Source organism: Camelus bactrianus, chromosome 28 (genome assembly GCF_048773025.1).
Source record: "Camelus bactrianus isolate YW-2024 breed Bactrian camel chromosome 28, ASM4877302v1, whole genome shotgun sequence".
NCBI classification, from domain to species: Eukaryota; Metazoa; Chordata; class Mammalia; order Artiodactyla; family Camelidae; genus Camelus; species Camelus bactrianus.
The window spans coordinates 23270369-23342457 of NC_133566.1; positions in this window are offsets into that span (position 1 = coordinate 23270369).

Sequence of the window (72089 nt, forward strand, 5' to 3'; positions counted from 1 at the left end):
GGTATGTTCAGAAGACGTCAAGGTCTGAGAAAGGATGAGGGTCCTAAGTTATGCCAATTAAACTTACAGCTGCTTGCAATTCGGGGAGTCTGCCATGTGTATTACTTCACTAAAAATAATAGCACAGACTAATGAAGATGGAAGGTATGTTTCTTTACAAATATATACTGTGTTTTTGATCCCTAATGTAGAGTTCTACTTGTATGGATAAAGTCAAGGAGCCTAAGAGAGGAAGCCAATGTAATGTTTCCATTCTGCTTATTGCAAAAGAGTCGTTTTAAGTGCTTTCTGATGCTGGCTCACGAAGGGCGGGGCTTCAGGCTTTTGCGCGGGGAGCTCGGTGGCCGCCCTTGTCCCTGACGCGCGGCACCAGCCCCCTGTGCTTCCCACTGGGCTCTCGCACACACAGGCCTTGTACCTTCACACGTGTCCTGTGCGCCCAGGCTGCTTTGTTCATTCAAAACCAGCACAAGCCCCGTGAAGCTCAAGCAATACTGTGGGAATGTCAGATGACGCTGATCATTGTGATAAGGGTTCTGATAATGGGAGGATGTTTTTTCTTAAATCTTTAGAGTTGTAAGAGTAAAGATCATTTATCTGGTTCTTTTTTCTTTTTTCCTTTTAAAGGTGAAGAAATTCAGAAATTTTAGGGATTTCTCAAGCTGAAAGGACCTCTGATGTTCAATTTATTCTATGCATTATAGCACATTGTGTACGAATACAAATCTATACATTAAAATATAATAAATCTGGTGATAAATGCATAATAGAACAAGTCATCTTTTTTTTCGTAAACAGTTTTACTCATCATTCCAAATCCTAAAGGCATCCTTCTACTCAACTCTATAGGGGTTTTAATATTTCAGCTAAGAAGACATATGCATTAAGCTGTCCAAGAATCGAGCATTAATGTGTGGACACAAACCACAGTCCTATGGATCCTGGCAACTTCTGAAGTAAACGTAGTGGATACCAAGACGAAGAAGCTGTCCTCTGACCTACACAAACCTGAAGCATCAATTCTAGTGGAATTTTCCACTAAAAGTAAACAGCAATAAAGTGAAGAAAGAATGTAGCCTTTAACGGCTAAGAAACCATCACTGAATAATGCAGCTCGAATTGCACAGGCAAAGCTACATTTTCCCAAGAAGAAACAATGTGCACGCACTGAGGTAAGTGTAGGTGGTGTTTGCAGGAGTGTCAGGGCATTCGTAACATTTCTGCTTATAATTGCAGCTTTAGTGACTGACGACTGTCATGTCTTTATAGCCCATTTTTATAGTCAGTAACTTAGATAACTAGCAGGTCCAGTTTACTTTCTTAACCACATCTCATTTATGCCATATTCAAGCGAACACGACACAGCGTCAAAACTATGCAAACTCATTTTAAAAGCCAACTATAGTTTCTCCTATTTTAAGTGCAATATGCATTATCATTTTTTTTTCATTTGCACAGGAACTTAAAAAATCTCTGTCTGTGTTGTTCCGTATGGAAGAGCATCAAATATACAAATAACGTTTCCCTCTATGATCACATGGGGTCCATCCTTTTAAGATTCACACGAAGGCTTACCTCATAATAATTCAACCACTTATTTAGAGAAGCAGAGTGTGTTTGTCCATATATTTTCTAATTAAATCTTCCTACTGAGTGGCCGATGTGTTTATTCCTATATTGGAAATTGAGGAATTGAGGTTGTTGGGGCTGAGGGCTGGTCACCCCAAAATATGCCTCAATGGCATGTTGATTGTTTTGAATTAAAGTAATTTTAGAAAAAGCCAGTGCAAGAGAGACATTCTGACCCTTCTCTCTGTCTCCCTGAAAGCAGGAAATATATCTCCCATCTGAAACACACCCTTCCTGGACCAGGAGGTAGAAAGACACACTTATTACCAGACAAAGGGTATATTCAGAGCCAAGAAGGCTATACAGACAAATCTTGTTACTCCTCTACTAATTTACTACCCAAGCCCAGACTTTGCTTAAATTCCTTACTAATTAGGCACCCACCTAAATTTCTTTGTCCTGTCAATTATTTTGCCTAAAAAAATATAAAAGCTGCCTGTTTTGGTCACTTCCTGGGTCCCATTTCTCTGCCAACCCTGTGAGCACACGTTAAACTTGTTTCTTTTTCTTCGGTTAATCTGTCTCGTGTCAATTTTATTATTAGTCCAGCTACAAGAACTCAGGAGAGGAGAGGGGGATGCGCTGCTCCGTGACAGCTGGCGCGCCAGGGGGGAGGCTGCTGGGAGCATGGCTGGGCCCTGCTTCCCGCCCCGAGGCTGCTGCAGCTGAGGAGTCCTGGGACATCTGACAAATCCTGGCAGATGGTGACAGTTCTTACCACAGCAGCCTCCTGGACCTCTCCCTGCAAGATCTGGTGGCAGGAATAGTGGTGAAGCTCCTCTCTCTCGCTCTTCCTCTACTTAGGTAAGAAGGAGAAAATATTTGGAGCCAGTCCCTTGTGACATAGAAACTCTGATACTTGGTAGGTGAGTGCTCTTGTTTTGTATCGATCATTTCCTCCCAGAGATGGTCACTGTTGTCGTTTGTCTCTGTCTGTTGTGTTGTTTGTCATAATGTGGAAGAGCCACAGGGCAGAGCCAAAGGCTTTTCTAAGGCTGCTGTTGGAGCTGGCCTCGCAGGCTGTGAGTTGAAGTCTCTCATCAGATCAACATCTACTTATGAGACGGGAAGGGGGCAGGGCACAGCCGTTCAAGGAAGGACACAGCAGTTAACACCAGGACGCTGGAGGATGCAGCCCCCAGGAGGCCTTGAGGCTCAAGACGGTGGGAGAGTTGACTTCTAGCGGAACTTGAACTTCATTATACGCTCATTGTAATGTGTTAACATGGTTAATAACATGCCCACAGGCACCAGGGCAGTCCCAAGGCCACAAAAGGTCAAAGGGTAGGAAACGGCCAACTTCCTGGGAATCCCAGCCCCTTCCTCAGGGTAGTTAGACTGGTCCTTCCACTTATTAGCATATGAAGCCACTGAGCCCATAAAAACTGGCCGCCCCCTCTCTCCCTCTTCAGAGACGACCCGAGCTCTGTCTATGGAGTGTGTACCTACTTTTACTCTAATCTGAGCACCCAACCCCCACACCTCATGGCCTTTCTCTTGCCTTTCAATGTATCTCTCTAGATAAACCTGCCTTCACTCAACTGGGGCTCGCTCTTGAATTCTTCCCTGCACGAAGCCAAGGACCCACACCTGGCGAGGCACGTCCCAGGGGCTCAGCTGAAGCCTGGGACACGGCCCTCCTCATGCCCCACATCTGTTTTTCCTGCATCATTCAGACAGACCTTGCTGTGGATCCTGTAGGTAAAAACTGGATGGCGTTTTCCCTTCCACTCTGTTCTGTGTCTTGAGAGCTTGTTTGTGTTTAGTGCAAATATTCTTTCTGGTCTCTGACATCTGGAAGATGCGTTTACCATGGTGCATCCAGTGGCCACTCCAACAGACTGAAGCTCCAAGACATAAAATCACAAGCAGTAGTTTTCCTGCCATGTAAGATCTCAGGGGAATTTGTCTGAAGAGGTCCCAGCCCCTAAGGGGGCTTTGTCATCTCAACCTTACTGCCTTGTTAGTGCTGTGGAAGTCCCGCACAGTACTGCCTCTCCAGTGTCACAGATTGACAGGTCTGTGACTGGAGCTGTAGCACAGTTTCATGGAAAACTGGAGACACCATTGTCACTACATCACTCTCCCGTAGCAATGAAGGGCTTTTACTTTCTTAGACTAGCTCTGGGAGTGAACTCTCTGGATCTCGAGCAGGCTACAACCTCTCTTTTGAATACCTCTTGTGTCTTTGGTTAATCCATAAATTAGTTTGAGTAGCTATTTTAAACTGTATAAGATCTTACTTGTCAATGGCCAAACAACGAGTTATTTAAATTGTCTATATTTAAAAGGAAAAAAAAATGAGAGCCCTCATAAACAGCTGTCAAATGAGTACTGATGGAGGAATCAAATTGAGAGGAAAAAAAGAAAGTATAATGGTTAGCTCCAGGGAACCCTTATGAAGATGAAAGAACAGAAATTAGACTTCAAACAAAAGTCCAACGTAAATCCCACTTCCTAAAAATGACCCCATCTCCTCAACGACTCCCCAGGCCTTCCTACAAATAATCAGAAAAAAAGTCAGCCGGAGGTAAACATTCAAGGGCCAATAGAAACAAGTGTCTCTGTCTTGCAAATCTCACCAAAAGCAGAAGTACAACTCTAGAAGAAAATTTAACTTTACCAGCCCCAAGGGCTCATCTATTCCTCTCCAAATGTTTGTAGATATTGTAAAAGATCAGGATATTGGAGCAAAATTGTCCCGTACTTAAGAAAACAAAAATTTGAATAATAATTACCCTAAGACATGATAATGAATAAATACACTCCAGAACTCCTGGGAGAAACCTTATAGTTTCATTCTCTATCCCTTAGGTTCTACATCTTTTCATGTCTTTGAAATGTAAGTACAGTCTGCATCACCTGAGCCACAAGACTGAGCCTGGATTAGCTTAATTGGTAGAAACTGAAACTGAAGAAGAAAGAAAAAGAGGCAAAGAGAAGGAAAAAGGCTTCTTCCCCCTTCCAGTTTTATTGAGGATAAATGACAAACAGCACTGCACACGTTGTACTGCACAGTGACTTGACTATACAACATGGAGTGATTATCACAATATGTTTAGTGAACACTGACCATCTCAAATAGATACAACATTAAAGAAACAGAAAAAAATTTGTTTTTCTTGTGATTAGATGTCTTAGGTTTAATCTTTTAACAACATTCATATGCAATGTACAGCAATGTTAATTATAAACTACTGGGACTAACAGGAAGGCTGTGGGAAGCCTGGACTCATGCACTGGCTTGCTCCCAAGGCAAAGCAGAGAGGGATTGAGAACTGCTCCAGTGGCCACATCTTGGGATCTGATCCCGTGCCTGACAAGGTGGAGGCAGCCACTGAGTAAAGGGGAAGCCCTGGCTCACATGTGGCATCAGCCCGAACCCCTCTGTGTGCAGCCCAACCTCCTACCTAAATGATGGCTGCCAGCAAACAATGAGGAAAGATGTGAATTGTGTTCATGCCAAATACAGCTATCCCACAAAAGGTACTGGACATACACAGACTGTACAGAGATGCTCCCACATAAGAACCCCCCTTTAAGACCACAATAGGTAACTGTTTCACTTAACTTATAGAGAAGGAGAAAGTCCAGGGAAATGAGAAGACAGAAGGACTGGTCTCCACTGAAAAAGTATGAGGAAGCTACTGAAAAAATAAATAATAAAACAAAATAAACCATTTACCAGATGAAGAATTCAAAACATTAGTAATATGAATGCTAATGGAATTAGGGAAAAGAAAAATGAACACAGTTTATTTATTTAAAGAACCAGAAAATATATAAAAGAACCAGTTGGAAATGAAGAATATCATAACAATTGAAAAAGAAAAGAACTAGAAGGAATTAATGGAAGACTAAATGATACAGAAGAACATATAAATGATCTGGAAGATAGGATAATGGAGATCAATCAGAACAGTAAAGAGAAAAAAATTTAAATGAGAATAGTTTAAGAAATGTCTGGGATAACACCAAGTGTACCAACATTTGCATTGTGGGGATGCCAGAAGGAGAAAAGAGAAAGAAGGGAGTTAAAATGTAGGTGATGAAATTATGGCTGAAAACTTTCCAAACCTGAGGAAGGAAATGGATATTCAAGTACAGAAAGCACAGAGGGTTTCAAACAAGATGAAGCCAAACAGATCCACACCAAGACATATCATGATTAAAATGGTAAAAATAAAAGAGAAAACTCTAATGGCAAAAGGAAAAAAAACCCAGAGTCTTATACAAAAGATTCCCCATATGACTATCATCTGATTTTTCTACAGAAACATTGCAGTTCAGAAGGGAGTGGCATGATATGTTAAAAATACTGAAAGAGAAAAACCTTCACAGCAGGATGCTCTATACAGCAACATGATTTAGAATTGAAGGAGAGAGAAAGAACTTCTCAGATAGGCAAAAACAAAAAGAGTTCATCAATACTAAACTATCTCTAAAAGACATATTAAAAGGTTTTTAAAAGAAAAAGCTATAATAAGAATTAAGTATCTATAAGAATGGAAAATTCTCCCTACTAGAGGCAAATATATAATAAAAACTGAGGATCCACTACTTAAGTTAGATAGTATAAAGATTAAATGTAAAAAAAATTATAGAAGCAAATATAACTGCAATGAACCTTGATGGGATAAACATAAAGATGCAAAATATGGTATCAAAAACACAAAATGGGGGGAAGGGGAGAAAAAATATAGATCTTTCAGAATGTGTTTGAACTTAAATGACTCCCAGAATAAAACAAATAGATACTGTTATAAGCCAGTGTATATGAACCCCATGTGAACCACAAATCATAACCTACAATAAGTAAAAACTAAAAAAAAAGCATAGTTCTAGAGGAAAATTATCAAACCACAAGTGTAGAAATAAAAAGGAAGAAATAAATAGAGAAGAACTATAAAAACAACCAGAAAACAAGTAATAAAATGGAAATATGTACATCCCTGTCAGTAATGACTTTAAATGTCAATGGACTTAAATCTCCAGTCAAAAGACATAGGGTGGTTTATAGAATAATAAAAAAAAAAGACACTTCATATATGCTGCCTATAAAAGACTCACTTCAGGGCCAAAGACACATACTGACTGAAAGTAAAGAAATAGAAAATATTTCATGCAAATGGAAATGAGAAGAAAGTAATATACATATAAGAAAAAATAGACTTTAAAACAAAAGATCTACTAAAGACAAAGGAGAGCATTATATAAGAATGATCATCATACAGGAGTCAATAGCATGTATGTGCCCAACAGAGGAGCACCTAAACATTAAAAACAAATATCTCCAGACACAAAGGAGAAACTGACAACAGTGCAGTAATATTCGGGGATGTTAACAGCTCATCCACATCAAGACAGATGATAATCCAGATGGAAAATCAGTAAGGCAATAGGGGTTTTACATGGCACAATAGATCAGCTGGAATTAATAGATATCTGCAGGACAGTACATGCAAAAACAGCATAATACACATCCTTTTTGAGTGGACACAGAATGTTCTCCAGGATAGATCACATGCTAGGTCACAAAACAAGTATCAACACATCCAAGAGGATATTAAGCATTTTTTTCCTAATCACAGCAATATGAAACTAGAAATCAGTTACAGAAAGAAAAATGGGGGAAAAAATACACGTGGAGATTAAACAACACACTATTAAGAAAAACAAAGAAGTGTCAAAGAAGAAACCAAAAAGGAAATAAGAGAATTTGAGACAAATCAAAAAGGAAACACAACATTTCAAAGTCTATGGACACCACAAAAGCAGTTCTAAGAGGGAATTGTACAGTGATTCAGGCCTTCTTTAGGAACCAAAAAAACTTCTCAAATAAACAACCTAACTCACTCCTTGAAGAATTAGAAAGAGAATAGCAAACAAAGCCCAAAGTCCGCAGAAGGAAATAATAAAGACCAGAGAGGAAATAAATAAAATAGAAACCAAAAGCCAAACCAAACCAAAAAAACCCCCAAACACAACAGAGAAGACCAGTCAAATCAAGAGGTGTTTTTTTGAAAAGACACACAAAATTGGTAAACTTTTATTCACAGTCAACAAGAAAAAAAGAGAGAGGATGCAAATACAATAAGACATGAAATAGGACAGGTAACAACAAAGACCACAGAGGTACAAAGACTCGTAAGAAGATACTATGAACAGTTATGTGCCAACACATTTCTTCTAGAACAACCTAGAATAAATGGAAACATTTCTTGAAACACACAACCTGTCAAAACTGAGTCAGGAGGAAACAATCAATATGAACAGATGGATCACTAGCATTGGCATTGAATATGTAATAAAAGAACTCCAAGCCAACAGAAGTCCCGGGCTGATATCTTCACAGGAGAATTCTGCCAAATATTTAAAGAGCTAGTATCTATCATTTTCATACTATTCAAAAAAATGGAAAGGATGGAACACTTCCAAATTTATTCTGCAAAGCCACCATTACTTTGATACCAAGAGAGATAAAGACACTACCAAAAAAAGAAAGAAAAGAAAATTACAAGCCAACATATCTGATGAGTATGGATACCAATCTCCTCAACAAAATGTTAGCAATCTGAATCCACAACATATAAAAAGGATCATACAACATGATCCAGTGGGATCTATTCTAGGGGTGTAAGATAACTTACTATTCATGAATCAATGTCATGCACCACAGTAACAAATGAAAGATAAAAATCATATGATCATTGAGTAGAATCAGTAAAAGCATATGACCATGTTCAACATGGATTCATGATAAAATGAATGTGATTAGCCAAGTCCTTTGGTTTGACTCATATCTTACCACATATAATATATCTTACAGAGAGTCAGAAATTTCCCAGTTATTTTCACCTGCTCCTCATCCCCACAACATTCATTTAGTCAATGCCTCTTTTAAAAATCATTTTAAAATCCCCAAATTATTTTCTCATAAGGTTTTAAAACATCAGTTTGAACCCTAAACATTTCCAGTATTTTTTTAGGCATTATTTTTGAATAATAGCTTAATTTCATTAAGTCATCTTAAAAATTGATGCTATTTAAGATTAATTTATGGGCCATTCAAATATTCCAGTGGTTCATTCAAAGTAACTTAGTCTAAAGGGTCAATAATAAAGAATCATTGACTTTTTAATATTTTCTAATTGTTTGCTTTAGCAAATAGATATAATAGAATAAAATATACAAAAATGCTATCAAATGGTTGCGGTAAGTAATTCTCTAGGTTTTACTAGAAGGAAAACTAGGGAAAGATAATGTAAGTACAGTGACTTCACCTCATGATTAAAAACAATAATATTTATTAGACACTGTGTAGGGTAGTGTAATCCCATGAGCTTCACAGCTTCATGAGAAGGCTGACAATGGTACCAGCTAATGTTAACTGACGACGGACACCAGCACCATCAGGGTCTGTGTGAAGACACAGTCACTTACCAGTAAAATTGGGAAAATCAGAAAATCAGTGTAATTGATTCTAAAACTTAGAAGGTCTAAATCCTGGCTTTTACATTGTCGGTATTTCCTGTTGATGAGAACGTGTACACAGGGAAGAAGGAAACTGAAATTAGAGGTACTTGATATGGAGACTGTCCGGCTAACGTCGGTAGACTACATAAACCACTAACTCATTTGACGAAGGCTGTTGAAAACCTCCTACATGGCAAAAGCTGTTTTAGGACCTACGGCTGGTATCTCTCTATATTAACTGAACCCAAACAGCCTAAAACTTGTAACATCTTTTTCTTGGGCATGTCTAATACTGATCATTCTTCCATTTCCTGTCTTCCACGCCCTGAGACCAAGACAGAACTTGCTTTTTAGGTGAAGGGTCAGTTCAGAACACTAACCTGTATGACTCGTGTTCAACATTCTTTCCTTTTTCCAAACCCAGATCTAGTTTCATTTATCCCAAATGGTGACCTCAACAATTTAGTCAATAACCACGGTAACCTTCCTGCTTTCCTCTCCATTCTATTAATAATTTTTCCAGCAGCACATTGATAACTCACTCACATTTTGACCTCATCGTCATTCAGGTTGAAAATTCAGTAGCATCTTGACCTCTCTGTTCTTTCTCATCGCCATGCCATTTCTGCTTCACCTCAGCAGAACGTGGATCTACTCAGCATGACTATTTCTTATAAAACAGCCTTCTTTCCTTTGCTCATCCCTCAAATTTACAGAAATTAGTTTTAATCTCATTGAACCCTTTACTTTTTAAAAGCCATATATAGCCACAAATTATATACCTCAGAATGTCTTGATCCCTTATTTCCTGTCTGCCCGCCTAGGATGCACTAGATCTTAGATTTTCACAGCTGACAACCTTCAGGTCCAGCACAAGCTCACTTCTCATTTTGAGGCCAAGCAGCAGTACTCATGGCTCTGAATGCTATCCTTTGCCCTTGCTAGTGCAGAAATGTCCTCATTCCTCCCTTGCAGACAAAGTGGTAGTTAAATCCAACTGGTCAAATGAAGGGATTGAATTAGCTAGATTAAATACTGCTCTACTTGTTTGCCAAAATTAGGTTAAAGTTTGACCAAGGTGCAATGAGGCAATTAATGATATGGATGAAAATAAAATGTTTAACTGTCAATCTTTCTCCCTCCCCACACAATCTCCAATTGGAATTAAGCAGCTATAATTGCATACATACTTCCATTATGTATCATTGGAAAGATCCAATCAGGGTTAGATAAAGTCTATCTGGAGCTATCAGATGCTGGTTACGTGTCCAAGGATTATGGATTTTAGGGCAGAGGAGATTTGGAGAGTCTGCTCAGGTTCTTTTCTTTTCTTTTCTTTTCTTTTTTTGCTCAGCTTCTAAGTAAAACACACTGACTAGTTAGGAAAGATAAAAATAGCTGTCTGCCAGGTAAAGCAGTAAAGAAAAAGCCAGTTAGAAGAGTCACAAAAATGCACACAGAAGCGAAGATTAACCTCTATTATGAGTATAGTTGACAAATTATGAAATCACTATTAATATTACTACATATGCATATATTTGTATACAAACTCTCGTAACTGCATACATACAAGAATATCCAAAATCTTGATGAAGAAAAATTCAAAACTTTGATAAGCTTAATTAATAAAAGCAAACAGATGCCCTCCTCTAAATGATACTGCTTGCTTCAGAAGCCATTTTATCAAATCTTAAAGAAGTTGATAATCTCTTTTTATGCAAACTGATTTTGGGAATAAAAAAGAAGGAAAGCTGCACAATTGTTGCATTAAATATTCTAAGGTTCACTTTTATTCACATGTTAACATTTCTGAAAGCACGATGCATCTCAGAGTTAATGCAATAAGAAAGCCTTCTGTCAGAGCTTAACTGACATGATTTTATTTTTAATACTAATAAAATAATGGTGCACCCTACAATTGAATGCTATCTTAGGTTCAGCGGAACATCACAGTGTTGTAAAAGCTAAAATAATAATTACATTTGTATCTGTTTCCTAATTCCTATTCCTATTAGTTTCAAATTACTACAGACTTAGTGGCTTCAAGCAAGGCAAATTTAGCAGCTTACAGTTCTGGAAGTCAGAATTTTGGATTGAGTCTCACTGGACTAAAATCAAGATGTTAGTGACCCCACGTTCCTTTAATAGAGGCCCCAAGAAAGAGTCCATTTTCTTGCCTCTTCCAGCTTCTGGAAGCTGCTCACATTTCTTGGCTTCTGGACCCCTCCCTCTTCAAAGCCTGCGATGTGAGGTTGACTCTTGCTTAGGTGACATCATTTCAGTAGTGACCCTTTCACCTCCCTCTTGCATGTTTTAAAACATCCTGTGATTTCATTGGGCCCACCTGGATAATTCAGGATAATTTCCCTACGTTAAAGTCAGCTGATTAGCAAACCTCATTCTGCCTGCAGCCTCAATTCTCCCTTGCCATGCAACACAACATACGCGGATGTTTTGGGGGTTAAAACGCGAGTGTCTTTGAGGAGGGCGATGATTTTGCCAGCCTCAACACTCAAACTAGAGAAGGCTAGAATGAGAAAGCAAAGACGTGCCCTGTAGTATGAATGTAGGTGCAAAATAACAAAAATACTATCACAAATTAATTATAGACCTATGTTACATATAATCAACATAGTTCATATGTGTATACTCGGATGTGAGTGCTGTACATGTGTATATCGTGGCTAGTGAAGTTTGTTCTGGGAATGCAAGGATGGATAAAATGATAGAATTTATCAATGTAACTCCCCACTGTTAAACATATCAAGATACACAGAAATTCAAATTGATTCAGTCAATATATTCAGTAAAATGTGACCCTAATTCACGATTTAAATAAATATACGTACTAGTTAAAGGAGGACACGGTACTTTAACCAAAATTGCTTTGTCATGCGTCCTAATTTTAAAGATGGTTCAAAATGGGGAAAAAAAAGGAGGTGTATGTCTTAGAGCTGATAAAATGCATTATTTCGGTAAATGTCCTTCTTATTTTTACTCTCTGAGTTACACTAAGAATTGGCAACACAGACATTCCTAATGCAGTAAAATGAATCTAGCATCAAATAATAGCAAATATTCCACTTGGTATGAAAACGAGTGTAAAGAATCAGCAACAAGACTGGATATCAGCACTCAGCTCAGTTCTAGTCGTGCAGCTGTGGGAGAAGAAATGAGAGGGTTAAGAAGGGCAGATTTCAAAGCATTGCTGAAACCTACAAAATATTCTCAAAGAAATGGAATCTTGTAGTATAATCACACATAGGAAATAACTGCTATTTTAATGAGAATTGGTAATTCTAATTTTCCTATAAATTCAATGCAATGTTTAAAATGATCAAAATGAAACAAAGAATTTCATGAAAATAAAAAGTGATCATAAGAGTCATGTGAAAGAGGAGAGTTCTCAGATAAGCCAAGATAGTTCTGAAGATGAATGCATCGAAACTGGGTCCGTTAACAGCAATAGTTCTAATGATAGACTTACAATTACACAGTTCGGTATTGTCACAGTGATAGACGAATAGATCAGTGGAATAACATTGTGAAACAAGAAACAGATCCACACAGGTATGGGAGTTAGATATGACAGGGCTGACATTACAGATCACTGGGGAAGGGAAGTGTAAATATCAAATTCTCCAAAAGCACCATATTTATGAGTGATATGTTCAAGTATTTCCACTAAAATCAGGAATGAGAGAGGATGCCTGTTAAAATTGATTTTATTTAAAAATATACTAGAGGGTTTGCATCCTTCAGAAAAGAAAATAAAGGATAAAGAAAAGACAGAATGAAAAGGATTAAACTCATTTAATAGCAAATGATACGATTTGCTGTACACAGAGCTTAAAAGTATGCATACTAATTTTTAAACTGAATCATAAAATTCAGCAAATTTGCTCTTTACCAACATATAACATAAATTTAGTAATTATAAAAGTTATACAGCAAATTGGAGTAAACATAATAATACATGGTGTGAGACTTAATGTGGAAAATTTATTAAACTTTATTGAAAGATTTTAAAAGATAAAACTAATGGAGAGATTTACCACCTTAACGCTTAGGAAGTCTCAGTATAATAAAGACCTTTATTCTCTCCAAGTTTAATGTGATTTCAGTCACAACCCATCAGAAGTCTTCATGCAAGTTGGTAAGTTAATTCTCCCGTGTGTGAAAAGTGCCAAAGGGCAGAATGAGCTTTTCTCTGGAGAGAAAAATGAGTGAAGGACACTCGGCCTCTCAGATCTCACAAATCTTATAAAAGTAATTTAATAAAGAATGAAATATTGATTTAAGTAACTCCTTTACAACTATATTGCAAAACAATCAGAGAGACAGACAAATATATACACGTCCATACACACATATATGTGTAAATAACTTCAAAATAACAAATCATTTTAAAATAACAATAGAAAATGTCTAACAACAGATGTTTGACTTAATAAACTATAACTCTGTGTTATAAAGAAATATCATTGAAATCAAGAGTTAGAAGGAAAATTTTAACCACAGGATATTGGCCATTATAAGTTGTTTAAATGAAGGTATCATGAATCTTACGGCATTATCTCATTTTTGGAATACAAAATGTGTACATATTTCTATGTCCGTATATTTATACAGCTATGCGTGTAAATGACTGAAGGTATATGAAACAGACATGCACCCACTTTTATTTCCATGTGGTGGGACTGAGGTGCTGTGAGGGTTTTTAATTTACAGTGTTTATTTGTAAGTGTTCTCCTTTAAGATGAATACTTTTATAAATAAATTAATGAAAATTCTATTGTTTTGATGAAACATCTAATGCAACGATAAAGTGCTCAGACTTGAAAGCCTTTGAAATAGGTGTAAAACAATACAGAGCTTATCATTCAATTTTTTTAAACATTTTTTATTGATTTATAATCATTTTACAATGTTGTGCCAAATTCCAGTGTAGAGCACAGTTTTTCAGTCATAAATGAACATACATATATTCATTGTCACATTTTTTTCTCTGTGAGCTCCCATAAGATCTTGTGTAAATTCCCCTGTGCCATACAGTACAATCTTATTTATCTATTCTACAATTTTGAAATCCCAGTCTATCTCTTCCCACCGTCCGCCCCCTTGGCAACCACAAGTTTATATTCTATGTTTGTGAGTCTATTCCTGTTTTGTATTTATGCTTTGTTTGTTTGTTTTTTTTTTTTGGATTCCACATATGAGCGATCTCATGTGGTATATTTAATATAAGCAAAATTTAAATATAGGTCTGTACATGTTTGAGTTTATATGAGTAAATGGATAACTTTAACCTATGCACTTAAAAATGTTCCATTACTACCCTAAATGAATATTGCAGAAACCTCTTTGAAGCACACCTGCTGGCCGCTTTGACTAAGGGACTAACTTATTCCCAGCGGGCTCTTTGTTCGGGTGAGGTGTACAATGGCCAGTTTCGGAGAGGAGAGGGGAAATGCAGAAGGAGGAAGCAAAGGCAAAGAGGGTGAGCAAAACAGAAGTGCCTACAAGACGCCATCGCATAGTCACCAAGGTTTCATTTTATGACAGTGGAGAAGAGAAAGCAGCTACATACGCGGTTCCGTGCAAACTGGCTTGATCTCAGGAATTTCTCTTTATACTTGCAGCCAGCAATAGCTTCACACTCAATCACGCAATGCCGGCTCTGAAGGTGCATCTTTCCACACTCGAAGGCTGCTGCATTTCCACGTGTGTAAATTAAGTCAAAAGTAATGTAAAAGGCATGCCGTTCTCTTAAAGTGAGCTCATGAAGCTGAGCCTTATTTCCCCTTTCTGTGAACTTTGACCAATTTTGAGCTAACAGTAGCTCAAGCCAGCCCCGAAGACTTCCACAGGATTTTCAGAGAACCTTTCCTTTTCCACTTCGCATGAGAGTGATACGAGTTGGACTTGGACAAATAATTAGACTCCAGCAAGAACCTTGGTAACACTTCAACCAGTTTTGCATCATATGCTATGAATCATTTCTCACTATTGGAAGGGAAATGTTTTCCAGCTCAATTTTGCTACTTGGAATCCCCCTACCTAAGTTTAGAGAAGAGGTTTAACCAACTGGAAAGAACAAAAACAAAAACAATAATCTAAGAAACGTTAAGTCTCCAGTTTGCAATAAAAACCTTAAGGAATCCAAATCCTTGGACACAGATAGCCACCGTGCTTATCACCATCCCGCAGGCCTGGGTCTTTTATCTCATTTTCCAAGACGATTGCTTTATTTTCCGCAACTATTGCTTTATTTTCCGCCACCAGCTTTGGGAGATCCAAACATCACACTCGTCAGCATCTGGCAGGTTTTCTGTTGGGCATTACAGTCCTTCTAAAACCACAGCGTGATGAGCTCCCTGTGCTTCAGCCTAGGTAGTTCAAAGTCCTCTAATGTTCTATTCATATCAGTTATCTTCGCACATCTTGGAGGTTAGAAAAATATTCACAGTTCCATGTCACTGCAGCCTTTTAAAATTCTTCCCCTGGTTCTTCTCTGAAGGTAAAATGAGACACAGAAATGTTCTCTTCCTTATCTGCCCCAAATTTCTGTATTATGATTAAATTCCGTTTGCCATACTCCATCAGAAATCTTACCTGGAAATCCTCACAGTTAAGAGGTACATGCATGGGGACACTTCTGGGTGGATGAGGGGGACGTAAGTAACAGAGCACACCTCAATTTAAAACAGTAATCTAATATCTATTTCAGTACAAATCAATTTAATACTAATTTAATATAATCAAATTAATGCCATGATGTACATAGTAATATTCCTATTTTATAGATAAGAAAACTCAGACTTAATAGAATGTTCAAGATGACAAATGGCACAGCTGGAACTTGAAACTTTTTCTTAATTATAAATCGGGTACTGTAATCACTAAGTGAAATAATGGATGCTTGGTGTCAGCAGCTCAGTCAGGAGCTCCTGGCGTCACGCTAGCTGGGACTCCCGGCTCACTGTCTCTCCAGAGGGAGCAGAGATCCCGAGGCTCGATGTTCTTGTTACGCAAGGTCACCAGGTGCCGTACCAGCATGGGTGGGCCATGGCCCTCCCCACCCAAGACACACCACGTCTTCCTGCGTGCTTCCCGGGCCTCCTCCTGGAAATAGCCCCAGACGCACCCAACAGCCCTGGCCTCCGCATGGCGCCAGTCTTGGGGACTGTTCCTTCTCCTTCGCTAAACCCCTGCTTGTAAGTGTCTTCAGTAAAGTCCGTATCACCTTCATCCTCATTTTCTGTGAGGTATGGTTTTTGCCTTCAGTCCGCAGTGCGAGGAACGCGGAGAACCTGGGGCGTGTTTGATACGTGTTGAAACTAATTGCTTTTTTTAATTGTTACTATTACCAGGACGAACTATTAACTGGAATTTTTGATCTCTGTGTTACCTTTGCCGTGGTTCCAAGTTATTCTCCTGCACTCTTTGCTATGCTGAGGAAGTCCTCCTTACCTCTCTCTCTCCAGGAACCTTTTATAATATCATTAAAATCCAATGGAAATTTCCTCTCTAACGTCCCCAGGTGAATTTAGATGATGATTTTCTGCATGGCTGCAGTGTATCTTGCATAGTAACGTAGCACCGTGTTCTAGGTGAACACACCCCTTCGCTGGGCTGCGGGGCCTCCTGGGAGAGGCCTGGGAGAAATAGAAAGATTGTCTCTAACCAATAGAACGTGAACTTCTTTTCTTCCTTTTAGCCCACTAGTAATTTTATTTAAAATTTTATGTAATTGGAATTATTCCTCCTACATATTACACACAGGAAACCAAAGCATTTATGGCATATTTTATTATGTGTGAATCTTCTCTCCCCCATATTTTGAATTGTCTTAAAAATAGTGTTTTGTAGTTACCTTAAGGATACCTCATAAAATTATTTTTAGTGATCTTTTTAGAATAAATATAGTTTCTCTCAGAATACAAAAGCCAAGTTACTTTCTCTAGACTGGCAACATCCTTGGAATAATAATTGCGGAATGTTTACCTCTAGGCGTATGTTATGCTTTTTGCCAAGGCTCTGGCAGAGCATGTGTTTTCATATTAATTTTCCTGAAATCCATTCAACTCCAGTACGGTCTGACATACATTCCACCTCTTTGGTGGAACAAAAAATTTGTTTCTAACTGATGGCAATGAGATCGGAAAGCATTTGTCTTTGTATTATTTTGAGTAAATATTTGAGGTAGCAAAAGAAGAAACAAGAAAATAAAACTTAACTGGGGGACCATTACGATTCAGAAATTTTGTTCGGCGGAGTGTGTCTATACACGCACACGAGGGAAGTAGAAGCGAGATGAACTGACACAGGTCTGGGCACCCCCAATACCATGCTCATAGTTATCATGGCACCATGACTGTCTGAAACGGTGGAAGAATATTTTCAAAAGCCAAAGTACAATATCCCCCTAGATTTATATGGTAGTTGCCTTTCTAAAAATTCATGTATATTGAGACAGAGCCAGAAATATTAACTATACACACAACAGAGTTAGATTGCACGCACCTTTCAGTGAATATTTAAGGCGATCCTTCCTTCTCCAGGAGGTTTACATCTGTGCAGCCCTGAGCCAGGGCACATTGCGTGGCTGGACTTGACCTTACATGGCCTCATGGCCAGGCATGCTCGTGCAGGGGACAAACACTTTCAGAGGTTCCTGTGTTTACCATAAACATATTTTTCACTTACATCAAGGCATTATAAAGTGTTGCCATAGGCTGGAAAAATTTTCATTACTTGTAATTGGCCATAGCATAGAAAATTCTTTACTATGCTGGATTTTTCTCCTCATTGCAGGGTGCTGGGCATCGCCGTCCGCTGCACATTTAACTTCAGTGGCCCGCCCCACCCATCATTGCCAACTGAAGTTGATGCACTGACCTCTCAGATCTCTAAAACGCACTTTACAGGGGGGTAGCTTTGACTTCACTGGAGGTCACTTGGCGGTGAGGACTTTAAGCAGGAGAAACCATGCTACCACATGCATGGGCACAGCTTGGATCTGTCTTTCTCTCACTCGAGCCTTGCAATATCCCAGGCAATTGAAAGAAGAGACATTGTTATTCCAAACTGAAAGATGAGGAAGATAAAACCACTTAGCTAAGGCCCTATGGCTAGAGAGTTCCAGAGCCAGAACCGCATCCCTAGCATCCTGAAAGGAGACTGGGTCCTGTTCTGTGTCCTTATACGGTCCTTGCTCTTCAGCATAAAGGACGCAGATCTAATCGCCCTCTGGGCTCCTGGCTGGCCAGAATCACGCCACTAAGGAATATTTTGCGTTCGACTCTCCTCTTGTTTCAAAGCTCGTCTATAAGTGCTTTAATCTGACCAACCTCGCTGGCTTCTTCATAGGCTGATGTTCCTAACTATTGACATGTGTTAATGCCATGAAATGATGCAGTGAAAACTGTCTTACTTTTCAGTTTCAGAGGAGAGGTAGCTGTGGCTGCTGCGTCGTATTTAGCTGATGGAAAGTGAGGATGCTGTTAATTTGGTCCAGTTACAATAAGATTTATGATCACATCTTTGTTCTAATTTCAGTCCCCTTATGCCGAATTTTGCTTTAAAAATGGTTTCCACCCCATATTTGAATCAGTTTATTGCTTTCTCATTCCCCAGCAGGACTAAATTAATGTAATTATTTTTCCTTCACTTAGCTTTTTTTTTTTTTTTAATTGCACTTCTCCTATGTAACAGGCATTGTGCTGGGAAATAAGGATACACGGTTCCCAAGACGCAGCCCCAGAGTACAAGGAAAGGATGATCTTGAGAAGAAGATGGAGGAATAAATATTAATAAGCACAGAACTGGTATATAGATGAGTCTGGAAAATTAAAAAAAACCTCAGAGAAAATGATATCTACCCTGAGATCACAACAGTGAATTGGATTATCCTGATGAGGAAGGAATTATGAAGGATTTAGTTAATAAGGCCAATTGCTTGCAAAGGTGCAGAATGTGCATCTGATGGATTCCAGTCAATTTAGTAGGACTGAAGAGGCAAGGGATGAGAGACGAATCCACAGCAACAAACTGGACTCATATCATGATTTTTAAAAAAATTTTTACTTCATTAATGCCCATGGTTTTAAATTTGTAATTTTCTTTTTTAATTGAAGTACAATTCTGTGTTAATTTCTGGTGTACAGCATAATGATTCAGTTATAAATATATTATATATATATATATATATATTCCTTTCCATATTCTTTTTCATTATAGGCTATTACAAGGTGTTGAATACAGTTCCCTGGGCTACACAGTGGAAGTTGCTGTTTATCTATTTTACACGTAGTAGTTAGTGTCTGCAAATCCCCGAAGCCCTCCACGCTGCCCACCCCCTTTTCCTCCTGGTAACCACAAGTCCGTTGTCTATGTCCACAAGTCTGTTTCTGTTTTGTAAATAAGCTCATTTGTCTCATGACTGGTTTTATACGGTGTGTCAAAAAGAACGTTGGGCTTCATCCTTAATCTCTGGTAACATGGGTGTTAAATAGTCAGACCTTTGTCTCGTAAGTCTCAGTCTGGTTGGATCGTGGAGAGTATAAAGTGGAAGTTTGGGCTGGAGGAACAAGCCTGAAGACCACTAAGGTGACACGGCTTAGAGACGGTGGCAGCCAGAGCCTCGGCACATATTAGGAAGGGAAAAGCAAGCAGGACCTGGTGTCTGATTGGACGAGGGCTTTACTGTGGGTAAAAGGCGAAGGAAGAAGGGGAAGAAAGAGATTTTTGATGTGACCAACAAGATTGAGAGGGTTGCCTTCCCCTGAGGTAGGAAACCCAGGCAAAATTGGGAAGATAGGTGCCAAATTCAGTTTTGATTATGTAAACTGAGTTTGGGGTACCTGTGGAGCACCCACGTGGAGATGCCCAGGAAGCGTTCGGATGCAGGAAGGTGGGGCCCAAGCAAGAGGTCCTAGTTAGAGACGTGCTTTTGAGGAGTGCGATTTCTCCATATCAAGATGTAAAAAAATATACATAAACCTCAGCTCACAAACCTCTAGTCATGAGCATGAAATCTGAGCCTGAACGGCTTAGGTTCAACTCATGAGTCTACCCTTTCAATTTTTGTGACCTTGCACTAAAGATTTAACTTTTCTGTGTTTCAGGTCTCTCATGCATAAAACACTTGCAATTTCTACCACAGAATCTCTTGAGTTATTACTTATAATACATTTAATAATATCTGACCTGTAATAAAGATAAAAAACATTAATTATGCACGAGAAGTGTAGGCTTCTGTTTCTACAACTATGCTTTGGTTTACTGACATATCCCCAAGCCCAAAACAGTCCAGCATATAAGAGGGGCTAATGAATAATTGTTGAGGAATAAATGGGCTACTTTCTAGTATGAAACCTCATTCTGGAAGGAAAGCAGGTTATACCTGAGCTTGTGGTGTTAGGACATCAAAGCAAATATGGATACAGGATGATGGGAGAAACTAGTCCTCAAGAACGTGCCAGGAGCAATGCACGGCCAAGCCTACCTTCTTGCTGGCCTTTGCTCCATCAGGTCACCATGAGGCATAGCTAGTTCATCCCCTGTTTTTCCATTTGTTTATAATGCGGTAAATGTTAAGTGAACATCTACTATGTGCTGGGCATGTTCTAGAAGCTGGAGAAATAAAGGAAAGATAGAGTTCCTGTCCTTGTGGAATCCACATTCACATGCCCTCTTCTAATCACAACATCACTTTGGATGCAGAAGTTCCCTCAGGGCCATTTTTGACGGCATGGGATGCACTTGGCTGCTTCCACAAACTCCTGGCGCCCAGGAATCTTTGCAGGGTTGCCCACAGACCACCTGACTGGAGGGATCAGCTCCACTTCCAATTCTAGTTCTCTTGCTATTTCTACCAAGTCTGCAGTTACTTCCTGCATGGAAGTCTTGAACTCCTCAAGGTCATCCAGGAAGGCTGGAATAAACTTCTAAACTCCTGTAAATGTTAGTATTTTGGCCTCTTTCCATGAATCATAAATGTTCTTCATGCCATCTAGAATGGTTAGTCCTTTCCAGAGGGTTTTCAGTTGACTTTGCCCAGATCCAGCAGACAAATCCCTCACCATCTATGCCAGTTATATAGATTAACACAATTTATGTCTTAAATGATAACACTTGAAAGTCAAAATTACTTCCTGATCTGCCAGCTGAAAGAATGGATCTGTGTTAGCAGGCATGAAGATAACATTCATCACAGTATCCGTCTCCACCAGAGCTCTTGAGGGACCAGGGACGTTGGCAATGAGCGTAATACTTTGAAATTGGAAATTTGATTTTTGTTTCTGAGTAGTAGGGATCAACGGTGGGCTTAAAGTATTTCATAAACTATATCATAAACACATGTCCAGGCTTTGCTGTTCCATTTATAGAGCAGGCAGAGTGGATTTAGCATAATTCTTTAAGATCTTAGGATTTTCAGAATTGTAAGTGCGCATTGGCTTAAGCTTAAAGTCACCAACTGTATTAACCCCTAAGAAGAGAGTCAAGCTGTCCTTTGAGGCTCTGAAGCCAGGCATTGACTTCTCCTCTCTAGCTATGAAAAGACCATTTGCCACCTTCTTCTAACATAAGGCTCTCTTGTCTACGTTGGAAATCTGCTGTCTAGTGTGGCCACCTTCATTATCTTAGCTAGATCTCCTCGATAGCTTGCTGCACCTCCTACATCAACACTTGCCTTTTCCCCTTGCACTTCTATGTTACGGAGATGGCATCTTTCCTCAAACCTTATGAACCAACGCCTGCTAGCTTCAGACTTCCCTTCTGCAGCCCCCTCACCTCCCTCAGCCTTCACAGGATTGAAGAGAGTTAGGGCCTTGCTCTGGATTAAGCTTTGGTTTAAGGGAATGTGGTGGCTGGTTTGATCTACTATCCAGACCCTGAAAACTTTCTCCAAATCATCAACAAGGCTGTTTCACTTTCTCATCATTTGTGTGTTCACTGGAGCAGCACTCTTGATTCCCCGTGAGAGCTTTTCCTTTGCCTTCACAACTTGGCAATTTGTCTGAGACAAAGGGCCTAGCTTTCAACCTGCCTCGCCTTCAACCTGCCTTCCTCACCAAGCTTGATCACTTCTAGCTTTTGAATTAAAGTGAGGGATGTGAGGCTCCTCCTTTCACTCAAACACTTAAAGGCGACTGTAGAATTATTGCTTGGCCTGACTTCAGTATTGCTGTGTCTCAGGGAAGAGGGGGACCCGAGGAGAGGGAGAGAGACAGGGGAGCGGCTGGTCAGGAGGAACACAGACGACACTTGTTGACTAAGTTTGCTGTTTTATATGGACTCAGTTTGTGGTGCCCCAAAACAATTAGAATCATCACCTTAAAAAAAAACAATGGAAAACTTTGAAATATCGCAAAAATTACCAAAATGTGGCACAGAGACACAAAGTGAACAAATTCTGTTGGAAAAAATGGCGCTGATAGGTTTTGCTCGACACAGGCTTGCCACAAATATTCTATGTGTAAAAAAAATGTATATCTGCAAAATGCAATAAAGCAAAGCACAATCAAATGAGGTATGTGAACCCAAGTTTCAGAAGGACTTCAACTTTTTTTTTCAGAGACATCATTGAGAGATGCCTAAGTGGCATTCAAGTTCAAGTTTTTAGAATTTTCCTTTTATAAATGAGGTAATTCAGGTCCGTAGCTTGCCCAGAGTTGTAACCAGTTATAGTAAAGCTAAAATGAGAACTCAGACTCTCTGCTTCCAGTTGAAGATAAATCTCAACATGCCAGATGGCCACAGCTAAATTTAGTCACGGAAAACAAAGTAATAACTTTCCCTTTTATGTCACATGTCAAAACGAGATCTAGATGAACACATCTTGAAATGTTAGAAAAAGAAGTCATGCATGTAATTGTACCAGTGTCACCCCCTACGTCCAGCGTAAGAAGGGGCCTGTGGGCCTGTGACAGGGGTGGACGTCGTGATAGTGGTGACTCACAGCTGAGGGTGCTCAATCCTGGCGGCACTGCTGTGCTCCTATAAACTCAACCCTCACGACAACCTCCAGAGGGAAATGCTATTATTTCCCCCATTTTATAAACGAGCAAACTAAGGTACAGTAAAACCTTGAGCACGCCCAGTTTCTCACAGAGGCAAGGAGTCGAACTGGGATTCGAACTCAGTCTGGTTCCAAGCAACCCTAGTCTCACCTTCTAAATTCCACGTTGACTCTCCACATGAGGGCTTCCCTTAGGATACGTGATCTGACTTACGGATTTGACTCGTCTTTTAAAAGTGATTTCGACTGTATATTTTTTGAGAGAGAGGCATTTCTAGAAGCAAGGAGACCCACGAGGAGGCTATCATAGTAGCCTGTGTTAGAGACGATGGCTGGACCAGAGGGGAGCAGCAGAAGCAATGAGATGTAATCCGACTGCGGACATGCTGCGAAAGTGGATCCAACAGTCTTTGCTGAAGGATTAGGAGCGGTATCTGAGAGAGATGGCGACAAAAATTTTGGCCTGAGCAACTGAAATAATACATCTTGGATTCTCTTTTAAGGAACAGCTATTGTAGGGGAGGACACGTTCTCCTGGACCCTTCTAGGTTCTTTGACTGGTCTAGTAATGAAATCAACACAGCACAGATTAGAAAGAGAGAGGAAAAAACACACACACATTAAATTATTCATGTGTGGGGGTCCCACAGAGACAACGAGACCCAAGGACAAGGTTGACCGCTGAGCCTCACAGACCGTCTTGAGCTGAGGAACGGGATGGCCACTTGGGGCTTCCGAGGGGAGGAGGCTGATGCCAGGAGGATAAGAAGAGGAGATGTTTGGTGATTAGGCGTGTGGCCTGCCGTATAGACAGGTCATTCAGATGAAAAGCTGTCTCTTGGTAATAGCTCTCTTTCTGGGCCAGGCCCCCCATCTAAATTCTTTTAGGTAGTTAAGGGAGAGGTTAAAGATGATGGGTTTTTGTTTTTGATTTTGACTCTATTGGGTCTCGTTTGCCTTTAGCTCAAAAGAGTGTTATTACCAAGGTGGCACATTTTGGGGAGGCTCATTCCGAACGCCTTCAGTATACACCTATTACGTTTATTTCAACAGCTACTTAATGCGCCGTCGTGTGATTGCATCACAGTTTGATGATCTGTTTTCCTACTAATGGACAGTTACTTGCTTTCATCTTTTTTAACATCTTAAATAATTCAACAAAGACTTTTTAGGAAGAGTTAAAATAATTCCGACACCTTTCAAAGTAACATTTAGTTATATAATTCATAGAGTATATTTGAAGTGTGACTTAGCTTCTTATTAGTAAATTTTCATTAGCTTTAAAGAGAGAACTCACTGACCAAAATGGCATTAATGTTCCCTTCGTCTTGATTAAGCAGACTTCCTCCTGACTGTGCACACCAGGCTCCGCTTTTCTTAGAACATTTACTTTGGGAAACTTGTGAATTCTTCCTCTGTCCCTTTGAGATGTAAATCTTTAAACAAGAGTCTCACAAACTATTGTGTATAAAATAGATACGAAACAAGCATATTGTACAGCCAAGGAAATACAGCCATTTTTGTAATAATTTGAAATGGAAATTTCAAACAATTTTCACTTATAAAATATTGAATCACTCTGTTATATACATGAAATGAATATAGTTTTAAATGAATAAATATATAAGTATCCTCATAATTCCAGAAACAAAAACAAAAAGCCTCTTGCCAGTTTTACAAACTAGGAATGTCTTTCTCAAAGACCTGAGAACCATTCCGTGGACATCTAACCCTCAAGGAAGGCAAAGCCGTGTCTTCCACTCTCGGTGGGAGAGCAGGAGCCCAGCTTCCCTGGTGTCTTGCTCAGCGCTCTAAAAATACCTTCTGTCCTGAGGCAGGGGGAAATTTACTTTTCCCCTTTGAGTAAGATCATTAGTAAATACAGGTCATGGTACTCACCCCAGCTCCTAAAAACTCTCAAGTCTTTTCTTTCAGTGGCATTTAGTTCAGACTTTAATTCTAGCTTGATTAAAGACTTCTTCAGATTCCACAAATCCAAGCCACACTTAGATATCACCTCATACCTGCTAGAGTGACTATTATCAAAAGCACAAGCAATAACAAATGTTGGCGTGGATGTGAGTGAGGAAAAGGGGAACCTTGTACACGGTTAGTGGGAATGTGAATTGATCCAATCGTCACGGAGAACACTATAGAGGTTCCTCAAGAATTTAGAAATAGAACTACCGTATGATCCAGCAATTCCACTCCTGGGTATATGTCCAAAGTATCTAAAATCACTATCTTTAAGAGCTATCTGTATTCCCATATTTATTGCAACATTATTTCCAATAGTTAAGAAATAGAAATTACATGTCTGTTGACAGATAAATGGATTAAAAATGTGATATCTATGTCTGTCTTTCTTTCTCTCTTTCTCTCTTTCTTTCTTTTTCTTTTTCTCTCTTTCTCTCTTTCTTTTCTTTTTCTTTCTTCCTTTCTTCCTTTCTTCCTTTCTTTCTTCCTTCCTTCCTTCCTTCCTTCCTTCCTTTCTTCCTTCCTTCCTTCCTTCCTTCCCTCCTTCCCTCCTTCCCTCCTTCCCTCCTTCCTTCCTTCCTTCCTTTCTTTCTTTCTTTCTTTCTTTCTTTCTTTCTTTCTTTCTTTCTTTCTTTCTTTCTTTCTTTCTTTCTTTCTTTCTTTCTTTCTTTCTTTCTTTCTTTCTTTTTCTTTCTTCCCCTTCCTTCCTTCCTTCCTTCCTTCCTTCCTTCCTTCCTTCCTTCCTTCCTTCCTTCTTTCTCTTTCCATTTCTATGGGATTATGGGCAAAAGTCCACCTTCTGTAACTGCTTCATGCTGTGAAAAGGTGACAAGGTCTTAGGGTGAAAAATATCAACATAGCTCTGTAGTGAATCTTTGCTGAAAAATTTTGTCGCCCTCCTACATATATGGGCAGAACAAGCTACAGGTATTTTGATGCCCACAGAGATACAGGTTATTATGGGCAATAGTGTTAACCTCATTCTCTTAAGTCCTGTTCTTGGGACCGTGTTAGCCACAGACTCAGTACCGCTCAGGATGGAGCAGCTGATGTCGGGGCTGCAGTCCGGCCACCGTGCAGTCCGCTTTTCCCCTCTGGTGGCAGTTACGGTGTCTGCAGAGCAGCTCAGGGCTGTGCATCAGACACTGAGTCTGTGACTGTTTTCCTGATCTTTGGCTGTTTGAACCTGCTCTTTTGAGACTCAGGGAGCCCTGGGAGACTTCAGCTTTTCTACAAGCAAGAGGCAGGGGTTGGGGATCCACTATAATCTGTGTGTATGGAGTTAAGCTTTATATTATAAAGCGTCTCAAAAAGTCAATGTTCAGCACTGATTATTTAGCAAATAAGAGTGAGCCAGTATCAACAGTTCTGTTCTAAGTGTGATTACTTATTTATCTATTTTTTATTTATCCTCAACAATTTATCTATTGCTCCTGTGTTAATACTTTGGAAAATAAATCTAGGAGGGCCTAGAAACATTATTGAACTGTGTTTTCAAATATTTTTACTCAAATATAAGCATTAATTTAGAACATTAATATCTATACAGTGTACCACTATTTTGGTGATTAAAGAAAACTTACACTTAACTTAAACATAAACTTAACAAAGGTTTTATATAGTCCTCCACAGCTTTAAAAATGGTAAACTTTGGACCACAGTAACTTAGGTGGTAGAAATAATAGAAACATGATTGTTTTTAAAGGGAAATCTTTTTCTTACTATTAAAGATTTGAGAAGTGTAAGTTTTATTCTTGATATAAAATGTGCTATGTACATTTCAGAATAGGGCAGTTTTCTGCAGAGTAAATTGCTTTTAAGTGCTATTTACAAGTTTATCCTAAAACAGCCGTGACTGTTACATAAAGTGACTTGTCTAAAATTTGACACTTCCGGTACATATGTTCTTATTCCGTAAATCTTTCTGTATTTGTGAGAGAAAGAGCTACACTCTAAGAAGTAAAAATCCATGAAAAATATAAAATTAAAAAAATCAAGTTCCAGAAATTATTCTGCACCCAGCTGGGTGTTCTGTGAGACCAGCAAAGCAACACAACACTAAGACCAAGGGGCCGAATTGCTTCTGCACTTAAAGTAAAGGTTATATTTGTAATCATGGCTCTGCAGCATTTTTATCCACTGGAGTCATTAAACTTTCCTAACAAAACTCAGGGACCTTTATACACACAATAAATGGTTTGTTTTCAAAATACAAAGTTTATTTTTGAAGTAAAGGTTTATGTTCCATGAAGTCTCTGAAGCTGAGAATGCTTTCAGCTCTGGGAAATTCTTGTTGGAGCCCCAGAGTGGCTGCTGTAAGCACTGAAGCACCCTCCTGGGTGTGACTTTCCCAGCTTGATGACTTGATGGCTTAATTTACTTATATGGTGCTCTTCAAAGTGATTTTGTTGTAGCTTTGGGTAGGAAACTGAAACCAGAGTTACTGAGCCACAGATAAGTGAAATTTACACTCATGAACACTTGAAGATTGCTACCATCATTTTCAGGGTGAAAAGAAAAATTCAACCACTGACATCAAATCAGAACTTCAAACAGAGTTTTACTCTGTGTTTTTAAAAAGTCACTGAATAAACTGAGTCTAGTTCATAGGAAGAAGTATTGGCCGATGGTTTAATTAAGGTCATGTTATCTATCTACTGACAATTCAAATAATTTGCACAATTTGAATGAAAACTTTGGACCACAGTAAAGTAGGTGGTAGAAATAATAGAAATAGTGACTGTCTTTAAAGGCAATTATTTTTCTTACTATTAAAGATTTAAGAAATGTAAGTTTTATTCTTGATATAAAATGCTCTATGTACATTTCAGAATATGGCAGTTTTATAATCATTGCTTTCTGTACATAAAAATTAATTGCTGATTTCTGCATTGAAACTGTATGTGCCCAGTGATCTCCAGGGGCATTCCATCAAACTCACACTGGGTTATTCAGGATGACTGGATGAAGAAAACAAAACAGATTTGAAGGGAAACACAGGTAAAGCAATTGCTGCTAATTATGATGCATAATTGAGAATAAAGCTCATTATTCTTCTGCTTTTGGTACTACCTGGCTTTATTACCTGAAATAGAAATTATTTGGGAAAAAATATGAGAAAGCTCGAGCCCTATCTCTGCCCACCACTTAGGTATTTTTCTATGAAGTGGGACAACGTAGATGTTAGAGCAGGCAGAGAAAGGGGGACATGGGCCAATGGCAGAAAACCATACATCTTGTGAACAATGGGGGTTCTTGGACAGACCAAGAAAAACAGGATCCTCTGGAGTGATTAAAAAACAAAACAAAATCTTCTGGGCTGGTAAGTGTCCTGGAGGCAGAAGGGTGGGACAGGACAGGAATCCCCACCATCCGAATGCAGCCTTTCGTCATTAAGACCTCCATCCAAATGCAGCCTTTTGCTTATGGTATCCCCAGTTGACGCAACCTTTTGTTCATTATGACCTCGTTCAAAAGTTCCCATTAGAGAACTTATGAAATCCCCAAATTTATTAAAACAAAATTCAGTCAGATTACAATAGCACATTAATTTCCAGGACTGAGTGGAATGCCTATTTTGATTGGCATTTTGAGACTTCCTAACTCTATCAAGAATCTAAAGTTGCCTCTCTGCAAAACAAGGTTTCAAGATTAACTGAGTCAAATAAATAATTAAAAAAAGAAGGGCAATGAAATTACTCTGTATGATACTATAGTGGTGGCTGCGTGCCATTATGCATTTGTCAAAGCCCACAGAGTGTACAACATCAAGAGTGAGCCCTACTGTAAACTATGGACTTTGGTTGATAATAATGTGTCCATGTTGGCTCATCGATGGCACCAAATAGGCCACACTGATGAGGGATGTTGAGGGGAGGGGAGTGTGTATGTGTGCGTGGGGAGGGCTATGTGCGAACTCTGTATTTTCTGCTTGATTCTGTTGTGAATCTGAAACTGCTCTAAAAGAATACTCTATTCCAAAAAAAAAAAAAAAAAAAAAAGCTGACGTGGTTCTCAAAGCCCCAGGTTCTTGTCCCTTAGCTCATTGGTGTCAGGATCTGTCTCCAGTGTCAGCATGTCTCTCTCCCCTGGATGCTCATGGCCAGACTCCTCCCCTGGCAGCATATTCTCCTTTCCTTCTCAGCAGCCTATACCTCCTTCCTACCGGCAACTAAAATTTGTCCCTCGCCGTCTGTTTCTACAAGGAGGAAGTCACTAACCACCTCAGTCGCTGACTTAAACACCCTCTGAAAGGAGCTCAGGGTGGAGCTCAGGAATGAGGGGCTCCGTGCTCTGGAAAAGATGTGCAGAACGGGCCTTCGGGTAGTTAGACATTTTCAGGAGAAGATTTTATGACCCCAATTTTTGCATCTCCTCATATCTAGAAAAGCACTAAAATCATTGACAGTGACGTCTGCCCCTCGTGACTGGCAGCAGCCTTCTCACAACTGGCGGTAAGCCTGGTGTTTCCCTTCACCAAAGTCGTGTATTAATCCCGACCTCCCCCCGTACCTCTTCAGAGCCGCTCCTTGGAGCTATCCGATAGGCTGTCTCCCGGGCTATAGTCCTCATTTGGCCCTAAATAAAACTTAACTCACAACTCTCATGCCATGCTTCTATTTATTTTTCAGTCAATGATACCCTCAGTTCCTCCGTACTAATTATCTCACGGAACTTTCTTTTTTCTCTAAAACTGTCTCCACTCCTTTTCCTTCTGGATTTGTCAGAACCTCCCCTTTAAAGTCAAGCCCTCTAAGGACCCAGAGGTTAAATTCCATTTCCTACACTCCCTGGAGTAAAGCTGAACCATGAACCATGAGCCATCACCAGAGATTCCCCAACGTAACTGAAGAGCCTTACAGACTTGCTGAGGAATTTAATATACTCATTCAAACTTATCCATCTGGTTTCTCTGACTTAAGCCAACTAGTTCATATGCTAGGTCTGAATCCCAGCCCCCCTAAAACTGAGTCCCTCTGCTGAGAGTGTGATGAACACTGCATGAAATTCTGTCCTTAAAGGGGCCAACTGCAGTCAAACTCTGCCAAGGCCCAAAAGGTTATTTCCCCAAAATAATGATTTTGAGAAACTGGCTAGAGAATGTCAATAATTGGCCTCAGACCAGGGACAACAAGATTGGAAATTCAGTTATGGTTCGTTTGATAGAAGGAGGAAACTCTGATTTGGACCAAATGGCCCAGTTTCACTGGAGTCTCTAAAATTCCCAGTCCTCACCACTATACAAGCATTAAGCCCCTGGTTTACTGACAAGACAATAGCATTCTTGAACCAGTGTAGGTGGGGAAACACCGACAAGGCCACAGAAAGTGCCGATCTTACCAGTCCCACTTGTCCCCGAGTCCAAACTGGGGGTACCTATTTGCACTGCCCGCAGACGTTTTAAACCATCCGATGGGCCATTGGAAGCCTGACAATTGGACTTTATACAAATTTCTTATCTCATAGCTATAAATACGTTTTATTCACGGCCTGTGTGTTTTCACACTGCACTGAAGCCTTTCTTTTCAGACCAACGTTCTGTGGTTAAAGTACTTTTGGAAACAAAATATTCCTACCTGGGGAAATCCTCTCAAACTTCATAGTTTCCAGTCTCTTTAAAAATGTAGGAGAAAGTAATCTTGACATTTTAAATTAACGTAAACTCTTTTGTTTTAGAATAGTAAATGATAGTGAGCCGAAAGACATCTTTTGGGCGAAATGAAAACTTGACTCTTTCTTTATCCTTTCATATTTTGAAGTGTAAGAATTTTTTTTTAAAGCACAAACTAGATGCAGGTGTGATTATTTATGCTTTAAACGGTCCAGGTCTTTCTAAGCATGATTCCACATATGAAAACTAAATATGTATTTGGCTCCAACAAATTTTTAAAACTTCCATGCATTAAACGAATTTAAAATATATTGTTAAAAAAAAAAAAAAAAGAAAGAAAAACAAATCCAAAGTGGAGTCATTTGTCCCCAGGACAATAAAACAAGACTTACTTGCAGCTTCAGTCTCTTCTAGAAATGTGAACTTTAAACAGGCAATCTGAAATTTCCTGATTAGCATCAGTGAGGTAACCTGCATAAAAGACCCCTGCTGTTCCCTTCCCCCCAAAAGAAGATGACTTGGTCTTGAAGGGTTCTTTCTTTCCTTTTGCTAATAGTTTATTGGCCCCACCCACGTCCTGCCTATGAAAACCTTCTATTTTGTAAAAATGGACCATCTAGTTGCTTGCTCCAGGAGATGCTCCGCAATTCATGGATTTCTCAGTAAAGTCAATTAGATTTTCAAGTGTATTCAGTTGGATTTTATTTTTTAACGATATTAAAAATTTCATAAAAAACTTATAAAATGTATTTGCATGAAGGTCAACATGTTAGTTATTTTTTATGAAAAGAGTGGACAAGAAAACCCCCAGAACAAAAGAAGAAAGAAAGGAGAGGTGTCTAGACTTGTTGTGTATTACATTACACCGTGAAGCTTATAAAATTAGCATAGACATATACTCAGAATAGAACATATGGAAAGAGATCCAACTATATATGCAAGTTGACTAAATTATAAAGATGACATCTCAAATTAGTGATGGAAAGAAACTTTTCACTAAGCAGGCATACAATAAAAAGATAAAATTGGATCTGGTTAGTACAGAATATATCACTATAGATTCCAAGTGGATTACATATTTAAGTGTAATAAATAAATTTGATGCCATGTGGTATAATAAATACCGCAAGTATTTATTATAAGACATATGCAATAATTTCTCTTCAGCTGGAGTGGGAATAACTTTGCTAACCATTATTCTAAATCCAGGTGGATATAAGAAAAATCATAAGTAAATATGACTATGAAAATAAAAAAAAATTATCATGGTATTATATATGTAGTTATGGTTATAGTTATAATTTTAAATATATTATATAATATATAAATACAATATATAATCAGAATAAAAGGAAGATTAGGTAGTGAGAAGAACATTTCAATTCATATTACACTCAAAGTATTACACTCCTAATATACAAAGAACTTCTTCAAAGAAGGGAGAAAAAACAACAACCTCTTAGAAGAAATTTAGTTAGAAATATGGACAGATAGAGCACAGAAAAGGAAATGCAAATAGCGATTAACCACAGGATAAAATGATCACCCTGGCACATGATAAGAAAAATGCAAAGTAAAATTATAGGGGAATAACATTTTTCACTTATTAAATGGGCAAGAATTCAAAAATTTGACAACATACTCTACTGGCAAGGCTATGGGGAAATAGGCACTCTCATAATTGCTGGCAGGGATGCAAACTGGTGCAACCTCTCGGAGGGGAATTTGGCAATATCCAGCAAAATTACATAGGCAATTACACTTTGATTAGTGATTTTACTTCTAAGAGTCCATTCCAATGACACTGGTTAAAATATGAAAAAGACAGATGTACTGTTTGTAATAGCAAAAACTGGAAGCAACCCAAGCATTCATCAATAAGAGGCTGATTGAATAAAGTATTACACAAAAACTAAATGACATACAATGCAGCTATAAAAAGAAAAAGGTTTTTATCTACATATTTTGATGGAATAGCATCTAAAATATTTTAAATTAAAAAAAGTAGAGGAAAGTATTATGGTATGCTATTGTTTTTTTAGAATAGGGAAATCTGAGTATATTTATGTATTTGATTATATATATGTAAGTGGAAGTATAACTTATATAATTTTAAGCAGCCCTTTGCAGGAAACCACCCACAGCAGAAGACCCCTTTCCCCTTGTCACTTTAACAAAGCTACACTGTAACAAATTTTAAATCAGGCAGCCCCATGCTCTCCTCATCTCAGGCACAAGCACACTTTTCCAACCTTCTGAACACACAACACCCTGCCTAATCGGTTGGTTCTTTCTGCAGATCAAAGAAGCAGGAATCAAGAGTAGGCAATTAACAGATGGCCGGATCTCTCCCTTAGCTTCCTTTTCTGTAATCTCATGAACAAACTTTGTGAACAAAATAGTAGCTAAAGACAGCCCCGCACACAGAGCTGTGAGTTTGGTCTCCATCTCAGCGATTAACTGAGATTACTTCCCTTTTCCCTTTAAGGCTTTCATGTCTGAGCAGAATCCTTAGAGTTGGTTTTTGAGGCACGTGAGTCCACCTTCTCCCCAGGTTGCTGGCATTCTGATTAAAAGCAACTTTCCTGTCTACCAACATTTGCCTCTTTTGAGTATTGATTTTTGAGCTGCAAGCAGCTACACCTGACTTCAGTAACATAACTATTAAAATAGTTACCTATAAAAGGAGGGAAAAAAGGAGAGTGAAACAGTCAGAAATAGAAGGCAGATAGTTTAATTAGAAAACAAATTTATACTGAAGAAAAAATGTCTTAATTTTCAAAAGTGAAATTAAAAAAAAAGACCTACTATGTATGTTGTTAGCAAAATGAGCAGAGAGAAAATAATTCAATCCACTTTTTGTATATGTATATTTTTATTGAAGTATAGTCAGTTTACAATGTTGTATCAATTTCTGGTGTACAGAACAATGCTTTATTCATACATGAATACATACATATATTCTTTTTCACCATAGGTTACTACAAGATACCAAATAGAGTTCCCTGTGCTATACAGCATGAACTTCTTATTTCAATCCACTTTTAAAACAAACATTTTGACTATATGTTATTGTGGGATATTCCAACAATAAAAAGAACTGAGAAAACAAAACATCATATTCTGTTTTGTTGGTTTTGTTATTTTGCTGGTTTGTTATTCACATGTTGTGGAGGATACATTCGAATCGAAAATATCAGTATGAGTTCATGATATATTCGTCTGTACAAAATTATTCCCCAGTGTTGTTCATTGAAAAGATCTACAATCAAATACTTTTAATGTGCAGATTAAGATCTCCAAATACCACTTCCCACTAAGAGGAAACAAGAGACCACTGGGGAGAAATTGTGGAATCCAAGTCTGGGGGCAGTTTGCAAGATAAAACTGGAAAGTACATGATTTTTCTCATCTGTAAGTTGGGAATAATAACAGTGTTACCCCAAAAGGGAAAGGGAAAAAGCTATGATTCGGTTCTTGTCTTGGGGAAGCTTTCCAAGGTAGGAAAGCAGTACTGGTCTTTGTCTCTGCTCTTATGCCCTCCCTTAGGGGTGGTTGCTTGATTGATTGATGGCTCTTGCCCCTGGAGAGCTAAGTCATGCCCTCCCTCTTTGCACATGTCCTTACCCATGATGCACACAGAAAAGCCAATGGGGGTGGGGCTAAACCACAATGCTAATTATATTACAATGAGCTTTGGGTCATGTTTGTTTAGATCCTTCTTGCTACTGTGCAATCACAGCCATCAGCTTCTAAGCTCCTGCTGGCCCTCATTTAGAGGAAGTAAAGCCCCTTATGCTGTAAGCAAGCATATTGCCATCTTCTGGACCTCCTCCCCATCTTCCACCTTATCTGGCTGGTGCCCCTAGTTATCTAACTGCCTAACATTAGAGCCATGAGAACTGATGAGTAAAGTATTCTCAACACGTAAAACCTGCCCAACAGACTCAGGCCCAAGGTGACACTGCAGCATAGTGTCCCCCACATAAATTCACAGAATCAGAGCTGGCAGGATAGCAATGAAACTGCTCTAGGTGCTAAGATTATATTTAACGTTACTTTTTCGCATTTACTTTTCTGTAATTTTCTTAATGTTCTACAATTAACATATAATGATAAAGATAACGGTGATGTTAATCTAAAAAATGAGAGGGATAACTATTTTAAATGCACAAGAATTTATCAGTTGCATTTAACTTTCAATATCTTTGTGAGACAGATGTGGTGTAAAAGAGTGTGTGCTTTAAAGGCAAAAAGGGGTTTAGATGTCAGTTCAAACTGTTGGCGTGCAGAGTGTTGTTAGGCAAGTCATGTGTCAATTTGGGGAGTCATAAATGTTCTGTGAATGAATGAAGATTATTTTTTTCTTTAAATGGTGATGGTATATCAACATCATAAAAGTTTTGTCAGCAGTGAATGAGATGCATAACCTGGAAGAGTTCTGAGAACCTAATAGGACTTAAATAAAAAGTAACTATTTTAAAATTCTTCTTTATAATTATAAAAGCACTTTTTGACTATGATAAATTTTGCCAGATAAAAGGATACAAAAATTTATTGAAGCTACTTTTTAGTATTTATACTCTTTCCTTTTAGGATGTCCTCAATTTTAATAACATAACTTTTCAAAGCGCATCTTGTTTTTGTCCCTCCCTGAGAAAATGAACTTGTAAAGCTGAGATAGAAGACAATTTTTTTGCTGTTACCTTTGTCTTTTCGGTCACACAGCTAATGAACAAAGGGGATGACACTAAAAGCAAATGCCACAGTGAGATTGCTCTTTTCACCCTTCACAAAATAATCACCACTTAAATGCTGTACATTTTAAAAAATAATTTTTCAAATGAACTATCCTTAAAATATATGGCTTTTTCAAAAATGCTTGTCCTCATCACATTTGCAAGTTCTTCCTCTATATACTGTGTGTCATTTAACTATGTTATTATTCATCAAGGACTAATTAGTGATTAGGTGAGACTGCCAGCGCTCAGAATTTTCTGTTTGATGGCAGCACGATGGAAAATTAAACTGGAGAGGATCCAGGACCTAACCTTTTTCTATTAGCATATTTTCCTCTTTTCTTATTTCCTGATACCTATTAGCTAATGCCCAGATCGTTTCAGCTAATGGAGGGGCTAATATGGCAGGGAAGAGATGCCTGAGCGATTTAATCGCAAAGGGAAAAAAAAAAAAGAAGATACATTTACTGGTCCCACTCAGAACTAAGAAAGGGTAACACACACACACACACACACACACACACACACACACACACACACAGTCTTAATAATGCATGATTCCCTTCAGCATAGTTTTACATGAGAACGGGTCATGAAACAAATGTTATTATATTGATCCTTAAGTGAACAAGCTGTTTAACGTGGGGAATATTATTTCAAGACTCTGGTTCTTCATGTTGTAAGCCATAAAATCCGTTGCTGACAGATCGTTTGGTTTCTTTACTTCATCCAGATTTGCTAATAAGATACATGAGGAGATTAAGAGGAAGCCCCTGGGCAGAGGGCGGAGTCTATGGTTCTGGGGCAGACAGAAGCTGTATTTCCACCCTGCAACAGAGATGTGACGTCCACTGCCTATCGAAGACAAAGAAGGGCTTCTCCCTCTGCTCTTATGTTGTCTCCCTCCTGACCTCCCCATTGATCAACGTTCTTATCCTGGAGTCAAGACTTACAGTGTCTTCCTTACTGTGGCTTCGTAGTAAGTTTTGGTTAGGGGAATATAAATACTCCACTTTCTCTCTTCTTTTCCAAAATTGTTTCAGCTAATGTAGGTTTATTATTTGTATCTTCACACAAATATTAAGGTAAATTTGTAAATTTTGATAGCAATTGCATTGAAATTGTAGGTCAAGGGGGAGAACTGTCATGTGAACGATATTGATTCTTCCAATCAATGAACATGGAACATTTCTCCATTCATTTAGATCCTCTTTAATTTTGCTCAGTAATATTTTGTAGCTTTTGGTGTTTAAGTTCAATTTTTCCTTTGTTAAATTAATTATTATTTTATTTTATTGATGATATTTTAAATGAAATTTTTTTCTTAATTTTATTTTCAGATTGTGTGTTGCTAGTAATTTGAAATGAAATCAATTTTTGTCAATTAATCCTGAATCCTGCAACCTTGATAAACCAGTTTATTGGATTTAAGTAGGTCTTTTAAAAAAAATTCTTTGGGATTTTCTACAGATGGAATCATGTCAGCTATGAATGCAGGCAATTTTGCCTCTTCAGATCCAATATGAATATTATGATTTATTTTTCCTTAATTGCACCGTCCAGAACCTCCAGTACGATGCTGAAAAGATGTGGTAGCAGTTGACGTCCTAAATTGCACCCTCTCCCCCCAGTCCCTACTGGGTAGAGAACATCACGTGCAGGGATGTCAGTTAAGTGTCCCATTTCTTCATTTCTGTAATGTCTTTTTTATTATATGTTTACATGGCAATGATCCATCAGTTGGGTGTAAATGTTAATTTACATTACATATATATTGCATTATATAATTTACATTATCTATATTATATATAATATACATTTAATAAGTGTGTGTTATATATTATATATGTGTACATATAGTCTACATTATATATATATATATCATATACAATACACATTTAATAAATGTATTTACACATATATAAATAAAATAGTATGCATGTATATATACTGTTTTCTTTGTTCAGTCATTTGTTGGTGGACATTTAGGTTGTTTCCAGGTCTTGGCTATGGTAAATAGCTCTGTTATACACATGGAGGGGGGATGTATTTTTTCATATTAGCATTTTTAGTTTCATCATATAAATATCTAAACATGGAATTGCTGGATCGTATATTATTTCTATTTTTAATTTCATAAGGACCCTCCATACTGTTTCCAAAGTGCTTGCATCAGTTGACATTACCACCAACAGTGCACAAGGGTTCCCCTTCCTCCATGTCTCTGACAACACTTGTTGTTTCTTGTCTTTTTAATAATAGCCATTCTAACAGGCGTGAGGTGGTATCTCATTACATCCTGGTTTTGATTTGCATCTCCCTGATGATTAGTGATGTTGAGCATCTCTTCATGCACCCGTGGACCGTCTGTATGTCTTTTTGTGAAAGATATCTTTTCACGTTCTCTGCTCATTTTTTAATCGGACTTTTTTTTTTTTTTTTTTGCTGTTGGGATTGTATGTTTTCCTTAATATTTTGGATATTAGCCCCTTGTCAGCTATGGGATTTGCACATATTTTCTCCCATTCAGTGGTTGCCTTTTAATTTTGTTGATGGCTTCCTTTGCTATGCTGAAAAACTTTTTAGTTTGATGTAGGCCCACTGGTTCATTTTTACTCTTGATGCCTTGGCTTTTAGTGTCAAATCCAAGAACGTTCATCACTATGATCTATGTCAGGGAGCTTACTGCCTATGTTTTCTTCTAGGAGTTTTATGCTTCAGGTCTTATATTTAAGTTTTTAATCCATTTTGAGTTACTTTTTGTGTATGGTGTAAGGTAGTGGCCACTTATTCTTCTGTATGTGGCTGTCCAGTTTTCTCAACTCCACTTATGGGATAGATCGCCCTTTCCCCACTGTATATTCTTGATTTTTCATCAAAAATTAATTGACTCTAAAAGTGAGGTTTTGTTTCTGGGAGCTTTTCTGCTCCACTGATCTATGTGTTAGTTTTTATGACAATACCATAGTATTTTGATTACTATGATTTGTAATATAATTTGAAATCAGGGAATGTGATGCCTCCTGTTTTGTTCTTCTTTATCAAGATTACTTTCACTAATCAGCATGCTTTGTGATTCCATATAAATTTCAGAATTTTTTCTTCTAGTTCTGTAAAAAAATATCTGTGGAATTTCTATAGAAATTGCATTGAACCTATTAATTGTTTTGAGTAGCAGGCACATTTTGATAATATTTCTTTCAATCCACGAGCATGGAGTATCTTTCCATTTATTTGTGTTTTCCTCAATTTTTTTCATTGATGTATTATAGTTTTCAGTGTACAGATCCCTCACCTCTTTGGTGAAATTTACTCTTAGGAATTTTATTTTTTTTGGATGAAATTATAAATGGGGTAATTTTGTTAATTTCTTGTTATGATAGTTCATTACCAGTGTATAGAAACATAGACATATTTTTTGAATATCGATTTTGTGTTCTACAACATTACTGCATTTGTTTAGTACTAAAAGATTTTTTTAAGTGGTGTCTTTAGGGTTTCTGCACATAATATCATGTTATCTGTAAGTAGTGATTATCTTACTTCTTCCTTTCCAATTTTGGATGCCTCGTATTTCACTTTAAATTTCTATGTGTCAGAGTAATGTTGTTTTTATTCTGAGAAATGCACTTCTAATCAACAATGGAAATAGAATGGAAGTTCTTATTTTCTAAGAATTTTTATATTTGCATAAATAATGAATGTAGTTCAGTGGCTCATTCCCTAAAACTGCCAAATAAATCTACTCCTAATTTGCTACTAGTGTGTGATTTTTTTTAAATGCTATTAATTATTTTAAAGTGACTTTTCTTCCCAATATATATTTCTGGGGAAAAAATGTTATAGTAGTGATTGTTTTTTTTTTTTATAGTCTAATTGAGAATAACAAGGGAAAAAAGAAAAAAAACGAATTATGGAGTAAGGACATTCATAGGACAACAGTTATGGAAAGTATATAAACAATACATGCGAATTTGACTAAAATATACTATCTCATAATAAAACAAAAGAAAGGACTTGTATACTATCTGATCTGGTGAAAAATCACAGAATTCAATGAAAAAATATAGTCAGAGAATAACCTCTAAGATGTTGCAAGTTTCAAATGGTTTTTAGGGGAATTTATTTCAAAATTTGTGAATAATTTCCACTTGACATGAGTTGTTCGACAATACAGATGATGAGGCACCCCCAGACAACCTTCATAATGCATCACATTTGGGTAGCAATGCCTAATAATGGTCACCCTTCTCTAAATGTACACATCCCACAGAAAGTAGATGCTAATCTGGATTTAGACAAAATAATCAAGTCATATAGCTACTCAGGGTCCAAACTGGGCTTTGCTTTTAGATTTTTATGAACTTAGCCTCATGATTTTCACTAAATTTTCATGTGCCTCTACTGAACATTTGTACTTTTGTAATTTGAATAAAGAAATGATTGTGAATAACAACAAAATATCCTAAATGTATAAACATGATTGAGGATGAGAAGGCCACATGCTCCTTTCACTGTTTCACAGGGTATATGTAAATCTTACTTCCAGAAATGTAGCAATGGTCATCACGTGGGTAGATAGCCTGCCATCTTGGCTACGGGTCCTGTAAACTAGTAGAAGAGTAGGAGTCAGATGCCCGAGGGCCACAGCACTCAGATGTTTAGTAAATGATAGAATTTGATTATTGATAATAAAATCAGTTGACCTATAAGCAGCCATGGATAAATGGCAAGATTGGGAACTCTTACTCTAATTTCCAGGCTTATTTGCTTTTTGAACATTGGAATTTTAGAAAGTCCAATGTCTTCAGCCAAAGGAATGACTCCTAAACGTGTCATCTGAGGAAGTAATTCACTGAGTAGACAAAATCCTTGCCTAGCACAGACCTCTCTCGAGTGCCTCTTATGTCAGCCTATTTAGATGGCTACCTAGTCCTTGTGCGTGTAAGGCTGCTTTGCTTTGGCATTTACACGGCAAGGCAAATTTTCTGAATTCTCATTTGGGTCTATTTACGATACTCCAAGGGGCCATTTCTGAGGTTTATTATGACAATTTGAATAGTCTGTGAGGGAAACATGACGGAACTATAAAGCCCATCTTTAATCACTCAGGTGATAAAAGGAGAATTGAAGGCTGATAGAGCAATTGGAAAATACTGGAGACATGAAAAGTAGCAGATCTGAAAATTTCTTAAATTCAGAGTTATTTTATCCATTACCATGGGAAAACACTTAGCACCAATTGAGAGCTGGTTGCTTCAGCCTGCCAAGAGGTTTGTATAAATAACACACTGGGAGAAAGTTATTAATGATTTCTCTTCCTCTCATTTTATGGCTATCTGTGCATACACACTTTGGTAAAGCATTTTTTCTTCCTTTCATTATGCATACACAGACACACAAAAATTATGCTCTAGTAACCACAATTTGTTCTTACATCTTATTATGCACTTTCCGCAGTCTAAATGCTTTGAAAAATGAATGTATAAATATTTCTATGGTTCGGTGTGAAGCCATTAAGATGTTAAAATGTTTGAAAGTATAGTCCTCGGAGGGGCAGTTCGAATTTTGTATTGCTTTAAAAGTCACCATACAAAGCAGAGTGTCATGAAAATGTTCCAGAAGTAACAAATAACACAGGCTTTTTAAATGTCAGTGATTTACATCCAGCAGTGGATATGTGTTTTACCTTAACATGTAAAATTTCCTTTCATTCAAAACAAAATAAAAGCCAGTTTATTTGTTCCTTCCTTCTTCTTTAACTTAAGCTTTGGCTCTTTTAAATACTAACTGACTCACAGTACTAGCTAGAATTAAGATCATCTGAGCATATATGATACAGGAATAAAATATTAAACGTCAGAAGAAATGATTATCAGGAAGATTTCTTTCTGTATTAGTGTGTATATTTGAAATTTCCATTATTTAATTAGAGGTCTCCATTATTTCATCAGATTTTACCATCCGTTCTGATCACTTTGTCTTCTGTATGTTTTTGCTGTACTACTGCAAAAATTAACTCAATTATGATTGAACCAGATAAAAACTAATCGTTAGAAAATGTTTTAAATTAATAAAATCTGTTTTTTTCACCGTTTTTACAAATCCAAAATATTTTGAAAATCTCTGATTAAATTATACACACTGCCTAAGACATGATCTACTAGGAAGAGAAAATGTTAGGATCAAATAGATTTGAATTCTATACATTTTTTAACTTCTTGGGGACTCAGTTTTCCTTCCTCAAAAAAAAAAAAAAAAAGGTATTAGGTTTTTCATTCCTAATCGGTAAAATGGGGATAATAATTTGATTTTACCAACGTACATGATTAAACTAATGTTCTACATTCATCTGTTAAATATACTACATCTACTGTTAAATATAAAAATTTAAAACATATATAGAAGAGTTCAACAACACCAACAGCAAAACAATATACGTCTGTTTGTGTGGGGACAGATTTTCAGGATTAGAAGTAAAGGGGGATCTCAAAGTCTCAGTGGGAAGTTCTTTCTGATGAATCTGTGGACAATTGGATGCCAGACAGGTTCTGTGAGCAGGAGCTGAGACATTATTAGTTGGCAGGAAACTGAAACTCTATAATAAAGCCAAATTCTTTAAGGTGGACTAGGAAAGCTCTCAGAAAACTAGGAACAGGGATGAAATCTGATAAAAGGCACCTACAAAATCCTACAGTTAATGTCATACTTAATGGTAAAAAAGCTGCATATTTCCCCCTAAGATCAGGAACATACCTCTCACCACATCTTATTCAGTAACATACTATGTTCATATAATACAATAAGGCAAAAAAAAAAAAAAAGAAATGCATACAGTTTACAAAAGAATAAATAAAACTGCATTCTCAATACAATACAATATAGAAAAATCCCAAAGAATCTACAAGAAAACTGGTAGAGCTAATATTTGTGTTTAGCAAGGTGGCAGAACGCTAGGTTTATAGGCCAAACCCAAGCGCCTTCCTATATGACTAACAATGTATAATCAGAAACTGAGATTAAAAATCAGTACCATTTAAAATAGCACATAAAATATACTTATGTATTAAATCTAACAAAATACACACTAAATCTGTAATCCGAAGTGTACAACTCACTAATGAAATAGATGGAAGATTATCTCAATTGATGGGGAGACATACCATGTTTATGGGTTGGAAAAATCAATATTACTAAGATGTCAGTTCTCTCTAATTTGATATAGGTTTATCACAATTCCATTCAAAATCTTGGAATGATTTTTTATAGAAATCAACAAGCTGATTCTAAAATTAATATGAAAAATAAGGGAATGAGAATAGTCTAAATTATTGTGAAAAATAAGTGCAAAAAAGGAAAACTCACACCATCTAAATTTAAGCCTGATTCTAAATACAATAATCAAGGACAGTGTGGTATTGGTGAAAGGAGAAATGCATAGATCAATAAAACAGAAAAGTCTAGAAATATACCCACACATAAGTAATTAACAAATTTTCCACTTGGATACAAAGGAAATTCAATGAAGAAAATAATAATCTTCTCAACAAATGGTGATGGAACAGTTGGACATCCATATGGAGAAGAAAAACTTTAATGCCTTGCTTTATGCAAAAATCAACTCAAAATGGATCATTGACTAAAAACAAAACAAAACAAAACAAAAACCTTAATGCTATAAACCTTCTAGAAGAAACACAGGGGAAAATCTTTGTAACTTTGTGTTAAATAACTATTTCTTTTTGTAACAAAAGAAACACAACCCATATTAGAAAAAAATAAGAAAGTGGACTTCATTAAAATTGTAAACTGTTGCTCTTTAAAAGCTAATGTTAAGGGAATAGACTTAAGATGTGAAGTGGGATGAAATACTTTCAGTATTTATCTATGATAAAGGATTTGTCATTAGAAAATATAAAGAACTCTAAAAACTCGATAGGAAAATATTTAAATTAATAAAAAATGAAAAAAAAATTTGACCAAACACTTCAGCAGAGAACATATTCAGATGGCAAATAAGCATGTGAAAAGGTGCTCAGCATAATTTGTTATCAGGGAAATTCAAAAGCCATGAAATGTTAGTATACATCTTTTAGAAGAAATAATACAAATCAAATTTTTAAAAAAATTAACAAGCAAAGAAACAGAAAAAGAAAAACACTAAGCAAAACAAAACAAGAAAACTGTTGGTAGGTATGCAGAAGAAATAGAATCCTCATTGATTTTTGATGGGAATGTCGCATTTTACAATCATTTTATAAAACACCATGTGGATTTCTTATAAAGTTAAATATTAAACTATTACCATATGAGTTAGGCCTGGATCTTTAGCCCTTTAACCTGGGTGCACATGACTGGTCAGAATGGACATGGGCAATGTGAGTTTTGCATGGGAATTGGAATCTGCAGAACCTGAGGGGCATATTTCCTATTAGATGAAGTTGAATTAATGAAGAAAGATGACTGCATGAGAATTTTTCAAAAGCTTAGTTATAATGAATAGATTTAAATACATAAATATAAAATTGAATATATTAATAGCACAGGTCACAGAGTATTCCCTTCAGATTCTGGCTTATTCAGGAGAGAGGGAGCTTCACTGACACAAGTTGATTTATTTCTGGTTTCAACTGGGGCTGTTATTTTGAGACACACCTTATGCTCTGTTAGTTATTGGGTTTATTTTGTTGCTCAAAAGTCAGGAAACAGTGGCTGGTCATCTGATAGAACAGGAATACAAATTCTGACTTTTACAAAATTTTTTTGGTAAAATAATGTTTTCTTTCCTTTTCTTTTTTCCTAAGAAATCAGCAGCGAGGGCAGGTTTGTCTATAGTTAGGAAGGAGAATTAAACAGCCTCCACAACTCACTCCAGGATTTCCCAACTGTTTGTGAGTTTCTTCTTTTAATTAACCATCATCACAACTTCACCGACGGAGAGCAATCAGCCAATATCCTTCAGTTTTCCAGATTTGACAATTTTGGTTCTTACAGTTTCATCACTGCAGCTACAAGGCAGTAGTTCACTCTAAATTTCCAATCTTCCTCAAAAGCATATCTAGGAAAAGAACCAACCCTGTCTCCTGGAATATGTTATTCCTGTTTGTTCCCCTAGAATTGCCCTTTAAAAGCACTTAGCTCAGATGTTTTAAGAGGTCTCCTCGACCACGTCCACACTGACTTAGCACATCTTTCTTCCTATGATACAACGATACTTTGAATACATTTTCATTTTTAGAAATTATTATTTATTCTGTCATCATTTACCTTTTGCCTTTGAGCTGTATTGTGAGCAAGTCACTTGAGAGTAGCTGCCCTCTTCCCGTCTGCCTCTCAAGGTCCCTAGGGCTTAACACTGACATAAAGTAATCACTTAAACTATGCTTTCTAATGAATTAAGCAAACACATGGCATCAGCATTCTTTTTGTCTCGTATTCCCAACAATTATGTGTGGAACGTCTCTCAACCCACCACCAGTTCTTCGTACATCCACACACAGGCCAAGTGCAGTCAAAGCCCTGAACGTGACTGTATAATTTCCACGCTCCCTCTGTCTGGAAAGCACCTTCAGGCGTTACAGATGGAGGTGGAATAATCTATTTCGTCACTGTCTTGAAAATGTCTTTGCCACAATCATTCTTGCCATCAAGGAATCTACAGTTAGCTGTCATGGTAACAGGCACCTTGTGAATTCAAGACAACTCAGCTAAAAATAAATTAAACAATAAACCCAGGGGAAATATATGCATCAGTATGTAACTGAAGAAGGATTATTCTTTTTCTCAAATGATATCTTTTAATAGTAATTTGATAAACATAATCAGAGTCAACAAAAGTATTTTAATAACCAGTGTAAAAGGGCGGAAAAGAGTTGAATCTCAAATCCTCATCCTTAAAAATTAAGAAGATCCAGTGAGATTGAACATTTAACCCAAATTTATATTAAGCTACTGAAATGTGAAGCATTGTTTTCCATAACGGATATCATTCCTCTCCGTCCTCTAGACCCCAGCTGGGAGCAGAACAGGAGATAGTGAGGTAGGGGTTTAAACTTGTCACTCAATGGTAAGTCAACGACCACTGCTTTAAATATCCTTTTTGCTTGAAGATTTTCCCTAGTTTGTAAAAATTGCATCAATTAAAAATCAAATTCTCAGAAAGAGTTCTCCCTTCTTCTTTCTCTTCTTTCACAGTATGGTGCCTGGTTATGGTGGACATGAGTCTTCACAGGGACTGTGGGCTTGGAGAACAAACCCTGTGTCTCTCCAAGGGCCCCAGCTGAGCTGTTACAGCTCACTCGCGTCCAGGCGGCAGGCTCTGCCCACACTGACCCCTCTTGCAACGTACCAGGTCCTGCCTGGCCTTTGGGGATGTGCTGGTGCCCAGTGCAGCTGATAATTGACCAGATGTTTATCAATCACTTGTTACCATCTCTTGTCAGTGAGTTTTCCACACATGGCATTCTCTTCTTCCCAGCCGCAAGTCTCTGACAGTACTTTCCATATTTCTGTGTCCCTTTGTGAGGGTCAAAAAGGAAAATCTCAGTGTCCTGCCCCCCTTGCACAAGCCATGGAGTGGCAGCAGCATTACCCCACGTGCTCTGTCTCACCAAGCACCTCCTGCAACCACACTGTATTGCTCTGGCATCATTTGAAGCATGGCACTAAGTAAACATGGAACTTCCCCTAAGATCTGTATTCCACCCAAACTCCAGACAATGCCCAGGACAGCAGGCCGAGGCCCCAGTATTTTCATGGCCCCACATACATGGGGATATTTCCACTGGTTACAGTTCCTCACTTTTCCTTCCCATTGCCTCTGAGGCTGGAGAGGTGGGGTTTTTGCCTTTTTCACGTTTTCAGTTATTTTCTGTATATACATCATCGCTGAGCTCTATTTATCTTCCCTTACAGCACTTGTCTTCACAGGATCTGCTCTCAGTCTTCACTGGGCAGCAGAATTGCCTGCAGGGCTTGATGGACCACAGAGAGCTGGGCCCCACTCCCAGAGTTCTTTATTCAGTTATTCTGGGACGAGCCCAAGAATTTCCATTTCTTTTTTTCTTTTTTTTTTTTTTTTAAGAATTTCCATTTCTAACAAGTTCCAGGTTGATACTCATGCTTCTAGTCCAAGCACTACACTTTGAGAAGCACTGGCTTGTAGGAAAGGCAACATCCAAGTACATAATCATAGCTTAAAATTTTATTGAGGTATAGTTGATATAGTAAAAAAATTGCATATTTGTAATATATACAGTTTGGTGAATTTGAACATAGAAACGTACCTGTAAAACTATCACTGAATCAAGGTGATAAACATCACCATCACCTCTGAAAGCTTCATTGTGCCCTTTTTTAATGGCAAGTACCCTTAACATTCGGTCTTTACTTTTAACACATTTTATTTTTCTTGAACTATAATTTGCTTACAATGTCATACTAGTTTCAGGTGTGCATCATAGTCCTTCAATATTTATGTACATTTCAAAATGGTCACCACAATAAGTCCAACTACCATCCGTCACCAAGGTTGTTACGATGTTGCTGACTGTGTTGTCCAGGCTGTATGCTAACACACTTTAAGTGCACAAGACAGTGCTACTAATACAGCACTGTGTTGCACAACAGCTTTCTAGACTTTGTGCATCTTCCATAACTGAAGCCCACTGAACAGCAACTCCGCATTTCCCTCTCTGCAACCTCTGGCAACCACATTCCATCCTTTGCTCCTGTGAGTCTATTTTAGATTCTCCAATGAGTGGAAGCATGCGGTAGATAAACACTGCTCTTGATAGGTTAGTGGGAGCTCGAGGAATTTGTAAAATCTTTTATTTTATCTTTTTTTTTTTTTAAAGCAGAGCCTGGCTTTCAAAACAATTGCTTTGCAAGGAGTAAAGAAGAAATAACAGTCAAAGTTGAGAAATGATTGTTTCTCTAGCGGGTAATTTGTCCTCCTGTTGCTGCATTGAGTCCCATTGATTCAACAGGAGGGGAGCCAGAGGGCACGAGGATTTTAAGAATATGAAATATTTCAAAAAAAATCCCTTCCCCAAAATGAGCAAAAAATAAGATGGAAACTAGCAAACAATACATATATAGCTGAAACTAAGAAAGGATCGTGGTCTTATTCCATAACTAAAAATAAAAAAGTGGTGACCAGGGACAAAAAGAGAAAAAAAAAAAAAACAGTGAGAAAGTCTTGGTTTCTACCTCAGCCTTCCTAGAAGCAGTGCAGGGAAGCCAACGGGACACAATCACACAAATGCTTCATGTCTGGAGAAAAGAGACTGAAAAGACGGTGAGGCAGCCAGTAGGAAAGACCTGAAAATCGCCGAAAAAAAGAAGTCTTCAGTCACTGCAGGCGGGGACGGTCCCAAGGTTTGGGATTTGTGTTTTCCAGTCTGTGAGGCAAAATGGGAAGAAGACCAACCAGCATCTCTGTGATTTTCCAGAGAGAATTATTTCTGCCCCAAACAGGACTGAGCATAAAAGGCCGCTCAGCAGGATGCGAGCTGCTGAGGCCCGGGGCAGCCTGAAGGGCAGAGGCAGACCACAAGCCCACCAGGAATAGTGTGGCCCTCATTCCCAAGTTTGCCTTGTCTTCCCGTCTTAGGTTGCTGCCGAGGAAAATGTGAAGGAGTCAAAACAAGGGTCTAAAAATCAAAGAATAATAGTGTATTAATTCTGTATTGATGTGTAATGAAATTGCCTTGAACTAGCAGCTTAAAGTAACTTGGATATATGATCTCCAAGGCTCTGGAAATCAGGCGTCTGGGCATGGCTCTGCTGGGTCCTCTGATCGGGGCTGGTCTCACAGCCGGCAAGCGAGATGTTGGCGGGGCTGCTTTCTCACCTGGAGGCTCACATGGGGAACAATCTACTTCCAAGGTCGTTCAGGCTGTGAGCAGAGTGGGTCTCCTTGCTGCTGCACAGCTAAGCTCTCCAGCTTCTTCCCGGCTGTTGACTGTGATTCGCCTTTGGGCTGCCCCGAATGGGCACCCACCTCATCAAGACTGCAGGGAGAGTTTCCAACTCCAGCGGGCTGGGAGAAAGTTGTAAACAACAGCCCGAGCATGGGAGTGACATCTTATCCCCTTTACCATCGTCCACTGGTGAGAGGCTAGTCACGAGCCCTGTTCCAACTTAACGAAAATGAACGTCATGAAGGTGTGAACACCAGGATGTGGAAATTCTTGGGACTCGCCCTAGCGTATGTCCACCACATAGGGACATATTTTTACTTTTCTTCAAAAAGATCCCAGGACCGTACACTGAATTGGGTAAATAATACGCAGCTCAAGTACAACATCTCCATTCTCTGAAAAGGAAGACGCTCTGCACCTAGTATGAGACATTTAAAGAAACTGCAAAAGTCATTTCAAACAATTATGACTGACCAGAGAGCCAGCTGAGTTTCCCCTGAAGGGTCCACTCCGTCCTCTCACAGCCTGCAAAGGCGCATGCAACAAATAAGACTCAGCTTATAAACTGGAGCCCCCAGGAGGAAGAAAATACGGTGCTCAGCCATGTGGGGTGGAGGGAACAGGGTTCAGACACACTGTACTGAGGCCAAAAGAAGGTCTAGGAAAACCCGGAATCCATTCTACAAGAAAACACAACCCAAGGAATAAGATACAAATGTTACTTAGTGAGGGTTTTGCCCTGTGGAAGATTTTACAAAGAGCATTTTTAGGGTGAAAGGGCAAAAGAGTGAAGCAGAGAGGCAGAGACCGGGGAATTGCTTCTCAGGCTTGAGGAAGCCTCCAGCATCACTGAGAGAACTTGTTAAAAGCAGAGGATGCGTTTAGCCCGTCTAGCGGGGGACCGAGTAATATGCTTTCTGTCAAGTTCCCTGGTGGTGCAGATCCTGCTGACCCAGGACCACACCTGGAGAGCCATTCCAAGCGGGGAGGGATGCATTTTTCGGAACTGAATTTTAAGGTGTAACAAGACAGATCGAAATCACTTTCTGTTTCTGTGAGCGTGATTCCTTAAGCTGCAGGTGATCGGAAACACCGAGGTTGGTGTGTATTCTGCTCTTGGCCATTTTTAAATGTGTGTGTGTATTTTAATTCCGTTTTCGAAATAGTAATTGATGATAATTAGAAAAAAAAAAACCTGGTTTCCTGGGACAAGACTAAATGAGAACATATGTTAATGTACTTAGCACAGTACCTAGCACTCACAGGCACTCAGTAAATGTTGCTTAGTTTTCTTCTTACTTGAGTGAAAGAATAAAAAACTGTATTGTTGATCTGACACCAGTTATTACAACCCTGGCCCATCTATAATTGTATCAGCATCTAAAATTGCAATATCAGAGTTTCCTAAAAATTACGTTAAAACGTTACGTTTTCTCTAAGGATACACGCCTTCCCCTTCAAAAACCCTTCGGTGTGTTTTTCTGGTTAAATATGTGGAACAAAGTCCAATTTGCATTACATGCCAGAGACTGTGTCAGAGTAAGTAAGTAAAATGACTTAACGACAAAATTATCCATTAGCAACTCTAGGGTAGGTCTTATTTCTGCTTATCCTGGCCACTCCATCATAATTTAAACTCTGATACCTTGTCAGTGTTATTATGTGATGTCCACTCCCAGCCCTCAAACTAAGGTCATGTCAGAAACAGGACAGCCACCAAGAGCTGACTTATGTTAAAGTAGCAAATCATAACTCAGACATAAGTGACCATACAACGAAATAATGAGAGAGTGAAGATTTCTCCCATGGCCTGCATTGTGCCGTGTCTTCCTCTGCTCCGACTTGAGATAACTGGTTGAGAATGAAGGCAGTGATGATCAGGAAGGGAGCTTAAAGAGGCTTAAGACTTCTGGGCGTTTACAGAATGGGAATAATGAGGTCTTTTCTACCCGCATTCTTAGGCTTTTTTAGGAGAATCAAATAAATGATGTAGGTAAAACTTCTCTAAAAAGTGCAGATGTCTAATTTTAAAATAATTACTCCATGGATACACAAGAGATTCCTAACATACTAAAGGAGAGGGGCTAAAGATTTATAAGTGATTTCTCAATTTCAAAGCACAGAGACTAATATGACAGAGTGAAAGAAAGAAAAAGGCACACATTGTAAAATGATTATAAATCAATAAAAAATGTTAAAAAAAAAAAGAAAGAAAAAGGCAGATTAGAATGAAAGAGACAGAGATGCAGGGGGTAATGAAGATAAAAAGTTGATAAAATATAAATACAAAATGATCAAGTAGACTGACTTAATTTAAACAGAATACATATAATCAAAGTATAATTGTAAAAGGACTAAACTCTAAAAAAAAAGTTGTGAAGCAAAATGGAACAGATCTTGTGGCCTTTTCTTCCATCTTCAAACACAGCAGGGTAGCATTTTCCAATCTCCCTTCCTGACCTCTGTGTCTGTTGTCACATCTCCCTCTGCCCCGACACTCCTGCCTCCCTTTTATAAGGACTCCTGTGATGACCTCGGATCCATCTGGATAATATGAGTAAATGTCCTCACCCCAACATCCTTAATCTTAATCACTTCTGGGTAATTCCTTCTACCACGTGAATTGGCATCATCACGTGATCCTGGGAACTAGAGTGCAGGCAAGTTCAGCGGGCCATGTTCCCAGAAGCTATCAGAGTGACCCTCTCATCCTCTGCACACATTCGGGATATCTTGTTCCATGCGGACCATGGACTGTGAAAATCAGTTCATTCTATGTCTTCATAATCTCATCCGTGGGAGTTTGTTTGCCACTCTGGGTAAAGGGTTCAATTCAAATATATAAATATTTGTTATAAATCTTTCAATGTCAAGTGATATTAAGTTTTCATTTATTTATTTATAAAAATCAAATGCTAGAGATACAGAAAATGATGGGTGAAGAGGCCAAAAGTACCTCTGAATTCATTACTCTTCTCTGTTAATGAAAGGAAAACAGTAAATAATCAAATATTAAGAATAAGGGTGCATAATATTACGCACTTTGACAGCAACACACAGGGTAGTGAAAAGGGTTGCAGGTGCGGGCGGGACAAGGCTGGTCGGGGCACAACCGTGGAGAGATTGCTAAGACATGGTCTCTCTCTGGAGGTGATGTTGGTTGAAAGGCCTAAAAACACACGAGAGGGCAGCTCGTGCAAATACACGAGTTCCACGAAGCAAGCATTTTGCAGACGGCGTGAACACAACAGGAACACAGGCCATCATGGGGCACAGTCTTGCTTCACCTGAGAAACACAGGGGCCTGAAGAGCTAGCACAGTGAGCGAGGAACGGATGGTAGGGAAGGGCCTGAGCAGCCTTGCAAGCCGTTAATCAGTCCGTTACTTTCTGAGTGTGACGGAAGCCACAGGAGACAGCTGAGTGTAAAAATGTGAGAGGAGAAAATTGATGAAGGATCATAAGCACGATTTTTCATAAAATATTACAACGTGAGAACAAGTCCAAGAGAGGGTTCTGGGTGGTGTGAAACTAAAGTCACAGTTCGGTTTCTTTGAGAAGTTTGTCACAGTTCAAATGTTCGGAAGGCATGGGGACATTCACGCTGAGTTAGTCACGGGGCAGGAGGAAGGAGCCACCAGACTCAGGCTCCGGTTTAGTCGCACAGGTTGTGCAATGTGGGCTGAGTTAGAAGGTTGGAGAGGAATGACTGGGGGCCAAGGTCTGTGCAAAACCTTTAGTCTTTCAGAACTTTTCACCAGAGAGCCATCATTGACTGTATGTTTCAAAAGATCTTGCTGTCTCTGTGGGGGCTGAGGCCATGCTAGCGACCCAGGCAAGAGGTGTTGCTGGCTGGGCTGGGCAGTAATTCGGGGTGAGTGCACTGAGGCAGCTGTCTCAACCAGCGGCTGTTAACTTACCTTCTTTTTCAAATTTAAGAAAAAAAAACAACAGCGACAACATATGACCATGTGAAGACATAGCTGGGGGCCTCCTGGGGCTTTGACAGGGGCCAATGAAAGCAGGGGGCCCTGACCCTTACATTTATTAGCTTTACAGCATCTTCGTCTCTGTTGCAAGTGGCTTAGTGATGCAGTGGGAACGAAAGCCTGATTAGTTCTGTGTCTCCTCTGAAGAGGCAGCAAACTCGGACACCTCTTTCAAGGACTTTGCTTCAAAAAGGAGCAAAGAAGCAGGTTGGTGGTTAGCTAGACGGGTACAAAGGAGAAAGTGATTTTTTTTTTTTAAATAGTAAGATCAGAGTCTGTAGGCTGGAAATTCAACTATACTTGAATTCAACTATACTTCAATTTAAAATATTGGGGATATAATGGCATGTTTATATGTCTGGTAATGAAACACTAGAGAAGAATTTGGTGATGTGGTAGGAAGAGTTATTGCAGGTACCAAACCTTTATTTTAAATAGAACAAAAGAACAGATTGCCTTTATTTTTTATTTTTGTTATTTTTTTATGATTATTAAATTTAATTTCCGTTTCCTTGGGATAATGGTAGCGTCAGTAACAAAATGATGACATGAAGGCAAAGGGATAATTGGATTTTTCAAAAAATGATTTTGTCTAGAACATGTGAAATTGGAGCTATTTCTGGAGAAACCATACAAACACATCTCCATCCAAGACCTTTTTACTCAGCTTCCGACCCAAGTACCTTTTTGATATTTCTTCTTGGGTGCCCTAGATGTAAGTAAAGGCAACTCAGTGTGAGCAAAACCTTCCTCATGTTCTTCTCCTGGTTCTCTTCTACTGTTTTGTTTTGTTTTGTTTTGTTCAGGTTGCCTTTAAAGAGGAGAAGGCATGCATGTTAATTCCGTACGAGGGAGGGCGGAGTATGTGGGCATGAAGTTGGAAGGTGCGGGGTGGCAAAATGAGAAGGCTTTCTTCTAAAATTTTCTCAGACAAATATTCGGATCTGAGGTCATCCCGGGAGAGTTTTGAGGGCCAAAGGTTACGAAATTGCAATCTGGGAGACCGGGAGAATGGACTGATCAAGAATACATAACAGAGTCGGTGAAGGGCGCCCTTGGTGTTCATGGACACAAACGGAAAGTGGGATCTGTCACCCTGATTTTAGCATTTCTCTAGATAGATTCAGCTCCTTGCGCACGATCCTAGAATCAACACAGCGTAGGGTGTAACCATGGTTTGGATTTTACCACGTGAGAACACTGGACGGAAATGTGTGCAGAGGAAGTGAGGCTGTAAGGCTAAAATTATAGATATGAACGGTACAAGTTAAATAGAGCAAAGAGGAATGTGACTTTTCAGCTGATGGAAGAACAACGCGAACCATCCAATCAGTGATTAAAAGGCATTGGAAGCAACTTTTGAATACGGCTGATGAAAAATGATAGACATGGAAGATAGATAAGCTGTCAGCGTGTGTGTCAAACTTTATGCCCGATAAAAATCATATGCAATTTTTCAGCACTTATGGAGTATTAAAAAATGTTCATGCATCAGTCATAGAGAAAACCTCAATAAATTATGAAGTCAAAGAACTAAAACAGGACAGATGCTTTGAAGAGGGGGGAGCATTTAAATAAAGACACAAGTTAAAATACAAAGAACCAACTCTATTAAATGTGTGAGTCTGTTGTTCACAGCGACATCAATTCTTTTCTGATTTTCCCACCACATTTTGAGGGTTATTCTCACTATATCCGTATTGTAGAGTATAATTAACTGAGTGGGAAGGTGAATGAATGGATGGATGGATGGATGGATGAATTACAAGTTCCCGCATTTCCAGTTTCATTTCCCATCAGAACGCATATCTGTGATTTATGCTGTGCCAAACAGGTATGTTCCTGGAACTCCCTTACTTTGATGTGGCAAAGGCCAAGTGAGGAAAACCAGGCAGGAAGCAGAGTATCTGCTTTATGGTCATTGTCTGCAATCAATGGCAGATTCTGCTTGGGAGAGAAATGGTATTAGAGGCTGAAGCAGCGGTAGCAATATTTGGAACTAAGTCCTCCCTAATTACAGGAGACGCAGCAATCCCGCAGCGGGTGAGCTCTGAGATACACGTCTAAGAATCATGCCTTCAGAAGTCCAGTGTAGAGTTTATTTCTTCATCCCCTCCAGTAATTCTGTGAGCCATCTTTGTTCCTCTCACTCTTTCTCCTAACATTAGCTAAAGTAGATTCCACTGTTTGCAACTAAAAATTCTAGCCAGTACACTGTCACTTGAAAATTGACACACTTAGAAATGATTGTTCTATAATTTGAAAAAAAAAAAGAGAAAAAAATGGCACTAAATATGAAGAAAATATGAATAATTAGAATTGAGTACGTCCTAATGTATTAGAAAGTGAGCATGTATTTTTAGAGGCAAATGCATAATTTGAAATATTTTAATTCTTAAAAGAAAAAATAATGAAAATCAATACACCTGTTATGCATAATCTGAAATATTTTAACTCTTAAAAGAAAAAATAATGAAAATCAATACACCTGTTGCTTTTGGGGGTGAATACTTTTTTCTAAAGGGTAAGTTGAAGATTGAAAGAAAAGAATGCAGGCAAATTATCTTACACATTGCCAGAAAAATAAAAGATCTTCCATAAGTGATGGCTATGACTGGGAATACTAATGAAACATTAGCATAAACAGACTCAAAAATATGAAAAAAAGCTTCATGTTTTTTCAATTAATGGGAAGTGAAAGCAATAGAAAATAAATTTATTGATAGACAAGCAAGGTAAAAATGTACATGAGGTGTGGAAAAATACAGAGAAATGTAAATTATTTTTAACAGTTGTGAGATTTTAGGGTAACGTTCCCTTCTTCTTTAATCAAACTTATTGATGTATAACTAAATACAATAAAACATACAAGTTTTATTTTAAATTTTTTTTTTAGTTAAAGTATAGTTGGCTTAAAGTGTTGTGCTAGTTTCTGGGCATAGTGATTTAGTTTTATATATATATGTTTATTTCCCTTTTCATTATAGGTATTAAAAGCTATTGAATATAGTTCCCTGTGCTTTAGAGTAGGATTTTGTTGTTTATCCATTCTGTATACAGTAGTTTGTATTTGCCAGTCCCAAACTTCCAGTTTATCCCTCCCCACTCTTTCCCCATAAGTAACCATAGTAACCATTTGTTTTCTATGTCTGTGAGTCCCTTTCTGTTTTTTCTTTTGTGTATATATATATTATTGAAGTATATATCTTTATTTTATTTAATACACTATATATTCAGTATATTGAAAAAATATATATACTTTACTGAATATAATATATATGTTTTATTGAAGTATAGTCAGTTCTCAGTGCTGTGTCAGTTTCTGGTGTACAGCACAAGGCTTCAGTCATACATGAATATACATATATTCATTTTCATAATATTTTTCGCCATAAGTTACTACAAGATATTAAAGTTCCTTGTGCCATACAGTATGAACTTCCTGTTCATCCACTTGATATATATTAGTTAGTATCTGAAAATCTTGAACTCCTAATTATTTATCCCTTACCACCCCCTTTGCCCACTGGTAACCATAAGTTTGTTTTCTGTGTCTGTCTCTGTTTGTGAATAAATTTGATTGTCTTTTTTTTTTTAGATTCCACATACGAGTGATCTCATATGGTATTTTTCTTTCTCTTTCTGGCTCACTTCACTTAGAATGACTTTCTCCAGGAACATCTATGTTATTGCAAATGGCATTATGTTGTTGGTTTTTATGGCTGAATAGAATTCCATTGTGTGTATATACCACAGCTTCTTTATCCAATCATCTGTTGATCTCACTAAGTCTTGGCTATTTTAAATAGTGGTACTATTAACATTTGGGTGCATGCATCTTTTTGAGTTGGAGTTTCCTCCAGATAAATGCCCAGGAGTGGAGCTGCTGGATCATTTGGTATTTTAAGTATACAGTTTAATGAGTTCAATCAAATGTATATACCCATGAAACTACCGGACAATTGAGATACAGGTTATTTCCATGAAATGGTTGTTCAAGTGTTTCAGTCATTTAAAATTTTTATTTTTCTCTTTTATAGGGTTGTGAAAGTTCTTTACATATTTTAAACATAAATCCCGTTTTAGATATATTTATTGTAAGTATATCCTCTAGTCTATGACATGTTTTGTCTTGTGATTTGTTTAATAGTGTCTTCTGAACAGTAGAAGAATTTAATTTTGATGAGGTCCAATTTATCATGTTTCGTTTTATACTTAGCGTTTGTATTAAGAAATCTTTACCATCTTATGGTGGCAAAGATGTTGCCCAATGCTTTGTTCTGGAATGTTTATAGCTTTATCTTCCTTCAGTAATATTTTTGTACCACCCACTCACAACCCCAAACAGACACCCAGTTGTTACGTTACTATTTGTTGGAAAGACAATTCTTTTATCCATTGAATGGTTTTGGCTCTTCTGTTAAAAATCAACTGACTGTAAGTGCTGATTCTTTTTCTGGTCCCTTTATGCTACATTCTTGGTGTATTTACTTCTCCTTGCATCAACACTATATTTTCAGCTTCATATTAGTTTTAAAATCAAGGAGTACAAATCTTTCCATTTTGTTTTAAAAATTATTTTGGCCTTTCTAGGTGTAATTTTTTTTTTCTTGTAAATTTTAGTCTGTCAATTTCTAAAAGACAAAAGAAAAAAAAAGCTTCTTGGGGCTTTTATTGGAATTTGACCTATAAATCAGTTTGAGGAGACTTGTTATTATAAGATTGAGTATTTTAATTCATAAACATGGTTTCTTTCTTCATTCAGTTAGGATATCCCTTAATATCCTTCTGTAATGTTTTGTATGTTTCTGGGTATAGAGTTCACACATCTTTGTTTAGATTAATTAATAAGTATTTTATGTTAGATACAAATTTAAATGATAATTAATATTTTCCTTTACCAATTGTTTATTGCTAGCCTATAGAAATGAGACTGGTTTTTGTATATTGGTCTTTTATCTGCCAGATTGACAAACTGACTCAATAATTTTAATGATTTTTAAAATACTTATTTTAGGCTTTAGTACTTAAGAACTAGACACACTTTTACTTTTTTTTTTTTTTCCTCTCCAGTTGGACCTTCAGTACAATGTTGAAACGAAAGTGGGGAGAATGGAGGGTGGCCGCCCTGACTTTTTTTCTGATTTTAGGAAGAAGACCCTCAGCCTTTTAAAATTAAGTGAAGCCCAATACAAAATAAAAACACAGAGTCCCATGTTCAAAATTTAAGTATTTCAAGGTGGTAACGGCATTAGATCAAGTTCCGTAATTTCTTTTTTGTGTGATGTTTTCATCTAATTGTGGTATTATGGTAATACTGGCCTCATAAAATGAGTTAGGAGGAGTTTCCTCTGAAACTGGCTGGAAGAGTTTATAAAAACCTTGTGCAATTTATACAGAAAAGCTGAGCAGAACTCATCAATGAAGCTATCTCGGTCTGGAGATTTCCTTGTGGGGACTTCTCAGAATTGTTATCGCTATGAATTCAATTGCTTTAACAGAGCTATTCAGGTATTCTATTTGTCATTGTTTCAGTCTGTAAATTGTTTTTCAAGGAATTTGCACGGTTCAGTAAAAAGGGCAACTTTTCTTCCAGAAAGGCCTGGGCATTCCAGCTTTGAATTCTGTGGTATCTACTTTTCAGCTCGGATCCCAAACTCCCACTTAGCTAAAGTGCGGTGTTATCAATACCATCTGGAGTTGAGGTAGCTGGAGCTTTGATTGTAGCTTCCATAATTCAGTTCACTTTGACTTCAGACATTTTGAAGGTAAATTCAGGGCTTCAGGTTTCTTTCTCCAGATGACCCTGAGACCAAATACGTAAAGTTTTCTGGGTCCCCAAACCACAGAATTCAAGGATGCAAGGCCTCATACCGTCAGAAACTCAAAACTCCCCTAGAAAACAATCACAGTATTAACCTGGTGTCTTCAAAGGATGGGTTCCCACACCAAAATCCAAAGGCGCTCAAGTCCCTTATGGAAAATGGCGGCTTAGTACTTGCATATAATCTGCGCACATTCTCCTCTTCACTTTAAAGCATCTCTAGACATCATCTTAATGACACGTGTAGGCTGTGAAAGTAGTTGCTGGTGCACAGCAAATTTAAGTTTTGCTTTTTGGAACTTTCTGGATTTTCTTTTTCAGTTATTTTTGATCCATGTTAGTTGAATTTAAGAATGCGGAACCCACGGGTATGAGGGTGTCTGTTTTTGGCAGAAGTTATCTCTGCCTTTTAAGTTTCTCTAATTTCAGACCTGACATGAAGGGTCTATTCCTGTCTACTCTTGTCCCAACCTCAGCAACTACCCCCAGATGTGTCGGCGTCTCCAATCCCTAGCTCTGGGGAAAGGAGTCATACCTCTAGAGTTAAGGTGTTTTTGTTTGTTTGTTTGTTTGTTTGTTTTTTGTTTTTTTAGATTTTCTGTAAGTCTACAGCTGGTCACTGGCATTATAATGAGTGATGACTTTTTTTTGTTTATCTGGTGACTTGTTGTTTTAGCTAGAGTGACAAGCTTTCATGTCTTTCTATACCCTAATTGGAAATGGAACCTCTTCCCTTCACACTGTTGACAACTTTGTTCACTGTGACGGCATTTCTGCAGTGATCAACTTTTAAAAAAGCATCTGCGTAGATCATACTGTGGGGGCACGTCTGGAGGATCTGCAGGGGGTGATTAAAAATGATAGATTATTACTTTTCTCTGTTAATAAAGCGAAACCTCACAATGGATGTGACAGAGACACATCCAAGATAAATAAGAGTCACATCACTGACTGTTAAATGACTTTGAAAGTCTTACGTGTTGTGAAATCACTAAACTTAAGGGCAGTGACAAGACTCACGGTTAATCTGAAGCAAATAGTTTAAAATGTTATAAAAATGCCCTACTTAATAAAGTCACATTTGTCATGTAACTGTGTATTTCCTTTTATTTTAATGTTTTAATATCACTATACTTCTGCTTCCAAAATCATTTTAAAATAATCCATCAGAATGATCCTATATTCCATCTGTTGTAGTAAAAAACATACCATCAACTTTCAATATGTAATTTTATAGCTGAACGTTTCTAAATCTTCATGGTGTACAAATTTAAATTCATCTCACGATCATATTTTTATTCAGCGTTTTTCTTCATCATTATGACAGTAGTAAGTTACTTAATTATGCGCATTTCTATTTTATTTAAGATGATTATGTGATACTAAAACTAGAGTTTTCTGCTTTACATTCTTTATTGAATTTGTATAATTCTTCACAATGCAGGGTTTTTATTATGTATCTGGAAAAAAGAGAAAGAAGAATGTTTGCGTTTCACTGCCTTTCCACTTGCCTTCCTGCTGTATTATACATATGTTTTGTAAATCTGCAGAGACTGGAATAATCAGGCTTCCTGGACAGCTGTGATAGTAAACTTCCCATAAACTGTTAGTGGAAAGATTGCTTCAAAAGACTTCCTTTATTTCACCTATAATTTCACCTTACAGCTTTCTATAAATCCCTCTCTAAATCACAATTCTTCAGCGCTTGCTGGTTTTTCCCCATTGTTCAGTAAAACTGCCAACTACAGAGTTTCTCACAATGCGGTGAATCGTGGAAACAATGCCATGTCTCACTAGCAAGCAGTCTGGAGTCTCAGCACTCCCCGTGGCCAGTGAAGCCAAGGAAATGCTTCTAGGTGGTCATACCCAGTAGGCCTCCTGCCACCATCGTGCGAGGGGAAAACAAGCAGACGACCCACTGGGTTAAAGCTCCAGATGTGCGTTGTCAGTGAGGGTCTCAGAAGAATCACAAGCAGGTGATGCAAATTACCATCATTGCAAATAACCTTGAACATTTGATTACATGGGGATGTTGATAGGCACCTATAATGTCCAATCTCTCATAAAATATTTCAGTGGATGCCTTGAAAAATAAAGTTAGGTTACTACAAACTTCTGACTTCAAAAATATCTGAATCTTATAATAAAGACAAGAAGTAGAAGAAAAAAATGTTTTTAAGTCCAGTGGTTGTTTCTTACTAGAATAGTGGGATATTCTGACTGCACAGAGAGTATAGTTTGCAGGGAAATAAGAATAAGGGATTTAATCCCAAGGATAGCGTAGGGAAGAGATTTGATGATTGAGTTCTACTCTGAATATTTACATTTTATTTCCAAACTGGTATTTCTGGCTTCTCCCACAAGCCCTAGTCTCCGGGGAAACTAAAGGTAAATAACATGTGGTGTCTGCTTTGTGATGGTATGTTACACGCAGGCACCCCTGTCTCACCTTCTTTAATATCTATCAGTTATCGACAATGATGCTTCAAATGATGAAGTGATGCCTAGCGAACTAACAATAATTCAATTTATAAGCGGTATTGCCAGCCTTTAAATGAATGGTGCAGACTCCTGAGATCGTTAATATTATTTGTCAACCTGACTGGGCTGTGAGGTGCCCAGACATTTGGTTAAACATGACTCTGAATGTGTGTGTGTGTGTGCGCGTGTGCGTGTGTGTGTGCGTTTGTGTGCACATGTGTTTGTGTGTGTGTGTGTGCGTGTGTGTGTGAATGTTTCTGGGTGACATTAACATCTGAATCAACAAACTGAGTAGAGCAGACTGCCTGCCCAGTGTGGTGACGGCTTGAGCAGAACCCGCAGGCAGAGGAAGGAGACTGTTCTCATGACCTGTCTTTGAGCTGAACATCAGGCCTGTCCTGCCTTTGGACTTGGACTCAGAGGGAAATTTACACCCTTGACTCTCCTGCTTCTTCTGCATCTCAGGCTTTGGACGTGGACTGGAGCAACACCATCAGCTTCTGTGGGTCTCCAGGTTGCCAACTACGCAGCTTGACTTCTCAGCGTCCATAACTATGTGAGCCGATCCTTATAAATGTACATGCATTTATCTCCTATGAAAGTACATATCCTTGTAAGTCTATGCAATGTCAGTCTCAATATTCCTGTATATCTCCCATTGGCTCTGTTTTTTCCTGGAGGACCCTGACTAAATCAGACCCTAAAAGCAACTTGCCCAGAAAACCATTTCTCACTTGTGTTGATCTAACGCTAATACTAGGCTCCCAGAAGATAACCAGGTCCCAACCCCTAGAACATATGAACATTATCATATATCACATGTGATGAAGTTAACGTTCCTGGGTTGGGAAGATTATCCCAGATTGTATGTGTGGGTGCTAAGTATCTTTAATAAGAAGGACGTTTGACAAGAAGAAGAGAGAAAATGGGACCAAGAGGCAGAGATCTGGGTGACATGATTACAAGCTAAGGAAGAAACAGCCTCTCCCTTAGAACTTCCTGAAGGAGCATTCCTTTGCTAAAACCTTGGTTTCTGCTCAATACAACTGATTTCAGATTTCTGGCTTCCAGAACTGTGACAGTATATATTTCTGTGCTTTTAAGCCACAGACTCCTAGACACTTTGTCTCAGCAGTCATGGAAAACCGCCACGACTCTTACCATCAAGGTGCATCACCTCTCCTGCTGACTTCTCTTTCCTGTAGTCACTGATCGACAAAGAGGGTGAGAAAGAAGAAAGACGTTACTATTCATTGAGTCTTCTCCTACGCCTTGTGCAACGCAAGACATTCAAAGTGCATTGTCTCGTCCTTCTCTCTCCTAGAGCATCTTGCTAAAGTGACACCACGGTGAGGACAGGAATTCAAGGCTCTTCAGATCGCCGTGATGCCATTGGTGGTCATGTCCTTTGCTTTGCATAAACATTCCCACTTGTTTTCTGTTATATTTTCTTCTTGGACATCTATCATTTCAGGTCTGAAGTCTTTAATCCAGTTTGATTTGGTTTTTGTGTACAGTGTAAGACAAAGTTCCAGTTTTATCCTTTTGCATGTGGATATCCAGTTTTCCTAGCACCGTTTGTTGAACAGACTGTTCTTCCACCAATGTGTATTTTTGGTGCCTGGTCAAAGAGTAATTGACCATATATGCATGGGTTTACGTCTGCGTTCTCCATTCTGTTTCACTGACCTATGTGCCTGTTTTAATGCCAGTACAATACTGTCTTTTTTTTTTTTTCCCATCCCACTTAATTTTTTTTAAAAACATCTTTATTGTGGTATGATTCCTATACAGTACATACAATACTGTTTTGATTAGCATAGCTTTGTAATATAATTTGAAATTAGGGAGTGTTACATCTCCATCTTTGTTCATCTTGCTAAAAATTGCGTTTTTCAAGGAATTGAGTAACTCATTGGAGAGATACAACTTTAAATAAAAATAAAAAAAAAAACAGATTACAGAAAGAAACTTTCAAAGGTATCCAGTGTAATACTTTTAATTTACAAACGGGAAAACTGAGGCTTAGACATACTGATTACAGAAGATTTCCTGTCATTAGTGTTTGAGTTTGGACATAAATACAAGCCTACTGACTTGTAGTGAAATTTTCATTTCATTACCCCTTTGGAAAATAAAGACCAATAAAAGATAGTGTGGTATGTAATCATTTTACATATGTTAATTATCAGAGAATTTTTTCCATTCTAATTTGTACCATATCATTTTCATTAGTGGCTTTCTTTTCACTATTTTTTACATGTTCACCATAAAAGGATTCTAAAATGCCTTGTTTTATTTAATGATTTATTCTTTATGGCTCTTACAGTTCTCATTTAGAAAACCTTTATTTTTGGGGGTTCATAATAAGTTTTATGTCAGACTGTAAAGCCATAGTGCATAATGTAGAATAAAACCTAATTAAGTTTCTGGAGTGGGAGGTGTATTTGAATTGAAACACATCGCTTCATCTTGCCACCTAAACTGAAACAAGAATTTAGAGAAAAGCTCATGAAACCATCTCTGTGGATACAGTTACATTGTTGCAGATTGAGTCCCTTGCAAATATTTAGTCCTGTATTTTTGCACAATTATAAATAGCCTTTTTTGCTTGATAATACAAGTTAAATTTCTCAACATGATTGTTCAGGGATTTTTATGTTTCCCCAAATAATTCTTCATTGCATATGTAAATTTCAGAAACTGTGAAAATGAATATAAATTAAAACATCTGCAGAGAATGACATGAAAAACAATTCATTAAATCTGTTATATAAAATTGCTACTTCTTTTAGGAAAGAAGAGGATATTTCTTATGGCTCCCATCTATCATATGGTTAAGTTTACATCCTTTTAGGGAGTTGGAGTCACTGTGTCAGTACAAAGCCAGGTATGGGTTATTATAATTACTGGCATCACAGATTTATTTTTAATTATTAATAAAAGTGGTCTAAACAATGGAATCCCCAAATGAAAACACACGGTGCTGTTTTGGAAGCCAACTGTGACTGTTTCAAGCACGTATGAGATGCCGATTTTGTTTTCCATGTCAACTCAGGAAAGTATCCGATTGATGGGGTATGTACTTTTCAACATATGATTTTTTCCCCCAGCAGGAATATTCAACATCTTCTGTATAAGATATAAAAATATCAATGCTGTCGTGATGCTTTAGTGGGAAACAGACACCAAGATGGGTTTAATACTGTGTAAACATGAACTCAATTGATACAATCAACTTCCACTTCAATGTTGAAATTGGAGAAATTAGAAAAAATGTCTCAGAGCCTGATCACCTGAAATAAAGCTGTTCACCAAACATTTTGCTCTGTCTATTGGCAGAAGATTTCAAATAGGCCAGGTAATCGTCACAATCCAACATCAGCCAGGGGGGTAATATTGAGACTGGCACAAGTTTTAGGGCATGCGAATACACTGAATCTCATGAAATCTCCTTTTTACATTGTGTTTCTGTTTTTTCTTTAATTTAAGAACAAATTATGGTTTCCAAATTAAAAAGACAAGAAAAGTATGCATGGAAAAACAAAAATAGTCGCACGAATGGTCCCATCAGTAAGTTAACTAATCTTAACTGTTTGGTGTATGTTTTTTCAGATGTTTCTGGTGTAAAAATGAATCAGATCTGTTTGAATGCTGTCAAGAAATGGGGACAATTTAATGACAGGTTATCTTAATTCATTTACTCTAGGAGGGGGGACACTGGTGTTTCAGTGGAGTTCTCATTGGTGATGAAGTAGCAGCCAGTCACATTGGAGGTGAATTGGGAATCTGAGATTCGCTGATACTAATGACTACACAAAAAACAGATAAAGAAGTTTATACTGTGAGGCACAGGGAACTATATTCAGTATCTTATAGTAACCTATAATGAAAAAGATATGAAAGTGAATACATGTATGGATATGTATGACTGAACTATTATGCTGCACACTGGAAATTGACACATTATAAATTGACTAGACTTCAATAAATTTTTTTAATTAAAAAAGCTCCAGTGGAAGATCCTACTACATGATTTTTTAAAAAATGCCAAATGAACAGCTAAAAATTTATCTTCACAAAAAAGTTAGTCATGAAAGAAATTTTAGTTTCGTTTCTGTCTTTGTGGAATGGTTTTGTTTCTTTCTTGTCCCAAACATATTCATGGTGTGGTTTTGTCTGATCTCTGACAAGGGTGCCAGAAAGATACAGTGGGGAAAGGAAAGTCTGTTTAATAAAGTGTTGGGCAAACTGGATGTCTACATACAAAAGAGTAAAACTGGATTTTGTTCTTACATCATGCACGAAAATCAAAACCAGATCAACATGGATTAAAACATAAATTTAAGACCTGAAACTATAAAACTCAGAGCTACGAAAACAGCAGGAAAACTTCAGGACTATGGCCATGGCAATAGTTATTTTTTGAATATGACATCAAAAGCACAGGCAACAAAAGGAAAAATAGCTAAGTAAAGTTATATCAACTAAAGAGCATCTGCCCAGCAAAATAAACAATCAACAGAGTGAAAAGGCCAACAAAAGGAAAGGGGAAGAGGTATCCACAAACCACATACATAAGGGGTTAATATTCAAAATGTACAAGGAATTCCTGCAACTCAATAGCAAAGAATCAAATAACTCAATAAAAAAAAGAGACCAAGGATTTGAATAGACTTTATCTAAAGAAGACTGTTTGATTTTTAAAAGTTGCTCCCACACTGTCTTTGCTTACTGATCTCTATGTCTGTCTCTTCCTTGTTCTCTATTCTGTTTTTCTTTGCTAACATCTGCTCGTTTTATCAATACATCCTCCTCCTTGAATCACGGAGAAAATGTCCCATATACTCTGCAAAGACTTTTTCAGTCTGCTCATGTTGTTCTAACTTCAGCAGTTTTCTTAAAGCTCTATGATTATCTGTCCTCAGAAGTAGAGGAAATAAAATTAACTTGTGCATTTTTTTTCTAAAAATCTTTTAGCACTTCTTTCAAAAGATGTAAAAGTAATTCTGAAACTGTTGGTGAAAAAGCAAAGACAATTCTGTCCTAGTCACTAAGACACAACCACATGGAATGTTCTGTATTCTTGTGTTAGTAAAAATCCTTTTTCTAATTAAGAAAGCATACTTGTGTCTTGAGCTCTTTAGAGCGAAAACTAGACTCTGTCCCCTACCAGATTTTTTAGGGGAGAAAGGAATTTAAATATGTGCAAGTAACTCTATGGAAGGCTAAAAATAATTTGGGAAACTAAAAATACAAACTCTTATTTACATTTCTTCAGCTTGCCCTACGCTCACAAGACCTCTTCTTTAAGAAATTAGAGAATGCTTCATTGAGGAGAGGTTTTACTCTTCTAAAATTAGAATATTTCAGCCTGTGTTCTTATCCAACTAATTCAAATTAATTCATAACACTGTTTTGGAATATACCTAAAAACATTTTTGTCATATTAGTATTCTTGTACCTCACTCTTATTTTATGTGGGAGACTTTCATTATCTTAAAATAGATTTAATGATGATTGAGATATTTTTATTCGTAAGTCTGCACTGTGACTTTTTTCCAGAAATTAAAACTTTCTTCAGAGATGATATCAATTACTACTGATTTTTCCTTATTTCTGTACCAAATTCGATTCCATAACCCGTGTTTGAATGAAAAATCATAGTTTACACCATCAGTATGACATAGTATATAATAACAGTCATACTTATAACCACTTGGTTTATAAAATCTTTGAGATCTTAAAATCTTTGTTTATAAGATCTTTTCCAGTCTTTCAGAGTAATTTGGTCTGTTTTATATAGACTGTATGTGTGTATGTATAAATTACTTATCATAATGCATTTTTCTACAGTGGGTATTTAGGAAATGAGTCTTTCAGCACTCCTTAAGATTGGAGATTGTTGAAGGGTTAACCAGAAAAAGAGTAAACTGTTTATCATCTGTGTCTGATATTTGTTCCATATCCTGGTACTTGACCTTAAAATCTCTATTCATATTAAGTGATGTGGGATTGAGCTACGTCTGCAAGCAAACCTAGCAGGGATCTTTCTCTGTGCAGTGTTTTCTTTTGTTTCTCAAAGCCACTGAATCAGATTCCCATATTTTTTTTCTTCTTTATTTGTTTGGTCTGGCTTTTATGCCCCATTTACAATGGGACTTTTTATTATTATTATTAAGCTTAACAGCCACTGAGAAATTAACCTCATTCTATTTGCTATTGCTAGATTTGTCCTTGGGTTTTCCATTGCTATTGATTTTTGAACAGAGAAAAGAGATCCAAAATGAGGAGTCTCCACATACCCAGTGGCTTACCTTGACCTTTGAAATGAATGACCTCAGTACTGGAAGCCTACCGTAGTCCCCTCTACTGCTCCTGGACCACCCACAAACACTGACATGACTGGAGGCTGGGAGTCATTTTAATATCTTCTTCTATTTGGCCTCATGGAATCTAAGTTTAGAAGAAACTGTTTAAAGCTGATTCTATTATGGAATCATGTTTTCATAATAAAAAATCCATTCAGAGTTTATTCATTTTAATGCATTCCTTTGTCTCTTTCAGGCAGTATTTAGGAAGAGAGGATTTAAATGCTTGCCCTCCACTTGTCATTTTTTTAGAAGTATAATTTATCTTATTGTGATGTCTCCTCATCAAATACTCACATCCATTATTGGTCTGTGTCACGTTAATACAGTGACAGTCCCAGGAGCTGTTGAGGTTTATGGCACTATTTTATCTTCCTATAAGTTGTCCCAGAGCAGTGTGCTTTTCCTGGCTTCTCAGCTGTCACTTCTCAGTACTCTCTGTGTCTCCCGGTAACAGTCAATCTCCTCCTCCTGTTTTCCTGTTTCTAATATGCCAAGGGATTAGGTAACAGGCACTAAATTTGTCTTTTTTAGAGTGAGTTTCACAAAAACGCTCTGGAATAAAGGCATTTTCTTTAACATATAAACTGTTATGTCTATTTCTGGCATTTTAATATTCTGGCATATTTAATAAGATTTTTCGGCTTGTTTTTTCTTGACTGTTGTCATATGAAGTTTTGATCAGAAAGTCAGACCTAGTATGGGGAGGTATTATTCTACGGTTCTTAATTATGGTCCATACTGAGCAAGCAATAAAAGCTAGCTAAACGTTATCCATGACAAATACAAAAATAAGCACGCCAGAAATACTGAAAAAGCTGCTTCTGTACTCACAGGGTCAAAGAAATAGTAATCAGAAGCAAGCAGAAGTTATAGAAGAAAGTGTTGATGAAATTTAAGTATCTCAGATCAGAAAAAAATCTTTCTACTATACCTTGATTCTCTGTATATCTTCTGGAGCCAATAATAACAAATTTTTTATCATCTGGGTTGATTTCTATATATTTGAATCACTATTTCTCATTACTTTTATTATTGAGTTAAATTAATCAGAAGCTTCAAGTTGTTTTCTCATTAATCCATTACCTTTTCTAAATTCCATTAGTCTGTTTTGCACAATAGTCGTAAAATAACTTTCGAATTTTGTTAATTTGCAACAAAGGACTTGAAATCTCTGGTTTTCCTTGAATCACCCTTGTCAAGGGCAGGGTGTCTTGTAGGTAGCTGGAGGCAAGCAGAGACTTCATTTCTGCACCGAGGAAAAGCGTTCCGAAGTGAGCGTGGAGAGACAAAGCACGTGTGTCAGAACAGAGACAGCGCTCAGGGGCAGAGTCAAGTCTATTTCAGGCAAACCTCTAGACGGGGGTCTCCAGGTAACCCAGAGCCCACGTCCACTTACAGGCTTTGGGAGAGACCCGCGGACACACTGTCCAGACGGGCTGCAGCCCCTTTTCTGTGTGCAGGCTTGGTTATTTATCCCCATGGGTGGGAGCTGATTGGTGGGTTCTTATGCAAATGAGAGGTGCTGAGAGGTAAGTTCTGATTGGTGGATATGCTGAAAGTGAAAGGGGCGTGTCTGAAAGAGAGAGGAACTTTCCCACTGCTAGTCCTTACTCAGGTCCAGGGAGGCGGAAGTTGTTATGCAGATGAGGTATGCCGAAGGGTGAGTGCTGATTGGCGGGTTTTGCAGAAGGCGGCGGTTGTTGCTTGTGGTTGGTTCAGCTTCTCCCAAAACAGTAGCGGATGGTGAAACAGAGGTCGGTCAGACCTATAATGTTGCTCTTCCACGTGGCTTTTTTCCAAAGCAACTTAATAAAATTTTGCTCCAAAGTATTAAAGAGCCTAGAATGTATGAAAACATCAGGTCTTCTAGTGCAACTTGCCCTTGGAGATGTGTGACTCTTTTCTGTTAGATTAATTTTGGGGGAAAAAAACGGCTCTTGAAATTTTGTCAGTTTTACTCTTTTCTTGCTCTGTAATTATCTTCTGTTGGCTTTTACTATTTCCTTTCTCTTACGTTTACTATGTTTGTTTTGTTATTCTGTTTTTAATTGTTTCAAAACTTGATTCCATGCACCAAAATTCGTTCATTTCACAGTTAAAATTCTCAGATTTTGTATTGCCTGTATTTTGATGTTTTCCTTTTCAGTTTTGCTATTTTGCAAGTAGTCTGTAATTGAACGTAGTTCTGCTAAGATCAGCTGTGTGTTTGGAAAGTTGTTTCTATTGATCTTCCAAATGTTGCTGCTGTGATTTTTTGTGGGTTGTATTTTGAACTTTATTATTCATTGCTAATTAGTTTTGTGTAGTCACAGAATACAGCATGCATCATGTTTTTCCAATTTAATGAGCGTAATTTGTTTCTCAGTTTGTGAAAAATTTTATCAAATTTCAAACATATTAAAAGACAAAATTTAGTTTTTTGGCAGAGAAAAATTGAATGTATTTGCAGTATTTGTACCTAACACACAATACATATTCAATTATTTCCTAGGGCTGTACTTAGATATTATTTAAATTCTCATGCTTTTAGTTGTTGTAATCAACTTTAAATATTAAAAATATGTCACTAATGGTAAATTGTATGTTATCTGTAATTTACCACAATAAAAAATACAAATGAAAAGATGTCTATGTACACTCCTATTATATAGAGAACCATGTTGCATTTAAAATTGTAAGTGTATGTACGTGTGTATGTGTGTTATAATTACCCATCATAATTTTCACTGTTAATTCCTCCTTTTTATAGATAGTTTTAATTTTTCTGTTACCTGACATGTCTCATGGTTATGATAGATTAATTAATTCGCTATTCAATTAATATGTATTGACTGTATACAGTGAACCAGGATTGTAGTAGACCCTGGAGATAAAGAGTTGACCAGGGCAGGCAAAGTTTCTTTCCTCATAAAACATACCATCTAGTCTAAATAGAAGCAAACATACATACATTGGTGTATGTGTGTGTGCAGATACAGATATATCTGCATGTGTTTTATACATATGGCATGTTTGTATATGTATATAAATGTTTGTTTAACACACATGTGCACGGATGTATGTATATATTGTAGATATAATTATTTATGAAATGTCAGTGGTACTTGTCAGTACATAAACACTTGAAAACCTTAAGGTAAAGGAATAAAGTATAACCAACTTGAAGGCTGTTTAGGAGACAGGATGGCGTCTCTGAAAAGTGACTTTTAAGTGAGTCCTGAATGAAGAGGAGAAGGCAATCCTGGAAAACCCAGGGCCTGAGCCTTCTAGACAAAGGAGCAGAGAATACAGAGTCTGGCAGGTGAGAATGAGCTTGCAGTGTAGGAAGGACAGCAAGGAGGTCAGTGTGACTATTATCATCATTACAGTGGTAGGAGACAAAATTAGAAAGTAATATTATCAAATTAATATTTTAAGCAAGTCACTGGTGATAGCCCAAGCTGGAGGAAGAGTTTGAAAGGCATTGTGTTTGGGCGGGGGATGAGACTTTTTGGAATAGGAGGTGACAGTGGGGATGCTGAAGTGTGGCTCCATATTGCATATGTTTTCAAGACACAGCTGACAGCTCTGTGGATTCATTGCATACCCAGTGTAAGAGTGACAGTGGAATTCAGGAATTTAGAGTAAGCCACTGATGAAAAATTCACGTCATATATATATATATATATATTTTTTTTTTTTTTGAAATGGGGAACAAGGGAAGAGAAACATGTTTTGGGGCAGAGACAAGATTTCTGGTTTTTTGAATTCTGTCTGGTAATGTTGAATTGTGTGGCATCTACGCCAAGTGGAGATGTCAAATAGGCAGTTGGTTAATGACTCTGGGGTCAAGACTGGTGATATAAGTCTGGGAATCCACAGGGTGCAGATGGAATTGATAGCATTGGGGCCTGACGAGATCACCAAGAGAGAGAATGCAGATGGAGAAGAGGAGAGGCCCAAGGACCAGGGATGGCCACCTGGTGGGTGGAAGTGTAACCCAGCAGGACCCTATTGTCATCATTGGTGACCATCTGATGTCAGTAATGGTGTTTGCAATTGTTTAACTGTGTGATGGTTTAAAGGGTTTTTCTCATGCTGCTGCTGACCAGGGTTAGACTGGGGAGGAAGGAGGCTTGGGCAGTCCAGCCAACCCCCTTGTGTTGCAGCTGCTGTGTGCAAGGATCATGCTCAGTGCCCTGCCCTGACCCCAGTGCCCTCCTCTTGACCCCTTGTGGTTTCCTTGTATCCTGTTGTTGGAGCTGCAGTCCTCAGCCTGTAGCAGGAGGCCCCAGGCCTCATCCTGCTTAAAAGGCTAAAAGCATTTATCAACCTGTCTTTAAACTGTTTAAGTTTTTCGCTAGACCTCTTTCCCATGGAGCCCTTTCCTATGTATCATTTATTCTAGGTACAATATTAAGAGTCTCAAAGCCAGAGGTGAACTTGAAGGGGACCACTGAATCTGCAAAAATAAGAACAACTCTGTAACAATCTGTTTCTCTGTGTGGGATCTCTGAGGAAACTAGCTCCACCCCTTGAATTCTCAAACTTTTACTACAAAATCCCCTGTCTTCTCTCCCCAGCAGGCTCACGGTCTTAGGGACATTAGTCCACTGTGACCTCCTTTACCCAACAAAGAAATAAAGCTGCCTTTTCTATTTCATCCAGAACTCTGTCCTCAAGACTCAACGTGGTGCAGAGGCCATGTTTTGGCAATAGAAAGAGAGCAAGAAAAACCCAGAAAAAAACCAGTGAAAGATGAAGAAGAAACAGGAAATATTTTGTGGTCTGATTTCAGAATTACTTCAGTGAAGGAGGGAACGTGCCAAGGACTGTGGAGAGTTTGAGTAAGTTGAAAACAGAGTTGAGAGTTATATTTGGCAAAACTGAGCTCTGTCTGGCCTTAGCATGAGGACCTCCGGTGGAATGGCAGGAAGGGAAGTCTATATGGAGAGAGTTCAAGATACACTGGGAAGTGAAGAAATAGAGAGACGGACAGTCTCCTGAGAGTATAAATGTTAGTGGAGAAACGGGGAGGGGGCAGCTGCAACGCTGGTGTCCT